Source organism: Strongylocentrotus purpuratus, unplaced genomic scaffold (genome assembly GCF_000002235.5).
Source record: "Strongylocentrotus purpuratus isolate Spur 01 unplaced genomic scaffold, Spur_5.0 spur5_scaffold_7, whole genome shotgun sequence".
In the NCBI taxonomy this organism is placed as follows: domain Eukaryota; kingdom Metazoa; phylum Echinodermata; class Echinoidea; order Camarodonta; family Strongylocentrotidae; genus Strongylocentrotus; species Strongylocentrotus purpuratus.
In genome coordinates this window covers 7679575-7740522 of record NW_022145613.1, presented here as the reverse complement: position 1 = coordinate 7740522, position 60948 = coordinate 7679575, and the positions used below count along the sequence as shown (strand labels likewise).

The 60948-nt window shown below is 37.9% G+C and overlaps 3 protein-coding genes across 3 annotated transcripts; all 3 read right to left on the bottom strand.

The window, feature by feature from the left end:
* Window positions 1–6621: 6621 nt before the first annotated feature.
* LOC115920056 (metallothionein-like) lies at window positions 6622–11713 on the bottom strand. Its single transcript, XM_030974990.1, has 4 exons — window positions 11586–11713; window positions 9422–9508; window positions 8756–8867; window positions 6622–7309 (listed from the first exon to the last, which is right to left on the bottom strand). Exons 1-3 carry the CDS (start codon window positions 11614–11616, stop codon window positions 8788–8790), a joined length of 198 nt encoding a protein of 65 aa, XP_030830850.1. The 5' UTR covers window positions 11617–11713; the 3' UTR covers window positions 6622–7309; window positions 8756–8787.
* Window positions 11714–20053: 8340 nt separating this feature from the next.
* LOC115919936 (structural maintenance of chromosomes flexible hinge domain-containing protein 1-like) lies at window positions 20054–32543 on the bottom strand. The gene is made up of 11 exons (XM_030974663.1): window positions 32397–32543; window positions 30134–30254; window positions 29186–29305; window positions 28352–28437; window positions 26445–26558; window positions 25953–26143; window positions 24923–25035; window positions 24304–24374; window positions 23303–23468; window positions 22576–22734; window positions 20054–21606 (listed from the first exon to the last, which is right to left on the bottom strand). Exons 1-11 carry the CDS (start codon window positions 32511–32513, stop codon window positions 21455–21457), a joined length of 1410 nt encoding a protein of 469 aa, XP_030830523.1. The 5' UTR covers window positions 32514–32543; the 3' UTR covers window positions 20054–21454.
* A 1901-nt stretch (window positions 32544–34444) lies between these two features.
* Window positions 34445–47354, bottom strand: LOC590026 (structural maintenance of chromosomes flexible hinge domain-containing protein 1). Its single transcript, XM_030973986.1, has 14 exons — window positions 47351–47354; window positions 44652–44796; window positions 43895–44067; window positions 43123–43268; window positions 42645–42782; window positions 41759–41939; window positions 40978–41191; window positions 40130–40259; window positions 39577–39816; window positions 38298–38423; window positions 37661–37743; window positions 36834–36991; window positions 36270–36456; window positions 34445–34589 (listed from the first exon to the last, which is right to left on the bottom strand). The coding sequence occupies exons 1-14, from the start codon at window positions 47352–47354 to the stop codon at window positions 34445–34447; spliced, it is 2070 nt and encodes a 689-aa protein (XP_030829846.1).
* Between the last annotated feature and the right edge of the window lie 13594 nt (window positions 47355–60948).

Sequence of the window (60948 nt, the reverse complement as noted above, 5' to 3'; positions counted from 1 at the left end):
TAAAAAAAATCTTCAACTTCTGAGGGGGCACATCCCCTCAGACACACCCCCTCTCTGCGTGGCGCGCCCATTCGCCCCCTAACAAAATAACCTGGCGCCGCCCTGTCTTAACGTGTGTCCCTCCCCCCCCCCCCCCACGGTCTAATTTGGATTGACGCCCATGGTCATTACCATTGGGTATTGACCGGTCATTACCAAAATTACACGTTAGGCAAAATAAATGCCTGGTCACGTGTACGCTTTCAACCAATAATTTGATTAGGATCTACGTCATCATTTTATAAACATAATTAATCTCCAGAAGGGCGTTATTTTATATATTGCTCTCTGCAGAAGAAATATATTTCATGACATAATTATTTACCATTATCTTGTGACCTGCATAGAGGGCTTACTTATCAACAAAGGCCGGTGATACTGAATCCGCAATCACTTATGCAGTTGGCCCTGTGGGGTGAGGCCTTAAGTATGTTTCTTTCTTTCTTAAGTCATAGTAATATATTGCTGTAGCTATCATTATTTATAATCTTTTTCACCAACAATGTACTTATATGTACATGTGTATATGCCTGTCCTTTTGTATATGTACTTTGTAGGGTAAGGTAGAAAGGATTAAATATCACACCCTTCGTACGTTGTTGCACCCAGATAAATAAAAACATACACAATGTAAAGAGGCTTAGAATGCACATTACTCGCGAAAACCCACAAAAAAGTACAAAGATATACGTTTTACACCTGCACGCAGCAAACAAACGGAACAATCCCTTAGTTCCTAGCAAAGCTTCGGCAACTAGTAAGGGCTAGTCAGTGATGGATGTAATTTAAAGGAACTAGTGAACGTGCTGAGGGATCGGTTGGTCGTCAGATGTGCAGATGTCAACATCCAGCGAAAACTATTGGGAACGCCCGAGTTGACTTTTGACAATGCAATGAACATTGCAGCAGCGATGGAAGTCGCAAAGTGAGATGTATAGAACAGATCAAGAAAATTGGGAAACCGCATGCTGATCCTACTTATATTCATAAGCTTCAGAAGAAGGCGCCATAATCACCAACAAGGACTGGGGGAAAGGGTATCCAAGCCCAACGACAACTGTTCTATTGCAAAGAAGTGTTGGAGATGCGGTGGTAACCATGCGCCGGAGACATGTAAATTCCGCGATGAACAGTGCTACAAGTGCTCTAGTGTGATAAAGTGAAAGCGTATCAGCACAAATTCTATCAGAAGAAGAGACAGTCTTCAAAGAAAGTATATCACTTTAATAGATGATGGAGAATCAGATTTATCAGAAGGAAAGATATGAACCACTTGGAGGATGAATCGATTAACAAGTAATCGAATTCTGCCGGATCCGTATTAAAGAAAAATTAAAAATGTCAATTCTGTATATATATATATATATATGTTGAGAAATATAAAACTCACTTTATTTTTGTCCTATACATTGTGAAATTATGAACTATTAATTACGTTGTATTTACGTTTGTTTATCAAATGATAACAAAGCTTGGTTATAATTATGTGCAGTTTTGTATAAACAATGTTATGTACAAAAAAGAGTTGGAGTGTTGAAAAATAAAATCAATGAATAAAAACAAATATAGCCACCATGATAGTGAGCGGCAGAAAAATGCAGCTCGAAGTGGATACTGTATCAAAGTAAAGTGTTTAGGAATATCAGTGAAAATGCAAAATTGATTCCAGTAACATCAAGTTTAAATCATATTAGATAAGGAAGAGAAGGTATATTAGATGTCTACGGAGAAGCCCCCCCCCCCCCCCCCACTCCGGGGTCGGAATGACCGCATGCGTGTTACCAAAATGTCCAATGAAGGGGTACTTTTCGTGAGACAAAGTCCGGCCAGAGAATTGTAAGAAAAGGGGTGTATTTGACTTTTCACCCAGAGATTTCTTTAAAAAGGGGTGTTTTTTCTTTCTTTTCTCTCTCATCTCTTTGGACTCCTTAGAAATTATTCCGAATTAAGTGGGGTAAATTGAGCATTTTTCCGAATTTAGGGGGGTACATTGAGCATTTTTCCGAATTTAGGGGGTCTCCAAGGCAGGAAAAGCCCGCGAAAAGCCCGAGAAAAGGGGGGGGGGTTCAGAAATGTTGGCAGTACTCAGATAGGGGGTGCTTTCAAAAAGAGGGAACGAGCATAAAAAATTATGCGTAGCCTAAATAACACTGAGTGGGGGGGGGGGGGGGCGAACGGAGAAGCCGTGGTCGACTTTCAGCTTGAACCGCAAAGGAAGCCAGAAAAACCTTTATCAAGGTGTAGTTAAAAAGGGTGCATGTCTAATCGGAAGAGACTGGCATGGTGACGGAAGTACCAACAGTATTTTGTTGATGTTATTGCTAGCCAGCATGCTCTTGTAGGAAACCCAAGCCAACCGAATGTTCACAAAGTACAAATTGTGATGGTTGAAGTACTTGGAAGACATCGAGATGTTTTCAACGCCGAGAAGTAAGGGAAGCTGCAAAATTTCCAAGCCAAAGTCTATCCCCGGGATGTAGAGGGATAGAGCTGCCGGATGCTCAGGGGTTTTAGCCATTTAATTACGGTTAGATGAGCATATTTTGTGATACCTTATTTGTGACACTGGCAGAATACTTATTTGTGTGGGGTCCAGGGGGCAGAGCGATCGGAAGTTCAGGGGTTTTTAGGCATTTAATTACGGTCAGATGAGCATATTTTGATACCTTATACCTGCGCGGGAGGGGGAAAACTAAATTCAGACAAGGATTAAGAGTCGAGAACAGTACAACGAATCGTCTTCTTTCTCTAATAATTAAATGAAACGTCATAGCTTCTGCACTACTTGCGGGAAAAAGGGGGAAACTGAAAAATAACTTCCCGGCTCCGGGTTTATAGGGTTAACTTTGTAGACATTGAGACAATGGCATTAATATATTTGTCGGTAATTGGTGGCTAGTTTTGTCGGTAATTGGTGGGCTCTACACCCCTCCCCCCCCCCCCCACCCACTGAAAAAGGTCTAGTGACGCCGCCCCTGATAACAACACAGTTTATACACTCAAGATAACTTTTGCAAGTACTACTAGGTGAAGTACCGACCACCGTCTTTGTGCAGTGTGCAGCAACAAAGCATATACAACATCTCGCGACGTGACAGATAAGCTTGCTCTAACTTCTTACCAATGAGAAGGCCTCGTTTTTTTTCCCAGGAAGTGCCGGTGGACATTAATGCGCCAAATGTGGTTCTCAAATTGCAAAAGGTCCCTACTCTCGGAGGGGGTTAGGAGAAAGCAATTTTACGTCATATTATACTCCATTAAGTGCCTGAAAATGCGCCTAATGTGGTTCTAAAGTTGCAAATGCTTCCTACTCTGGGAGGGGGTTCTGACCCATCCCCGCTTGGTCGCTCCGCTTCATCGTTTTTCATATATTTCACCTCATGCGATTTTGCCCCCCCCCCCCGGTAAGAAATTCCTGGATCCGCCACTGTAGACGTATTAACTAAAATCTCCTTATATCGAGAAAAAAGGGGGTGTCAGGTTCCGGGGAAATGAAAAGTGGCCCTTATCAGAACAGATAAGGGAATGGTTTACTATTTACTTAAACTTGAAAAAAAATGTCAGACACCAAGAGGGCACATTATGTGATACTTACAAATTCTGACAGGGCTCTGTCTGTGGTGGCAGGGCCCTGTCTGGGCAGGGCTAAGAGTTCAGTATAGTCAAATGGACATAAGGCCAACAAGATCGAGCTGTTATATTGGGGGGGGGGGGGTTCGCGGTAACTAGCTTTTTCCTAACTTTCTATTTCTGGTGTCTAGGGACGTTGGTCAATGCGATATGTTGATGGATCTAGCTAAAAATGTCTGAATGAACGTCACGTAAAATGCATGTACTATCAGAATATATAAATACAGGCCTAACCCCTCATCGGGATTCCTTCCGTAAGCATCAAATTCTCACCAACTAACGAAGAGACTGATGGAAACTATGGACTGGAGTGTGCTGCTCTATGGATCAGAGGCATGGGCTCCAAAAACAGGTGACATACAAAAAAGGTTGGAGAGTTTTGAAATGTGGATGTGGAGGAAGATGGATAAGATAAGTTTGGTGGATAGAGCCCGGGGGGGGGGGGGGGGACTCACGGGGTGTGCCGCTCTACTGGGTAACTTTTCACGAAAAATCCCTAAACACGGATCCCATTTTTAACAAAAATACCCCTAAATATGGGTCCGCTTTTTCAAAATTTTGTTTTTGTCATGCAAACACCCGAATTTTTTGAAAAATGGGCTTTACTTCGAAAAGAATCCGCCAAAATGACCCTTCAAAATGGGTAGGGATTTCGAGGCTTCATCGGCTTCAGCGGCATACCCCCGCCAAAACCAAATCTGAATTCCCCCTACCCCCCCGGGGGGGTGGGGTAGAGTGACACATTATGATATTCTAATAGATGGTATCAAAGCAAATGATCGAAAATACCAAAAGATGAAGGAAAGACCTCAAGATCAGAGAAGAAAGGTGTGTTTAAAGGTAATACAAAGTTTTGGTATAGGGTTATGAATTTGGTTCAAATGAACATATTGGAAGCATATGCGATCCTACAATATTCAGTGATCATCGTCACGGTTGAAATCGAGTCTAAATTAAATGAAATTGTTAGTAATAAACTCTTCATGTTGTATAGCTCCCTCTCAAGGTCAATATATTAATTAAGCTATAAAACAATGTTTCTTGACTAAATCGACCGATTGGCTATTCCCGTTAGGTAATTATATATCAGACCTACATAATTCTGAGATTTTCAGGGTCGCAGCTACCATTGTACGACCGTAGGCGCTATCTGAAATTTATCAAAATTTACCGGGAGCACCGGTAAATTTTTATATTAAATTTTTCTCGAAAGTAGAAGTGTTTTAGGGATTAAAATTTTCAGTGCTTGTAATACATCCACAGGGGCAATCAAATATATCAAAATTGTAAAGAATCACTGTCCACCCAATTTTCAAAAATTTCCCAAAACTTTGTATTACCTTTAAGTGCTTAAAATTTGCTAAGCAGCAGTCAAGCACAATTAGGAGAGAGAGAGAGAGAGAGAGAGAAAGAGAGACCTTTATTGCCTTTATTACAGGAAATCGCGGTTCATTTACCTTGCAAATGACAATTTATTTTCCATCTCTGGTTTTACAAGGGAAATATTTTTACCACAATCAAGGTCTACTTGTCCACAAAACATTCCTTAAATTGATGTTAAATAATAATAATAAAATATTGTAAAAGTTTGATAGGAGCTTTCACTTGTTAATGTTAGTGAATGCTATTAGGTCTATGCAAGACCTGAGCTCCATTTCACAAAGCCTTTTTTCAATGACAAATGCCAAAAATCAGTGACAAATCTGCAGATAATAGATGGTATTAAAGCATATGATCGATAAATACCAAAATATGAAGGAAAGACCTCAATATCAGAGAAGATAGGTGTGTTTAAGTGCTTAAAAACTACTAAACAGCAGTCGAGCACAATTAGGAGAGAGAGAGAGAGAGAGAAAAAAAGAGAGACCTTTATTGCCTTTATTACAGGAAACCGCGGTTCATTTACCTTGCAAATGGCAATTTATTTTGCCTCTCTGGTTTTACAAGGGAAATATTTTTACCATAATCAAAGTCTACTTTTAATAGAGTTTAGCCGCATTGAGAACACTTAGGCCTATACCAAGTGCAATAAAATATTATTTGTCCACAAAACATTCCTTAAATTGATGTGAAATAATAATAATAAAATATTGTAAAAGTTTGATAGGAGCTTTCACTTGTTAAAGTTAGTGAATGCTAATAGGTCTATGCAAGACCTGGACTCCATTTCACAAAGCCTTTTTTCAATGACAAATACCAAAAATCAGTGACAAATCTGCAGATAATCAATCAGACGCAAGGATTTCAGTATATAGCTTAATATAATAAAAACTGTAATTTGTCACTGATGACAATGTTTTTTTAAATAGATCGCTATTAGTTGCTTTCAACTGAAATTAGGGGCACATGTTATCGAAAAAGGAAAACAGGGCACTTCATCAGTTTTACGTTTGCCATTATTATTTCATATTGACGTTTTCCGTTCGTCCAACTGTCTTTTATCCCTTTTCTCATTCATATCTGGTCATATTCACTCTCTCTATCTCGTCCACGTATTTTCTTTCTCTCTTTCTTTTTTCTCACTCCCATCTGGTCATACTCACTCTCTCTCTCTCTCTCGTCCACGTCTTTTTCTTTCTCTCTCTTCCTTTTCTCACTCTCTATCTCGTCCACGTCTCTTTTCTTTCTCTCTCTTTTCTTTCTCTCTCTTTCCCTTTTCTCTCTTTTCTTTCTCTCTTTCCCTTTTCTCTCTTTTCTTTCTCTCTTTCTTTTTTCTCACTCCTATCTGGTCATACTCACTCTCTCTCTCGTCCACGTCTTTTTGTTTTCATTATCTCTCTCTCTCCCTCTCCCCTTTTCACTCCTATCTGGTCATACTCACTCTACAGCACTCAATTCTCTAAATTACACATCTCTCTTTTCTTAAAAGTACCTCAATAATCTCACTTATTTCCTCAGTATATATCATCCTAATAAATCATAAGAAAAAATAAGTAACGCATACTGAATGTACATTGTAGCATTACTTAAATTTAATCACGAGTGAATCTCGAACACATTAGTCATGTGGAGTTGGCGCATTACAAATACATTCCAATTTCACAATTTGATAGAAGTTAGAAAAAGACTGAAAAATTTACAATACAGGGCAGCAACAAATGAAGTAAAATTCTACCAGGCATTACTGTCATCCTTACTAAAGTTTATTTAAGTAGTCCTATTAATGCCAATTAGTCTCATATTTCAGAAAAATAAAGTTTAAATTAATTTAATATACAACTATTTTACAAGAAAAATATAAGGCATCGGGTCGACAATATACAAAGCATTATTTAAATTTGATCACGAGTGAGTCTCGAACACATTAGTCATGTGGAGTTGGCGCATTACAAATACATTCCAAATTTCACAATTTGATAGAAGTTAGAAAAAGACTGATCAATTTACAATACAGGGCAGCAACAAATGAAGTAAAATTCTACCAGGCATTACTGTCAGCCTTACTAAAGTTTATTTAAGTAGTCCTATTAATGCCAATTAGTCTCATATTTCAGAAAAAATAAAGTTTAAATTAACTTAATATACAACTACCTTACAAGAAAAGTATAAGGCATTGGGTCGAAAATATACAAAGTCATGTCTGCTTGGAGCATTTTGGCAGATGCGCTGACTGATTGACTTCATCAGCTGTATGCTCAATCTGTAGAAGAGAAACAGACACGGAGAGAAAAACAAAATGCTTGAAAATATTTGTACAAAAAAATATGATATCATTAGATTTGTTCCGGTTGTTGAAAAAATTATATACAAAAGTCACGAAAGGCAATATACATATTGATATTGTCATAACTTGCAAAGATTTTGTAATTGGCCTTTTTCATATATCCCAATGCAGTAATGTCAATCTTGTTTTTTGCATATTACTTTATTTACATTTCAATGAGCATTAGAGCAACATTCAAATTCATTCAGTGATACAATTATTTTATTTTATGAAAATAACTGTTTCTTAAAGGTACTATGTCCCATTTGCAAGCCAAAAAAATGAAAAGGTTAAATTTCAATGGCATTTGAAAGATAATACTAATTTAGAACTTCCCTAAAAAGGTGGGGTTTGAAAATGTCTTCAAGTGGGAAAATAACGAATTTTAGTTATCAAATCGACTTAGGAGCTATAGAGCCAATAAGTAATAGTCTTGATTGTACAGACCATTGTACCGAATGGTCATACGTTTTATGCTGCGCAAAGATTCAATCAGTTTAATTTCGGCCATCACAAGAAGTGGGTTATTGATGTAGACAAATGCTCATGTACTCTTTACAGCTCATTTTATGTATGTTATTACCAAAGAAGAAAAAAGCCAGTCAGTCACTCAATAGTGTCTGACAGTGAAGTCTAGCAAGTAAACAAGTTTTCTTGCATAATTTGAATATTAGAACACTGCTAACGTTTAAATAGGACATACATGACATATTCATAATTCCTGCAAAGTTCTACAGAATTTGAGGTTGGCTGCAAAAGGGACATAGTACCTTTAACTGAGCTAAATTGAATATGAGAGCCTCTCAGGACATTGTACATATTCTTTTAGTTTACATATAACACTTATCTTAAATGACAAGGCAATTTTTGTTAGTACAACATAGAACGCAAGTCTACAAAGTCTAGTAAAACTTCCTGGTACAACCAACAATATTTTCAGGGTATGGATTGTTAAAAAAAATGATTCAAGTGAATGTGACACAATATTCATAGGTATCAAATAACAACTGATGTGTTATGAGCAATTCTGCAATTATTGAAAGTACTACCACCAGTTGCTGTCCTAATGAAATTCATGCAGGACAGGACTCTTTTTGACACTCGACACAATTCCATAATAGACTTAGCCAAGTTAAAATTGAACGAGCTATTGAACATAGCCCTCATAAATCTGACTAAAAAAAAAAAAAATAACACATTAAAACTTTGTCTCTAGCTACATACATGTATATGTCAGATACAAGCAGCTAAAAAGAGGTCCTATTGATGCGGTGCAGATCTACAGTCTTCATTTCAGACCCTGTAATATATATTATGACTGGCAAAGGTTTGTGTCTGGAAACAATTTTCACTATATAGCCATGAACACTAATAAAATCTCACCTGTCATCCCTATAGCAAAGGGCCCTCCTCGTCTAGCATGCACAGTTCCCCTCAGTGCATGAGCAGCCGCCTCCACACTTGCAGCCATCAGCACACGTCTTGCATGCAACATCTATGAAAAAACAAGATAAAATAAGTAATTTACATCAAATTAGAATGTCTCTATTGCTGGTATAACTGCATTTCTCTTACATACAGACTACACAGCAGAATATATAACGAGCCCCTCATATACATTCAACCCAACAACCCCCACCCCCTCCCCCAAAAAAAGAATATATATATATATATATATATATACTGTAGATCTATAGTGATTTTAATTTAATTAGTGACAACAAAAATATAACACCTAGGAGATGTAAATTCATATCTCCCTGGCAAATCATATAGACCTATATCTAGCCTGTCAACATTTTGTTAGATTTGTGCCCCCCCCCCCCCACAACAAAACTATAGATACACCTGAATGATATATATATTGTGCAAAAATAATCATTGCTAGTTTGCCTGCACCCATTTAAGGGTGATAGTATAAAGAAATTAAAAAATGCATGAGCATTTGGAACATTTTTTTCCCTATGAATATAAATGTTTGTGTAAAGAGTAGCCTAAATGCCTACTAGGAGTAGGAGGCATTTTCAATGAAAATGATGAAAGACTCACTTGTGCATTTTCCACAGCAGATTCCATCCTTGCAGCATTCACCAGTTTTACAGCAATCTTGTCCCTTGCAGGCACACTCCTTGCCCTCTGTGTTCAGAATTAAAAAAATATATATATATAATGATATAAAAACATAATAAAAGTAATAACAATCTTGGATTTGAAACCACAAATCCATCAGTGCTTGTTGGTAAAAACTCAGTTATTGACATAACCGTTGATGTAACAAGGATGAAAAAAGCCTGAGGGCAAGAAAACATGACATAACTCATTTGTCACATACATTTGGAACATAGTTGAATGCAAATTTCCATGTGCACATCTACTACACAGTCGACACTCATTTTGGGATCTGTAACTCAGACTAGTATAAACTGTAGATTGTTAAAGTCTCATTAGCATAATATATATTCATGGAGAGTCAGGCGCGTACGCAGGGGGTTGGGGGTGGGGGTTAACCCCCCCCCCCCTTGGTATTTGTTATGTGTGTATTTTGAATGAACCCCCCCCCCCCTTTGTTTTTTGTTTGTTTGTTTTTTTAATTAAAAAAAATATATACCAATGGCTGACCTAAAAAAGTTGACCTTAACCCCCCCCCCCCCCCAAACGGAGCAAAATGTCAAATTTCCAAATTTCGAGACAAAAAAATATTTAGCGGCTGGCTGAGTCGTTGCGAAATTTTGGACCTGATTTTAACCCCCCCCCCCCCCACCCCCCTTGAAAAAATCCTGCGTACGCCACTGTGGAGAGTAACTAAGAATGTATATACCCCCATCCCTTTCCACCTAAATAATTGCCTCGATGAATATAGATATTACGTGATTCTGTGTAATAATTATATGATTAAAAGAACGGATCCTATTTCTAAAAACGAATGAAACGCCGATAACACCAAACAACAACAACAACAACAACACCGCACTGTCTACGTTGCAGCATGGTCCATGGTTGCAGACAGGTAGTCTGTAAGCACAAACCCTGGTCAGTCGTAAAAGTGAGTTTGCACTATAAGACAACCATAGGCCATGTACTGTAGCTGCTCTTGACACAACCAGTAGGTAGCTGGGCTAGACTTCTCTCAAGGCACAATGATTTTTTGATAAAGTGTAAAATTAGGGTCTGTGCCTGCAGACTAGCAGACAGGCTGCATTGTGTGTCGTGATCGCGTAAAATCAAGCGGTTTGATTCTAGAAACGCTACACCGTACACGGTATACGGTAACTGGGTATTTTAACATGTTAATGAGAACATTGAACATTGATTTCGAATCGGGCAAAGCTAGTTTTCCATGCAGAAACACGGAGTTGCAAACCATCCAGAGACTCCTAATAAATTGCGTTATTGACTAATTGATTATGTCTTTACAAATCTTTATTCTCAGTTTTCTTATGTATAACTGATTTTCTTATAAAACTGAAGATATGGCGTATATATTCAATACTGAATGAACGCCATTAAACTACTCTCTAAAAAAAAATCGAGTGATCACGGACGTCACTCCTCTGGAGAGTGAAAATGTCCCGGTGGGGTCACTCCCATGCAAAGAGTGACACGTATGACCGTTACCACCAAGGCATATAACCCCCTTTAGCGGTCAATTTCAAGGACATTTTGTGAAATTTAACCGTCAAAACAAGGACAAAATCGTAATTTGGAATACCCCTATTTATAAGATTGTAAGGACACTTTCGCAAATTTACTCTATTTTACCATATTTCAAGGACAAGACTCGGCTCCGAGAATTTTTCTTCCCGGTTTTCTCTTTTCCCTTCCCGGTTTTCTCTTTTCCCTTTTCCTGACCCCTATTTATCAATTTCGGGGACAGTCCTGTGCACCCCTGTTTTCTTTATTTCGAGGAATATTTTGTCCGCGGATATTGCTTGAAATTGACCCCTTTTTCCGCGATTTTGGTAACGGTCATGCGGTCCGGAAGTCACATTGAGTGACCCCACCGGGGAATTGTAGTGAAAATAGAGTAAACATCCACTCTTTTCTTCTTAGAGAGCACTCTAAAATCAATCGATTTTCACTCCTAAACAAGTGATTACGGACGTCACTCCCAAGAAAGTGAAAATAGAGTGAAAATTCACTCTCTTTTTTTAAGAGGGTAGTATTACCAACAACAACAACAACAACAACATTGATTTCGACTTTTTTTTCTTACCCTTGCAGCAGTCACACTTGACGTCAGGCATGGTGATGAAATTGAACTCGAGTTGTACGTTTCAGAAGGTAGTGTAAATCACACTCAATCGCTTCAGCTTGATTTTTTTTTTAATCTTTTGTCTAGCTTGTGACAAAACCTGGTGAAATTCGGGTTTTTATGTGTTTTCACTCCAAGATCCGTGTGCAAACAAATAGGTAAACACATCACGTATTATGCACTAGATTGTTAGCGGTGTGGAGAGCTCAATCTATATGGGCGTTTCTAGTTTTGCATACGCTCCTATCAGGAATGGTGATGACAGGCTGTGTATATATGGAAGGGAAGCAAAAGCGGTATTTAAAAAGAAGCGCCGGGGATGCTTTCCCCTCCCCCCCCCCCCCCCACCCCCCAACGTTTGCCTAAAAGAAAAAAGTGTTGGTGAAACAGTACGAAATTGAATGATAAAGGTAACACTGTCAACTTTGTGTCAAAATCTTTTAAAGCCACACTGTCCTACTGGTATACTTGCTCCTTCTTTATAGAAAACATTGCCTAATCGGTGACCATTGGTCCCCCGTGATCCTCTTTTTCTTATGTTAAATAAGAGCTGAGTTGATGAGATAACAACGTGTCCAGTGTGGTCTAATCCCTCCTATAAACTAGTACAGATAAGCTTTAAAACGTAAAGATTCCATAAAGTATTTCAAAATCATGTAGCACAGTGACAAAAATATATAGGCATGTAATTGATATGGTACTGACATGTACACGATCTCAAGGCTTACGCTCCTAATCATATGATAAATTAAAACATAACCAACAACCACTACAAGAACAAATCAACCCCGGGCAACAACAAAACCATACCGATAACTATGTACGATATGACCCCCCCCCCCCCCCCCCGGCCCATGTACAGACACAACACACCATTCAAAGTTCACGTGTCACTATATACCGTCCTCCTCCAATACCAGTGAAGAAGGTTCGATATCACTGATCATATCTCTTAATAATAGAATCAAAACGCCTCGAGTGGAGACGATAGGATATAGAGTTTGCACTATGGGGTCGGCCTGTATGGTTATAACTCATTGATTCACACGAAATACATAAAATGGAGCATAAATGAATAATGTTTAAAAGTTTTCACAAATTTCGCCTTCCCGGGGTACAACAATGATTGTGATCTTTTTTCTGTCATACTTTGTGATAAAGATTAAAACACCTTAAGAAGAGACTAGAGGGGGTTAGGTTTGCACTCGAGTAGCGCTTGCATGCTCGCCCTCATTATTTCACACGAATAATCAAACAACTATTGAATATTCAAGATTATTTAGATATGTGACACGTTCAGTACGTGCGGGCAGCTTTTCCGAGTTTGGCTGGGTTGAATCATGTGACCGGCTTTGTGTGGCTTCTAGATGGATAAATAATGTTGAACTGCCCTTGTTTTCTAAAATTCTTTTTAGCCGAAGCTCGAACAAAAAATAAACTTTTCTTAATGCCTGTATGTTATGAATCACCATTTCCAAGTGGCTTTGGGCTTCGGACTGTATGAAGAACACTTAAATATTTCAATGCAACTTCTATTTCAGGCTGGAATAATACGTTATTCGGAAAAAGGGTAGTTGTGGTTAATTTGTCGAAATGTAATGAAAGTTGATTATTCTAAGATGAAATTAATTCAGAGAGTCGCAAGCCAAGAGATCAAGTGCCTCGATCCCCTCTATTAGTATTTTGAACCTGGAGTGGGTCTGGAGTAGGCCTATACCCCTCCCGGTCATGCAAACCCTGTGTAGATATACAGTAGCCTTCCGTGAGGAGTTACATCGAATATAATGAGTACTATTCATGGAATATCAGTATCATGCACTGAAAGTGTCTTTGTACGTTTTGGATATCATCTGGCCTCAGGGTATATTGAATTGCTGAAATTGTTAATTAATCAGAGGTGGCACTCTCGAGGGGCATCAGTGGTGCGCAGCCCCCAAATTTGTTCAGGTACCCTCAATGTGCCCCTATTTACAGAGGAAATGTGCCCCATTTTATTTTATTTTGACGAGTGACCCTCTTTCTTCGCAAGTAGTGCCCCTTCCCCTGCTAATAAGTGACCTTTTATTTTGACATGTGCCCCTTTTCCTTTTTATTAAGCGCCCTAGTTTTTAATTTGATAAGTACCCCCCCCCCCCCTATCTTAAAAAATAAAAGCCCCTTATCTTTCTCATAAATGCCCCATTTCACCTCTGATAAAATAATACCCCTATCAAAATCTGATAAGCACTCATTTTCCTTTGACCGTCTGAGTGCTCCTTTTCCATTGCAACACGTTTCCTTGTTCCATTATCGTAAATGCCCCTTATCATCTCTGGTTAGTGCCTCGTAATTACTACCTCTGAAAAGCGCCCCTTCACCTCTGATAATTGCCCCAATTCACATATGAGAGGTGTGACACGTTTTACTTTGACACGTGCCCATTTTCCTTTGTAAAAAAATACTAACAGCTGCATAAACTCACATAGAATACATCCAATTACAAATTTCCCCCAAAATGTGCATTGTTTTTCCCAAATCGACCGTCCAGGAAGCCCTTCAAAAAAGAAGCCCCTCCCCGACTCGCATTTACTGTTGATATAATTATGTTAGTTTTTTGTTAACGTTTTGTTATAGTCTGTCATTATTTGATTGTGCTTAAAACTGATCAGGATTTGTTTTAACCATAACCCAAACTACATACAGTACATGCGACCTTAAAGATATATAAATGTTTATTTAATATTTAGATCATCAGACCTAACTCCAATATTTATGTCATCCCTGATAATGTTGAGATTAATGAAAATTAATCCTCTAGAAATGTTCTTTTTATTTTCTGTCATTTGTGAATACAGGAGCGTCGAAATTTGCACTCGAGCCGCAGCTTTTTTTGTGGTGCCCCGAGTGCACACAATAACATAATGAATATTCATATACCCATGGACTTTGTAATACCGCACCATGCCCAGTGACTATCCTTGTATATAGAGCAGACCTGTGCGTGCGGTCTCACGTTCCGAGTGCATAAAACTAAATAAGGATTAACGGAAATTATAAAGGTTACGTCTGCAATACACATCCAAATATTTTGTATCGACTATTTTTACTTGTATTTTTTAATTGAATACATATTGGATGTGATTCTTTCAAATATTGATGAAGGGGCTTATCTGCTAGACTAGTATCCGCTCTGCACACAAACTGTGGATGATCGTATTAGATTGATGCACTCGGTGGTCTACAGATTTAGCCTTTAAATAAGGTACACTCACCGATTACTTCGGAAGTCTAAAATTCTGAATCATCATGCGAATAGTTAACTTTTATTTTATATGTCAGTCTTAGCTATTACATTTTCATATTCCTGGTTTGTGAATCGTAAGTGATGTTATCGTTTCTGTTGAATTGAGCTACATTGACATCTTTTGCCAAAGCAAATCTTTTGTAGCAAAATTATTATTGCATACTCTACCGTGCTCATATTGCTTCAGTAGGCATAGCTTTAGAGCCTACATGTTCTTAAGAAAAGACACGTTATGAATTTTCTTCTCTTTATTTTCCTTTTTCTTTTTCTCATTATAAGGCATATTATCATTAAATTTATTTTCATCATTGTATTACAAAAGAGTATATGGCATGGGCTTTTTCTCTGTGCTACTATGTACTATTAGTACTTCAATTCAATTCAATTCAATTCATTTTATTCATTTCTATTTTCAATAAAAACAATACAAATGTATATACAATGATAAGCATTCGCAATATATAAGAAAATGAAAATAGGGAACTAGAAAATAAGACCATATGGCCTTGTAGAGGCATAGTTCCCCGAACAGTAGTTAAGAGGATAACATATACAAACAAAACTAAAAAAGAAACATACATGACAAAACATGACTGGGACATCGTTCATGGCAGGTAATACAAATGGAAATAATCATTACAATGTGTTAATAAACAGGAGCGTTAATAAAGTGATATTGAAATATCATTATTGTTTTTGTTATTATTGTTAATATCATTACCATATTATTATCATTATCATTATTATTATTACTAGTAGTTATTAGTAGGAGTAGTTCTGATCATGGGCATACTGTATGTGTATGCGATAAAGACTATACTATGCAGTTTATGCAATTTTGCACACGGTTCCAAAAGGACTTGTCCATAGTCTGCAGTTGCAGACCCGAATATTGTTTTTAATCCAATGAACCCGTTTTGGCCTCCTTCAACAAAATAATACCAAGCGCTTTGCGTGTTGGCTCACATTTTATGCAAAATATTTGTAGTTTATTTATTTATTTATTTATTTATTTTTATTCATTTTTTTATTTATTTTTTGTTTGGGGGGGGGGGGTGACTTATTTTCGTTTTGCTTTGTTTGCTTGCTTGTGATACTTTTTCTGGTTCATATTCAGTGCATCAAATTGAACGTCATCAAAAAGCTATATTCCCAATCGACTACATTTCCGTACCCAATTCCTCCGTCCATATATTTGAATGGATAACAATGTTGCTCTAACTAAAATTATTGTAGGGGAAAGGGGGTTTTACGTTGACAATAAAAGTAAATCTTTAGCAGTTTAACCAAAAAAATAAATTAACTCAATTTTAAAAACAGACTGTGAGTTATCGTAGTAAAGATGAGTTACCACTGGGTACTCGGCCGTTTGTTTGTTTTTAAGCACATTATAAATACCCATGGACGTACGGGCACATTTTTGCGAGGAGCTGGCTGACATCTTTTCAGTTTCTTCATTTTTCAGAAAAATGCAATATTCGAGTACCCCTTGTCCCGATTGTGTCTTGAGACTACGCGGTGCCCCCGATGCCCGAATTTCAAGCGATGGTTGCTTGAATTCCAGCACTTTAATATCTCGGGGGTGGGGGGGGGGGGGGGGAGCTGATGCAGTCGATCCCCTAGCCACCCCGGGGATCTCGGGGGCCTCGAGCTCCCTCACTTAAAAAAAGTATATTAAAAAGAAATAGAAAGAAAGAAAGAATAGTGACCTGTCAGCGTCACAAAATAATGCTCATCTGACCATGATTAAATGCCAAAAACCCCGAGCTTCGGGGAGTGCTACCCCCGGACTTCAACCTAGGGCCCTAAGGCGGGCCCCTGAGTGCTAATTTGACGGTAATCTAATGCCTAAAACCCCTGAGCTTCTGGGGGCTCAGCCCCTGTACAGACATGCCAATTAGTGTCCTGCCAGTGTCACCACAATTTTGTAAATCACCGGTATCGAATTGTATTGGGGGATGCCTATGCCTGAGCCCCCCCCCCCCCTAGATCTACATCGTGTTGGCGATTAAATTTCTACTGATCTCCTCTACTTTTCCTCTTTCTCTCCTCTTTCCCTTCCCCTTCCCTTCTCTCTCTTTTAGGTTAGCTGGGGGGGGGGAGAGAAAGGTTTTTCGCCCCCCCCGATCCACACGTTATTGGCGGGAAAATTGCAACTGATATCTTTTTCTTCTTCCTCTTTTTTCCCTTCCCTTTATCTCGTCTTTTCCGTTTTCTTTCCCTTTCCTTCCTTCTCTCTTATTTTATTGATGGGGGGGGGGGGAATGCCCTTTCGGCTCCCGATCTCCTTCTTCCCCCTTCTTTTCTTCTTCCTTTTCTTTCTTTCCCTTTCGCTCCTCTTTCCCTTTTCCTCCCCTTCTTTTTCTTCTCTCTCTCTCTCTCTCTCTCTCTCTCTCTCTTTTTGCGGGGGCGGGGGGGGGGGGGAAGGCCCGCTCGGCCCCCTGGATCCGCGCCTGAGCAAAGTATAAGCCCACTTCCTCAGAAAGTAGACATCATTCTGCATACACCAAGGCCAGTGAACCAACCTGGCTAAGAGGAAAGGTGATCTCCACAATCTCTTTTTAAATGTATACCATAGAGTTAGAATATGGTAGACAAGTACGTTGCTACGTGGACCATATGAGACACTTTACTCTAGCAAGAGAAGCCTAGTTACAGCCGTCAATCGATAATAAGTGAGTAATCAACAGCCTATAGTCCACAGAGGCTCAGCCAGATCAAGCACAGCATTCAAGCCAAAAAGAAACGCACCCAGCAATTGGATCTTGTACGATGGGGAACCGTTGCCTTGATGCTGAACACTCTAACGTTGATACTGAAACAGCTGCCGACCCTGTTCAAACAGAGCCACTCAGTAGCTCCAGAAGTGATGTTGCCCTGGATTGCCAGACCCTGATCATTCCCTGCCGGGAAGGGGAGTTTCGAACAGACAAACACAGACATTTCCTGATTTTATTGTGTACAGATATATGTTAAATATAAAGACACAGAGACTTGTAGATGTTTGCTTTGTTGCAGACATGTGCAGTTTATTGATTTTATCATCATTATAAATCCGAATAGGTTTATAAGGTTCATGTTTATTGTCCATTTAACAATGGAAATTCGTTGTGTTACACTCTAAGAAAAAAGGGTGCAAAAAGGGTGCAAAATAAGAGTTTGCACCTTTTACATAAAAATGAACCCTATGGAAGGAAAAGGTGTTCAAGAAAGGGTGCAATATAAGATTTTGCACCCTTCCCACAAAAATGAACCCTAACGACTAAAAAAGGGTGCAAAATAAAAGTTTGCATATTGCATGCATATTCATGATCTCTGTCCACGTGTTCACTTAAAAATACATTTATCATATGATTTGTTAAGCAAATTATGACAATGCACATCAATTTTGTGATTTGTATTTTCCTTCGGCAATCATTAACCAATAGATTATTTTTTCTGATCATGTTACAATTACATTCACGTTTTAGCAATATATATATTGATTATATGATTACTAACCAAGAAACATCATGTATGTTTAATATGTATTTGTGTACGAGCAAATGTCACAAGTATTCCTCGATGATGAGTGCAGGATTGCACCTTTTAAAGGGTGCAGGGTTGAACCCCTTAAGGTGCTGCTATTGAATCGGTTTGCACCCCTAAAGGAGCAGGATTGAACCATTAAGGGTACCTACGTCCCCTTAAAAAGGGTGCAGGATTTAACCCCTTAAGGTGCTGCTATTGTTTCATCGGTTTGAATCCCTAAAGGTGCAGGATTGAACCATAAAGGGTACCCATGTCCCTTAAAAGGTTCAATCAGGCACCCTTTTAAAGGGTGCAGGATTGCACCTTTAAAAAGGGTGCAGGATTTAACCCCTAAAGGTGCTGCTATTGTTGCATCGGTTTGAATCCCTAAAGGTGTATAGTTGCACTATTTTTTCTTAGTGTGTACATGGTATTACGAAACACATATTTATATAAGATATACACTCATACAAAAATTCAATAAAATATTTTTGAGTGAACAGAAAACAAAAACATAGCAATTTGTATTTGCACATTCGTTGTCATTCCAATTTTGTATTTACCATGTTTATATTGTTAAATTGTTATATTTCTTGAAAGTGCCGAATAAATAATACAATACAATACAATACAATTAACAATCAAAGATATAGTCATACATCGAAAATAATATACATGTTTAACACGAGAGGTGGAATGAGGAAAAGTTTTTACAATAATGTACCGGGGGTATTGCATTATTATAATTGCTTTATTGTTATTATCGTCAGTAATACCATCATCATTATATTATTATCATTAATCAGGCCTGATAATTACCCGATTTCGTTTTATTTTCCCGTTTTTTTCTCTTTTTTTAAAAATTTCATTTCCCCCTGATTTTTACCCCTATCTTCCCGTTTTCTTCTTATTTACCCGAGTTTTCTTATTTTTCCTTTTTTCTCAATTTTCTTATTTAAAGGGGGGGGGGTATATGATGTTAGATGCCATTTTGTTTTACTCCCCGAATCCTTTTTTTTTTTTCCTCAAGGGGGGGGGGGGGGTAGTTGAGGAAAAACACTTTTTTTTTCTTCTTTTAGTGCTCACTATCACCCCTGATTATTGTATTAATATTACTATTGTTATGTAAAGGTATCATTTTTTTTAAATTTCCCTATATATTACCTGCTCATTTAATATTCGTATAGAGCTAGGTACAAATGAGTTTTAGAGCCGATTTGTCCGACAGCTAGCTGATCTCAAACATAGTTTTCGTTCAAGGGATGCTGATTATTCATTAGGATGGATTTTGCTTTTTCTACTTTCCTATTTCGGCATAGATCTCTAAGGTTTAATTCTCGTCTTATTATCTTCTCCACCTGTCTGATGATTTTAATCAACATGGGGAAGTCTCCTTTACGACAACACATGTACCATACTACACAATCAAACGCGATGATACTTTCAATTGCTGATTTGTAGAACAACACCATTATGGTGCGATCGACATAGAATGTTTTCAATTTTTTAAGAAAAAGAAAATAACATGTGTACATAAAAGAAATGTACCTATAAGTGATTCTTTTAAAGGAATGATAGTAACACATCTACACATGCATCATTTGTGTTAGTAATGATGACAAATTACAAAGATTGGTAATATGCATTATCAAGTTTATACCAAAGGAACGAAAGTCTAAATTTAATTATTTGGTTCAAAATGACAAGATAGCTCATATTATCAGCTCAGTTATGACTATTGTTTTAAACGTCAGTCTTATTTGCCTATTTGCATAAGTTATTTCAGGTTTATATTTCATCCATGTGTTTTAAAATTGTATGAAAAGATGAATGATTACAATTTCATAAACATGTGTCATTCTCTAGCTTGTAAGTTAAACAATGGTTCAATTAAAACCCAGACAGTGTTGATTAGGAATTATATATACATCAAAACAAAATCCGTCAAATGTTGAAATATAGATAAAATCTATTAAAGATATGCATCTATAATTTGTAACACTAAAATTCGAAGATGCTCTCCGACTATGCATATATTGACAAGTGACAAAAAGTAATACCATACAATTTATACATCTTTTTTTTTACAACAAATTAATGTTTACCTAAAAAATAAATCCATGAGGGAATTAGTCTTTTTCCTTCTACAATTTAAAATATTTTTATTGGATGTGACTACTAAAATCTATGTTCCTACTAAAACAGAGAGACAAAATGGTTGGTTTATCATGTCATATTCAAAAGTCCATTTGTTTAGTGGATGATAAAACTGACAATAACTTAATGGCTAATCATTATTCAATGCCTGTAACTTTGATTTAAGTAATCCTTTCCGACTATTGGATACTTAATTGCTATAAATATCTTTAACTATGATATGTACACAGATAAGGCACTATCATATTACCCCCATGACCCTAGTCCCCAGTCAAAGTACATATAACAGAAGCACGCATGGAGGTTCACGATATTAATTGGTATTTACATCGCGCACACACACATACACAAAGTCTATCCTGAATAAAAAAATAGATTTTAAAGAACAAAACAAAACAAACAAACAACAAAATAAAAGAAGAGAGCAAGAGAGACAGAGAAAAAAAATGAGTTAGAAAGGAGGAAATGAGGTAATATCATTATTCTATTTATTTTTTCCACATTTCAGAATACATCATCACACATCCAAACAACATTCAGCACAAGATGGCTGCCATGGGCTGTTCGTACTCAAGGGTAAGTGTCGACCATTTGCAGATATCTGGAAAGATCACTAAAAGACAGTGTTTGCTCAAAGCCAGAACAGTGTTACTTTATATCAATCTACATAAAGGTGGTATGCCCACAATTTTTTACAAGAACTTGAGTTTCGAATACAAATCTTATAGACAATCTTGAACACACAAATGACGTTTACTGTGCTTCATATAGGTATTGAAGTATAAACATTGGCAGTGTGGAATGGTGGAGAGCACTTGGTGGAGAGGGGACCGGGTGTATGAAGCAAACACATCACAGCTGAAGGGGGAGGGTCATACAATTAGGGTTTCCTTCTTTTGGTTGGAGGAGCCTCTGGCACAGAGGGTGCTGACCGTCTTGTCGTTCCTCTGGACGTGGACTGCCCACTTGAGTTGGAAGATGTGATGGACATTGGAATCGGAGAATGATCTGTGCTTGAAGCTTCAGCCGATTCTATGATCGAGGACGAAGGGGTAGAGACAGTAGAGACACAGAAATAATAACAATATTCACCAAGTCTATAAACCAATGATAAGCCACGTTAACTGATCAATACAATGACTTAGCATGGTTAGCTATATTCCCTGCTTAGCATTGACTAGAGCAAATGTACTTACAAAATAAAATGTTCACTGAATGTTTAACTTAAATGTTCTAAATTGATGCATTGACAAAATTGGGTTTTAAATACTTTGAGACCACACCGGTCATGCTGGAAGAAAGATCTGCGAGTTTTATTCATGTAGTTTCACATATGTGTGACATCAAACCTTCCTCAAAACATCAACGATTAACAAACTTCCAAAAAACTTGTCCATTAAATGGTGAGAAATTCGGTTCCAGTTAATTACGTAAATGTGACACTAAACTTTAACAATGTGACGTGTGTCTGTTGTCACTTCCACAGTTAAGTGTATGAGCAAGTACTTGGCGCGCTCAGTGCCGGAAATTCCAAGCAAGCGCAGAAGTAATCTTCCACCTTCATCACGTTCGGTGTGATTATTTAAAAGAAAGTACTAATTTGGATCTATTGAACAAATCTAAGAACATTTTTGGTCCTTTATGACAAAATAATGATTACAATAATAATAAATGTTGATATAGCGCATTTATCCATCACACAATGTGCTCAAGGTGTTCCAAAAATTACCCCGGCTCTGCTACCGTTTTTGATGCTCCCAGTATCCAAACAAATATTTCCTACCGGTAGGCATGTAACACCTGGGTGGAGAGTGGCAAATGTAGATTAACAGATTGCCAAAGGACATCAGTGCTGCTGCGGGATGTGAACCACGGACCGCGTGATCGACAGTCCGACGACGTATCCACTAGACTACGACACCTCTACTGCAGAAAATCCAGAAGACATGCACCAACTGCGAGCTGATCTACTGATGTCAATTCTGAAATATTCGGACTTACTGATTTTCTGGTTGATGAGACCAAGCTGTTCCTCATCCTCCTGGCAATCCCGCTGCTTGGTAACCATATCCCCTGATCTTAGGGCCGCCTCCTGGTCATTGTATTCGACTTGAATCAGCTCACGACTCTCCATGGCATGCATGATCTGCTCCAGGATTTCTGTATCATATTAAGAGCAAAATTGTAAATTTGCTCATGATTCAAAATTTCCAAAGGATATTTAATGCAGTTGATACTTTATCTGAATCTGATTGAAATTCTGAATTAATTTGCAATAAAATCTTTAAGAGCTGTAGGGAAATGGTCACATAACGAGTACTAGAGTTGCGTTATAAGTCCTGTAAAATAATGGAAAAACATACATGCAGATATACAATATTTTTTGAAAGGTATTAGGCTCAAAATTAGTCTTATCCTCTGTTTCAACTGTCTAGGAAAAGGATTTTGCAAGTCAACATGCCTGGGCCCGTCTTATCAAAGAGTTGCAACTGATCCACAATGATTACAAATCCTCCAATTAAGCAATCACAACATTGACATTGCCTGGCTCTCATAATTATACAGTGTCACAAATGATTAAGAACCCAAATGTAGTTTGAAAATCAATTAGGATAAATTTTATCTCTCAAAGGCATCGGCCTAAGCACTGTTAGACAGGTGATCTTGTCAAAAAGACAATTAATTGATCAGTTGAGACTGTACACTCTAGCTCTCTATGAGGACTCACCCATCTGCTTCTCCAGTGATTTTAACTGTTTGGGAGGAGGTTCACCAAAGACGCGTCCCCGAAGGTCTAACGGACAATGGTTCTCAAGTCCTCCGAACTTTCCGTTGCCACGAATACAGTCGCCTTTGCGAGTGAGGAGCGTGGGGCAGGGGATGTAATTCACAATCTGAAGAGAGAGAAGACAGAGAACCTTATGGTATGAAACATGGTTTACACTTTGAGATCCATAACAATTTTTGATCTTCATTCAAATAAACATGTATTCAGCTACATATATTGCATGCATGTTTGATGCAGCTAGGATTTACAGAAAATGTACACTGTTGGTCAAAAAGGTGAAATAATTGTTTTTTACTCCAATTTATGGAATGATTTTGACAACGATTTATTCCTAATAGATCTAGAAAATAATATACATTCTTATATAATTCTCATGTACGTACATGTACGTTCATAAGTCATAACTGACAGTAATGCGGATTAATGCCTCACAAAAGGGCACAAAAGGTCCAAGACCGTGCCGATGTGATGCATTTGTCCTCATTACTGTCAGTTTTAATTTAAGGACGTAGGTCCCCTAGTTGATTAGCATAGTAGCACACACAATCTTTAGCAGTTACGCAAAACAAACACTCACAAATTATTATTTAATAAAATCTGAGAATGTATACTATTGTCTAGATCTGTTAGGAATAAATCATTGTCAAAATCATTCCATAAATTGGGGTAAAAATAATTATTCCACCTTTATGACCAAGTCGGACAGTGTATATGGTAATTAATTACTCTTATTCTTAAGCATTTCAAAGCAAAGTCAGTATCTTTTTTTTGCACTGGAATAAGGTGACGTAGGACAATTTTTTACAGTGATATCTTCAGAAATAACAGGCATTTACTGTTTTATTCTTGCAATGTGATGAGATTCCTTAGCCTACTGTCATACCACCCTAAACACGATCAAAAACATCAGAATGAAGAATAAAACATCCCTAAACACTTACTGACTGTCTGTATGCTTTTGCGTCTATCAGTGTATCTAAGAGTACGGTATCGTGTAGCAAGAGACTGAAGGCTGTACAAAAAAAAATAGGAAATATATAAATTGCATTGTAAAAAAAAAATGATTGAACAATTGTCATGGTATATGAAGACACTGCTGCTTTAAACCCATCTCTACGTTAAAGCTCCATAAAAAAATTGACTTCTATGACACATGCTTGGGGGACAATTACTCTGCAGGCAATTACTGACATATTTTGTCAAATTCCGAACTTAAACCAAAATTTGCTAAACCTCTCAGTCATTTGAGGTACACGTAAATGTCATTCAGTTACCCTAACCCCTGAAGTATGAAATAGGCTCTGCTACTGCTATCACTACAATAAATGCAACTGTCAATACTAATTCTACTAGTTCAAGAATAATACACTCGGCATCCATCTATCTCTAGGACTGGGTTGGTGGAGGGGGAGGCAAATGCATTAATCAAGGTATTATATTCTGTTTTGTGCACAGTTAATGCTTACATTATTGCAATGTCCCTGCTATTGAAACTATCATATCTTTTTGGAAAAAGATTTCTTTTCATAGAATAGACCATCTATTGTGATCTCTACTCACCTATCCTACAATAGGCTTCATGACCTGTGAACCTTAAAAGGTGCCTTGCATACACAGGGTTGCCTGATGGGGTTCGACGATGCTGGGTGGGTACTCCCATGTGCGGTAGAGGCCTGTCCAAAAACACAAAAAGTAAGTTAACCAAAAAAGTTTAAAAGGAATACTTTTGGGAGTAAAAGCTTGTTGACATGACATTGTGAACCACGTTTAAAAGAAAATCTGCCGCATATTTTTAAACGTTTATATAAATTTAATTGCGCGCAATAAATGTACTATGCATATTTACTTAACCATGTTATAAAATACATAAAAGTGAAGCTTATCAAACCTTTTATAGTCATAAATATATCTGCAAAGGTTTTGCCGCATCATATCTGAATGCGCGATATGAAAGGTCAGCGCGGGAACAATTAAGACATTTTCCCCAGAGAGGATTGTTCAGAATTGGATCTACAGCCTTGGCCTAAAGCACTTAAAACAGAAAACCTTTCCAACGGATTTTTTACTATTAAGAAACTTATTTGTTACACTTAAGTAAATTGATAGAAATAGATTTATTTCTTATTGCTACATTTGGAATATTATTATATTGTTGTTATTAAGCCTCGTTCAAATATGAGACGGTTAACGGTGACTTTAAACAAAATTATGTAAATGTCATACTCTTCATATTTTTTGCAGTGGTCTACCGCGTCATATCTTAACAAGCCTTAACAATTCAGATCCCATCAAAAACGAGCTCATACAGAGTTCGGGGAGGATATATCCACTACAGCATATGGGTAAAGCATGCATAATTACACCAGGTAACTTTAAAACAGGTAACTTTAAAACAGGTAACTTTAAAACAAAAAGGCTAATAAAAGTAATAGCATAGATGATACGGAATGAGGGTATGTTTTACCTGTCTATCTACTATCTTTACAAATATTAATTATAATTTGTATTATACATACGAATCAAACCCTTCTTCATTCTTGCAATATTGGAGAAACTAAGATGAGAATTGAAGGCTGGTTTGCACACTCACTTGTCCCACTCAGTCAGGCCTTTCCTGTAGATTGACTCTATGGAGAGAACCTGTTGACGCCCTCCTGTGTTTTCAAAGACCTCTTCAGCCTTGGCGTCTGTGGTGGTGAGGACGCAGTTCATATCATAGGCCATATGCCATGATAACACAAAGGCAACATTCTCTTCTTCTACCTCAACCAGGTGTGCTACCTGTGGAGTATGGGAGAGTTAATAACAAGTAAATAAACATGTGGGACTATATACTGATAATTAGAGACATGTAACATCAAACTTTATTTTGATCAAGCTTTCTTCTTGCTACCAAGACATGAATAATGGACTTTCAAGCAATTTCATCCTTCAAAAAACGCAAGTTATCACTTTTCCATTTCACTACTAAACAGTTACTGAACATTCATAATACAAGTAAATAGGCTAATATAAATGAAAAAAAAGGTAAAAGACTAACATCAGAAACTACACATTGGTAAATAAATGCTAATTTGCTTACCTTTCCAAGTATTTCACCATCCCGTGTCTCGTATGGCGGCATCCCGCATTTTCTTCTTGGTCTCTCTTCAATTTTTTTTTTAGTAGATGTCATTAATTCTTCCACTCCTTTTCTCTTCAACATGAAACAGAAGAAAACTGACATAAGTTTCTTATTCCTCTAAATCTGACATGAACTACTCATTTTATTAAGTTTTCTGTTGTATGAAGAAGATTTGCTTTACTCAAGTGGCCATCTACATATATCTATGCTTTCAATCCCCTTCCAACTTTCTTTGCATTATAATTATTACCACTTCAATTTATTTCAATTCTTCCACCTGCCCATTTTGAAATTTGCTATATTTCAAAATGTGCAAAAGACATTTTTTTTGAAAATGTCTAATACATACAATGTAGCTGAGTAGCACGCACACAAATTAAGATATTAGTAATAAGACGTGAGCAGAGCGTTCATTCTCCTAGTGCAAATATGAGTTGTGCTCTCCAGGGAAGCTGATTTCCAAGACATGTTTGTTAATAGTTTGTAGATATTTGTTTGATCTAAAAGACTCTTGAAATGTTATTCCATCACCATACCTCAAGATTAGTTTAACAAGCATTCACTAGCAGCTTCTGCGACATGGTCTTTCACTATCTTTTCAATGACAGCCATCCCTGTAGCAAGAGACTTGAGCCAACCCAAAGTCCTATGTCTGATCGGTCTTTATTGAATTTTCAAGCGCTTTCAATACAATTGTACCACATCAAATGATTGATAGACTTCCGAATTTGAATATTCCACCCAAAGTTGCCATGATTATCCATAACCTTCTTGTAGATAGACCACAATGGTTAAAGTGCAAATACTACTATTGCACTACATCAGGTGGTAGGTCACTGGGTATAGGGACACCACAAGGGTGTGTAATTTCCCCCACTTTGTTTTTAATATACACAAGTGAATGTAAAATTTCATAATCCAATTGTATTTAATCAAATATGCAGATGATACTGTCATAAGTGGATTTCTACTGAATGATACTTGGGTTAATTTTGAGCAAGTCAAACAGTTTGTTGACTGGTGCGATAGTCGTCATTCGGTCCTGAATGTAAAGAAAATCAAGACAAATTTTTTTTTTAATTCCGCCGCGTCGCGCCGTTCACCCCAACCCCAATTACATGAATCTTTGGTTATCCATGATCATTGTATTGAACAGGTTTTAGAACATAAATACTTTGGAACAGTTGTTCACAAGAAGCTAAATTGAAGGAAAAAACTCACAGATTATAGTTAGTAAAGCAAACCAAAGATTGTACTTTCTGAGGAAACTAAAGGAGTTCAGAGTTGATAACAGCATTCTAGTTCTCTTCTACCAGTCGCTCATTCAAAGTATTCTTACATTCAACTTTCTGTGTATGTATGGAATTCTCTCAAAGCAAAACACCTAAAAGCTAGAAAAACCAAGGAAAATTTCTCAACGAGTAATCCAAAAAGACCTCCCCCCCCCCCCATCAGTACGCTAGATGAGAAATGCATGACTTCTAAAAGTTCACAATAATGTGCGTGACCCCACCCACACCCTTCACTCCTGTTTCAATTACAATCTTTCTGGCATTTGTCTATCATCTTACTCTGCTATCTCCTCTTCTTTAGCGCCTGGTTTTATACCTTTGTAGTAATGTATTAAAATTTGTTCGTAAATCTAATTGATGATATTGTTGTGTGCATATTCTTGTATTTTTATGCTAGTTATTGTTATCTTATGCCAGTGGAGGTCAACAAAATTTTTGTTTAACGTGGACAATAACATTTGAATCTTGAATCTTGGAGTGCAATAATTCAGTCTTATGATACCAGTTGTGGGAAGAAAATGTTGCGAATTCTTTAATGGTAATTCCTGCCTGTGAAGTACATTGTGTTCTCACCGTTGCTATCTGTGCATCCTGGACTCCAACTAGTTTCAACTCTTTTTGTAACTCGAGCTCATTCTTTGCAGCATCCTTAACAGATTCTGTCCAAAAAACAAACAAAAATTGAATGAAACGCTAAATACGCAAGTCCCTACGAGTACATTTAAAAAACAACGACACATATCACAAATGAGGTACACAACACTTCTTAAATTTTTTTTAAATTCTTATTGTAAGAAAAGTATGTAAACAAAATAACTTCGTTTCCAAATTAAGTGCACGCATACAAACTAAGAAATTGTTTGATAATGGAAAGTTCCATTCAAGTTTTGCAAACGATTGTCCCATAATAGAATAACAGAATAACACATTTCTTAACTTGTTAATATCGGATGAATACAAATACAATGGGAGAGGGAGAGGGGTAATGGTCTGTTGGTTTTTTTTGTTTTTGTTTTTTGTTTGGGGGGGGGGAGACTCTTTCTTGTGGTGGTTATTCAGAGGTGATAGTTCTGGAGGAAGGAGTGGTTATCATTTTTATACGGAGAAAAAATGGCTATATTGCAGTAAGCAAAAGGTCTGGATGAAGCTTTTCTTTAATCCTTGTCCTTTTCATTTCCTCTCTCCATAGAATCACATCTGGGCCCTGTTTCATAAAACATGTTATCAATGACAAATGCTAAATTGCTATGACAAATTTGCTCTCAGCCAATCAGATGGCTTGATTTCAGTAGCTTATAACAGTAGCTTGTAACTTGTTATTGATATCAAGTTTTATGAAACAGGGCCCTGATCCGCCTCCCTCGAATCTCTTGAAAATATCCTAGACATGCTCCTGTGAGCCGTTACCTTCGAGCATCTGTAGATGCTGTTGTTCCTTTTTAAACAGCTCTTTGTGCGCCTTGATAGAAGCAGTGAGTGTGTCTCTCTCCTTCAACAGCTGAGACATCTCCTGCTGCTTCGCGGGATCTGGGTACAGGAATAGAAATTTAATTTCATGGATTAAACATCCAAGAATTTTTTTTATTTTTTAAATCACAAATCAGAAGAAAATCAGTAAGAAATGCCTTACTTTGTATCACGAGCACAATATTTTACATTCCTAAAATCAAAACAATACTTTTGGGGGAGGGGTGGCATTTTCATCCCAAGAGGAGTACAATTTCTAAATCATAAACCATCATAACACATAAACAGTTAACACATGTTACCACTGTAGGAGCCAACATTCAAAATTAAAGAATACCATTTTCTGGTGTGTGATTAAGTATCAAATGTTGTGTGAAAGGTTAAAACTTGTGGAAAACTCGATCACAAAGAAAACCTTTCAGTTTTCACTAAATCTGTACTAACAAAAATGCTACTATTACTACTACTACTACTACTACTACTACTACTATGATTTCTACTTTAGAAAGTAAATGTAGTAGTAGTATTACATGGTGTTATATAATAATGAATATATTAATTGAATGATAAATGTAAAGTTCTTTGCCTTAATAGATCCCTTGTAGGGTACTATTTCCTTGAGCAAGGCATTTTTATCTACATTGCTCCTCTCCACCCAGGTTTGAATTGGGTACCTGGTAGGATGCGAATGTCATTTTGGTTGGATTAGCATTTGCAAGAAGGTGACTAGCTAGAGTGCTCCTCAGGGAGTGGAGAATGTGCACTGTAATGTGCACCATAATCAAAGACCAGGGTAATATAACACTGAAAGCAATTTGGTCAGGTAATGGAGACGCGCTATATAAGAAGCAACAAAGGCAGGTGTTTTCATATTCGTGTTGTGCTTACCATTACAAAACAGAAATGGCTGAATGTACGGCTTCACTTCAGGTCCCTTGCTCTTCAATGAGAAGTGTAAATTGTACTCACTTCCATCATGTCCTGGCGAATTCTCTTGAATTGAGATGTTCTAAAATGAAATAAATTATTTTCTAGTCAATATCATTTTATTTTCCTTTAAGTATATTCTACCTGTAAAGTTCAACTATCTCATGACCAAACCTCTAAAACTTAACATACCTCAACAAGTTAACACATCAAACGTACTGTTTACTTGTTTGTAATTATCATTGGTTGGCAACCTTCTAGGGGAGGGGAAGAACAGGGATGGGAAGGAAGGAATGGGAGGGGAAGGAAGGGGGAGGGGATGAGGAAGAAAGATAAGGGAGAGGGAGAGAAAGCAGCAGTGGCGGATCCAGGGGGGGGGGGGCCCGGGGGGCCCGGCCCCCCCCCCCTTGAGAAAAAAATCATGTAAAATCACGTGATTTTTACGATTTTGGGGGTTGGCCCCCCCCCCCCCTGGCGCTCAAGGGGGGGGGGGTGCAAATTGAAAATTTTTTGAGGAACAAAAAAAAAAAAAAGTGCTCACTACCCCCCCCCCCCCCCCCCCCCCCCCCGTCCCCCCCACTGAGCGATTTTTTTTTTTGGAAAGCAGAAGGAGGGGGAGGAAGGGAAGGGAGAGAGAGAAAGACAGAGAGGGGAGGAGAGGGAGGGGGTGGGGATCCCTTATGAAAAAATCACAGTGTTACCACATAGTGAACCACACTCTGTATCATATAGTCAAACACAATGCGTTAGCACAGTGTGGGCCACTTGTGATTTTGGGACATGTGGTAACACTGTGGTTTACTATGTGGTGCGTACCACAGTGTGGTAACGTTGTGGTATCGACTGCACATAGTACACCACAGCGTTACCACATGTCCCAAAATCACATGTGGCCCACGATATGGTATCTACCACATAGTACACCACAGCGTTACCACATGTCCCAACATCACATGTGGCCCACACTGTGGTTTCAACCGCATAGTATACCACAGCGTTACCACACTGTGGTACGCACCACATAGTCTGTTAAACTGTGGCATCAACACCAGATGATAAAATTAATTAGTACTTTACGCTATAAGTAGCAATTGTACTAATTAATTTTGCAAGTGGCAACAATTAACACAGCATCACTGGTGTATCTACAATTTCCAATGTAAAGGCATTGGGACTAAGTAGGATTGTTTCTGTGTCCCACAACTTTCCATATACTTGTATTTTATTGAATATATTTTAGTTCATAGTTAATATTTCCCTAATTCATGTTTAATCAAATGTAATTTATACAAAGTAGTAAAATGTCCTAATAATTGGCAATTTTTATTTTGTAATACTTTTGAAATGAATTATAACTAAATCATCAGTAATTAAGAAATATGCTTTAAATTCACATAAATTAATTGTATAAAAACATAGATCTGGACGCACCCCGTATTCATTATGCAAATTAACACATAGTGATTAATACCACATTGTGGTAAATATGTGGCACACTGTGTTAAATATGTACGACTATGTGGAAGACCACATGATCTGAAACCCACAATGTGAAAATACTGTGATTGCAGAGTTTGCACGTAGTTAAATACATACCACACTGTTGCAAATATGTGTCATTGTGTGTGAAATGTGACCGATTATGTGGAAAACCAAACCCCTCACTAGGGTAAATATGTGTCAATCTGTGTTAAATATGAACGTTTATCTGGTAAAACACATGATTTGAAACCAACACTGTGATCACAGACTTAACATATAGTTCAGTACATACCACAATGGGGTAAATATGTGTCACTCTGTATTAAATATGTACGACTATGTGGTAAACAACATAATTTGAGCCCCACACTGTGACAATACTGTGATCATAGAGTTTACATATAGTTCAGTACATACCACACTGTGGTAAATATGTGTCACTTTGTGTTAAATTTGTACGACTATGTGGTAAAACACATGATCCGAAACCCCACACGGTGACAATAGTGAACACAGAGTTTACACATAGTTCAGTACATACCACACTGTGGTACATATGTATCACTCTGTGTTAAATTTGTACGACTATGTGGACTATGTGGTAAACCACATGGACTGAAACTCCAAACTGTGACAACACATAATGTCCACACAGTTTACACATAGTGTGGCAACACTGTGGTTGTTCCATAAGAGGAGGGGTGGATGAATTGGGGACAAAAACGAATTGTACGAGACTCACCTGTATGAAGCAAAAGCCTTTATTCAACGGGAACTGCATCATACTCTCATTGCCCTGGAGTTTAGGCAGCTCAGCTCCATTGTTGCCTTTCACATGAACTTCAATGCTATCCGTCATATCTTTGCCGGTCACATTCCCAAATTCATCCTACAAATACCACCAAAAAAAGGTGGTTAACATCCAATTGTTCTTTGGATGATTTGCTTGCCAATTTCACATTTAGTCAAATAAGCTTATTGACAAGGCAGTCTAGAGATCAAAGAAGGTGAAGGTTAAATATTTATAATGATATAAATTAGTTTCACGCAACTAGCTTGTTATCCTCAGGGGAACGATCCCCCTCCAAGGGACTTGGTAGTGAGAATGTATTACCAAAGGGCTGAAGCACACGTACATTGACTTAGTTTTGAACCCGGGCCCTCCCGGTTGTGAGACAACTGCTAAATATACTACTGAGCCATTGCACCTCCTCATGTGTTAAAAAATCCAAATAGGCCAACAAACAAAAGCAGCAAAATGCCTAAAACAGACATGCGTACCTGGGCCAGTATTCACTTTGATACTTAGAATAAGTAAGACATTTACTAAGTAAATTGCTTTAATAGCTAAGAACTTTTCTTATCTCGTATTTAAATCACATTTTAGACTTTTACATACGTAAGACAACATCTAAGTAGAATACTTTCTGATAAGTATTGCGACATCAAACGGTCAATCAAAAGTAATGCGCAATCAACGCGTCGCAATTTATTTATTATTTATTATTTATTCGGCAATTCACAACAAATATCACAATGTAAATATAGGTAAACAAACATTTAGAGAATGTCAATTATAAATGCACAATCTTTCTGGAGGTCCTCTGAGTGCATCAGTTGGCTGCCGGAGAAGAGGAAAGCAAACTAAATCACTGTAACCGTAATGGTCCCTCTTCCCGACCAACTGGTGCACCCAGAAGACCTGCAAAATATGGCATGAAGGTAATTAAAATGTATAACATTTCATAAACAAAGCAGCTAACAAAAACAAAGCACGAGGAGGAAATCAAATTTATATACTGAACATTAACATGAGGAATTAAGTCTGGCTTAAAAACTATTTCATAAAATGTCTAGAGTAGGTTAGCTGAAACCATGAAGTTTAAAACTGACAAAAGAACAATAAAATAATGCGCGCTAATATAATTGTTATGATTCATTAATTGTTATGATATTGCGTTAGAAAACCATATGCCTGCCATCGCAATCAAGGTCTTCACATAATTGGCTTAAGTCTGGTAGGGAGCTGTCTTTAATTTAGGGGAAAATACTTGGCCAAAAGCAAAATTGGCTAAGTATTTTATCTAAGCCGAAGACTAAGTAAAATACTCATATTTCAAGCTTGAGTATGGAATTGAATACGGGCCAAGGGCTTGAAATCTGACAAAATCTTTTTTGTTATTACATCCATGTTTAACCCATTCGATTTAATTTTTTATATAACACACAGTTTCAATAGACTCCAGCCCATTTTCAATGAGTTACCCCCAAATATGGGGCAGCTTGGTCAGAAGAAAGAAAATACTTACCACAAGCTGTAGCCTGAGCGCTTCGCTGAGAGTCCTGCTATGTGCTTGAGGTGTATTGCATACAGTTGGAGTTGGTGGGGCTATATCTGGGATCAGTTTCACTGGTGGACCAGGCTGGATATCAAACCCGATCTGAATGGGTTCAAGAAAAACCACGGAAAAAACAGTCACAAATACGAACAGAGGTATTGAGGATGGGGAACATCTTGTGTGATCTCTATAAGTCTATTGCTTTATAGACCGAGATGCCACTTTAATCGAAAGCCCCATTATAGGGGTTTATACAAAAGACACATAACTTTGCTGGAATTGAGCATTGATAACAACTTGAACGAGGGATGAAGGGAGGGGGGGTCTAATTTGAGATACTCTGTACGAGCGAAACCGATGACTGCCGCACAACAACCCTGATCTGAGGAATTTGGTTAGTGTAGGAAATTCTCTGTGGAACAATTGCTGCCAGTGCATGTGTCGTAGTAACCTACCTTGGTGGGGTTACCCTCCAATACACCCCTTCCTCCCTATCCTGTTCCCTACTCACCGGTTCAGAGAAGAGCATCTGTTGATCCACGGAAGCTTGGAAGATTATCGAGTGCATGCGTGCCTCTTCGGGTAGTTTTCGTTTTCTACAAAGTAAAAACAATTGATGGAGGTACTACCTTATCATTATCTATATAAATTCTTAATTTTCAGTTATTGTATAGTGGTGTAGAAGAGATGTGTACACCTCTAAGGCTACTTTTCATTACCTTCACATAATTTATCACTTATTCTTTTTTAAGGGGATAATTCAGCTTTTAATAAAGTTTTTCCCTCAGATTTACATTCAAATTGTGGTCCAAAATGCTTTAATATATTGATGTAAAATTATATATAGATAATAATTGATATGAAACAAATATATGTATAAATACAAAGGTACATACTACAACATTTGATGTATGATTCAAAATGATCTAATCTGATATCCCTGATAGCTGGGCAAGAGGCAAGAGTCTCTTTCAGTCAATTCTAAAAGCGAATATCCAATAATGTAATAATTTGTTCTTTGCCTCCATAAAAAACTAAGTCTTACCTTGTAAACTTGATAACACATTTACATTCCCCCTAGGCACGGATTCACACCATCAGGCAGCTTGGGCACATGGGCATATAACATTTAAAGTCAGTCAAGACCATGAATTTTAAATTTTAAGAAATAGTTCAACAAAAAACAGCCCCTTCAAAGACAGACCACCTACAAAAACGTAAAGGCCCATAGGAAAGTGAAAAGTATGCCGCAGACCTGCCGCAGATCTGCAACAGATCAGACTTTTAGTCTAGTCTGCGGGAAAAAATGTCTGCCGAAGTATGCGGCAGAAAGAATTTTTTCTGCAGACTTGCCGCATACCAGTATGCCACAGGAACAGTCTGCGGCAGATCTGCCACAGAAAAGTGGGAAATTATACAGTCTGCAGCAAGGCTATAGGCGGTCATTTTGGAGGACCGTGAGGTTGCAGGCCCAGGTGAGCCCAGCATGATCTTGTTAAATCCTGAGTTAGCACTGTTAATTGTCTTGTTAGCTTCTGTCAATTAAACCAAACAATTTGCTTCAAGTTCTAGCTGGTACCATAAGAGGAATTTGTTACATAAGAGGAGACTGAGGAATTAACAGACTGTTTCAAACTTTTTTGTTGTGTCATATGTGATCTTATCTTCAGCCCCACTAACTCACTTTTTTGTTGTAACTCTTGTGTAATGTGTGCACAGTAGCACATGGTTCTGTGACTCATAGTACTCTGGACTATATGTGTATGCAGTGTATTCCTATACCTCGATCTACCTCTACTTCTGCATTGTGTTAAACCCACATTTGTAGAATTTTTGAAGCAAGTCCAGCACCTGTTCTAGCTGTTTCTCCTAATTCAAGTTGCTAGAATGTAATGATGCAATGCATGGCTCTCCAGCTAGCCTTCCTGCAAGACTGCATACTTAATGCCACATCCACTGGGGTGGATATGAAAGAGTATGCGGCAGGTCTGCAACAGGTCTATATGGGATATGAATATTCATGATGAAGAGTCTGCGGCAGATCTGCCGCAGACTCTTTGTCATAGCCTTTTTTATGAATATCCATAATGAATAATCTGCGGCAATTCTGCGGCAAAACTAATTTGTATTTGAAAAAGATGACTGTCTGCGGCAGGTCTGCTGCAGGAGTATGCGGCAGGCTCATTTCTTTCCTATGGGTGTGGAGGCCTGCCCTAGGTTTGCAAGAAGTTGATGTTGTAGAAGTTATCTTTAGAGTTTCCACTTGTGTTTCTCACCTGCAGTAGAAATGTCCTTCCCTATCCTCTTCACTGGGCTTGTCCATGTCTGTCATTAGCGCGGTCGGTGGTGGCGGACCAGGGTGTTGATCGTTGGTAGTGGACTTCCATAGACTCATGGAGATCTTCTTGTGAGGGATGTTGGTCATGGTGCTCTCATCAGCAGCAATTACTGATATGTCAAAATCTAGGAGATTGAAAGAGAGCACTTGATTTGCTACATTGGAAAGATGTTTAGGCAAACCAAATTGAGTACTAACAGACAATTGACAACTAAAATAGTTTCATCATCATTATTATGATTGCTATCCCTACCATCTTGCTGTTCCCACTTTTCTTTTAATCCTTTTCATAAGTATAATCACCATCATCATCATCATCATCAACATCGTCATCGTCACCATCATCGTCACCATGAACGTCACAATCATTATCACCATCGTCTTCATCATCGTCTTCATCATCGCCATCATCATCATCATCATCATCATCATCATTAACATCATCATAACCATCATCATCATCAATATCAGCGTTGGCATCGTGCTTCACCCCTACACTAACCTGGAAAAAGATCCCCAGCAGTGTAGACACACTCCTCTTTGTAGTCCACCTGAAGTTTTTGTGCCTTCTTGGGATCTGGCTTGAGTTCAACAGCAAGATCAGAACTCAAGAGGGATGACCACTCCATGGACATTTTCGCATGTAGTTTGTACTTCCCACTGTTAGGTAACAAGATAACGGAGACAGCTGAGATGTTTGTTTCTAAATTCATCTTATATCCGCCATACAAAGAATCTGCGTAATCGGTCCATTGTGCATCATGTGATGAAATATAATTCACAAGTTATCATAAGCTAAAAGCAGTTGTCACGAGCCATGATTAGAATCAAATGTACTATTCATAAATACTGTACATGGCATACGATATCAAACAAAACAAATGCATAGTGTATCATGATGTCATAAATTGGCATTTATCCACTGTTGAAGGCACATGCATGCGATGATGTCATCACTATGTGTTTGATATGCGCAAATATTGATCACTTCTTCAAAATTGTTTGTGCTGTATTGTAAGTTGTAGATGATCATTAGCAGATCAGTAGATCTAGGCTTGTAGAATTAATCTGAATCTGAATCTGAATCTGAATTTAGTCAAAGGCCCCTCCTATTTTAAAGATTTATTTTTGCCTCCATCTTTCATTCACATGAAGATCATGCAAACGATCCCAAACACAGCAGTTTCAGTAATAATCTTTTTTTTTTAATGAGTGGTCTGCAAACATTGTGCATAATTGCCTTTTTAGCATAACTTTAATCAAAGTTAATCATCAAATTGAAGGCTGAAATCCACCACTCTACTTGACAGATAACATGAATCAACTCACCAGGGACCGGATAATGTCAGCTTCCCAAAGGTAACTTTACCACCACTAAATGACCTTGCTTTTACAGGTTCAGTTGACGATACCTGCATGCAGACAAAAATGGAGCATAGTGACGTGATTTGATACACTCATAAAAAGAAAAAACAACAACAGAAATCTATAACTAAAGTTAGGCAATTGAATCAAATGTTCTCACCCATCATAATGATCAAGAACTGAAAAGAATGTTTCAAAAATGAAAAGCAGCCCAGTCGTATGTAAATGTTGTGGTAGTGACTCGTTCACTTGACTCTCAATTCAAGGGTTCCCTGCCCGGCACTAGCTAACATCCTGTGGCAGGCATTAATCACTATTTGTCACTCTCTGTCCAGGTGTAATTTGTTACCTGGAATGCTAGATCGCTCCATAATTAGCCGCTCAGATATGATTGATGTTATAATATGAAAGCGCCAGAGGCATCATGGCGGATTTGTGAGCTATAGCCTCAATCACTACACTTTATTATTACAATGGTGATCTACAATGTCTGACGTAGATCCTACGGCCAAAGAGATTAGGGAACCACTCATTCATTGTTTATTTCACGTCTAAGAAAATTGAGAAGATGTTAAAAAAAATCGTGAAATGCAACACTCGCCTTTAATGTCTTGTCATATTGCAGAGAGATAGTTGTGTTAACATCGGAGATTAGATTGCCAGATTCATCACAAACTTGAAAATGTAATGGATTGCTGATCTCGACGCCGTCATATGCTATCAGTGTCTATAGAGAAGAGGTGCATGATTTTCACCATTATTATCATTCTCAGCATTGTCAATGTACTACAAGATCACCATGAGGAACAAATTATTACCACTAACTACATAAACATCATCTACTCCACCAACATAATTCTTCAATGATTCAACTCTGCGAACCACTAAAAGCACCAAGCACACATATCTCCATCCTTTCACAGTTCAATACATATTTCTTAGCACCTTCAACTCCCCATACAAACCAATGTTTCCTACCTAGCATCCCAATTTCCTCCCCACCCACTCAAACTTTTCCCCTACCTGTTGCTCTGATAAATGCTCCCACACAAATTGATCCGGGCTATATTTATCAAAGATACATGGTAAGGGTTGTACTTGGGTTTAGAGGTATATAGGTATAGTTTTGGTCATGCGATTGCATTGTGCAAGAAACGTTGTGGAATCGATAATAAAAGGTTGATCATCTAGCATATTAGTATTGGTGTGTACTGCAAAATGATAAGAAATGTGGCCCCGTCTTGGTAAAATTACAAGCACGGTTCACAGAAAGATGTATATGGAACTACCCTATTTCTATCCAGTCCGGATAGATATAATAATTTACCAAGTAAATCAATTAGTAGGAGGTTTCCCAGTAAAATTTGTATCGTCACGTATGAGTCAAAACATATCCTTGCACATGATTGGTAATAAGAGCTTCTATGTTAGTTTTTGAGAGGGGGCGTTTCCAAAACTGGTCTATACCTTTCAGGTCAGGTTTAGGGTACGTGTAAGGGCTAGGACTATGGATAGGGTTAGGGTTAGGTAGAGTGTTTAGTCCAGGGGTGAAGTTATACATTCAAGTAAGTGTAGGATATGGCCTCCTGTTCAGTTTTCATCGTAGTGGTTCTCTGATATATGCTGCAGTGACAATTGCTCCTGGCTTTATTTCATCAAAGGTATAGGGTTAGGCTTTGGGTTTAGGTTGTAAATGGGTTTTAGGTTGGGTTTTAGGTTGGGTTTAGGGCGAGGAGTAGGGTTAGGTTTACTAGGTATTCGGTCCAGGGTTGACATTTTGAATTTGGTCAGTAAACAAAACTGACAAATCGTGGCTGGAGCAAGTGTTGTACAACCCACCGGAGCATGTGTTATTTACCCGCTCCCCCTAGCAACCATACCTCCTTTGCCTTCCAGCCCATCGCAAGCAGCTTCGCAGGTCGGCCAGGAAGCACCTCTAATCTGATGTGATCCGTGAAGTCGTTGTACGTCACCAAGACCTCCCTGACCCCTACCGTTGAACCGTCAAACATGATGTTCTGAAGGCAAAAGCCCACGTTAGGTAGAAGGGTTTTCTGCAGGACTTCGGTGTCTAGATCCTCTGCCTTCACACTGAGGTTGCTCAGGCAATCATGAGGGAGCTGTAGAAGGAACAAGAGACTCTTAGAGATATGATATTGATGCATGTCGATTTAGAACTGTTGATTGCGATCGAAGGGGCATTACCTCAACTTTGAAAATAAATTTTGAAATTAAAAAAGTAGTCAAAATAAATTATGGGACACATAATTTGTTGTGAATAGTGATGATGCTACAGAATTTCTTTGAAAATAGGTACCTTTAAAGCATCCATGTTTCAAGTGGCTCTACAGCTCATGTATAAAGCAGTAGGCCTATGGTAAAAACTTTATGAATTGAACATTTTCCTTGGGACTTAAGTCTTTATTCTCTTACCTCCTGTATAGTGTTCCCATTGTCATCAATGACATGGACGACAATATCACCATCCAAGATCTCTCCAAGCTTCACCTTTACACTTTTTTTGCATTGACACTTGATCTTTGTGGCCTCGCCAGGGATTGGCCTGAAATTTGTTTACAAGTGTAAGGATTTAAAACATTTATGTTTTTTGTTTTACTTGACTGTTAAGAAAGCATATACACGCTTGTAAGTAAGCAATCAGGGGACCGACACCTTTAAGTCCTCTCCAAGGGACTCGGTAATGAGGATTAATGCCCTACCAAAGGGTAATAGCGCAAAAATAATAATTATAAAGATTTTAAACATTCATGTTTGTTTGTTTGACCCGACTACTAAAAAGCAAGTACATGCTTGAAGGTAAGCAACCAGTGGACGGACGACTTTAAGTCCTCTCAGAGGGAGTTGGTAATCATTGAAGACTATCTCCTTAATAAAAAGGGCACTAGGGCATCGACTCGGTTTCGAACCCTGGACCTCCTGGTTTCAAGACCACTGCTCTATCGTTGACTCATCATGTCTCCTTTTCTTTGGAAAGATTGTTGTTGCTGTGTTTTTTTAACACTTGTGTCAATTTAATTATTAGTTTTTTTTTCTTCTCATTTACTTAGTATACACAATTGTTATTTACAGGGTAGTTATAGCAGTGGCTTCAGGGATGTTTTTGGATTGCCCACATACCTATTATATAGGTAGCTGAAATAATAGTATTTTGTTAATGTAGCCGAATATAACCACAAATAAGTCATCACTTAAAGCTTTTGTAATACAGAGTGCACCTCCACGTCGTTGAAGTATGTGCATCTGTTTTACTCAATACTCACTTGATGTTGAAGGAAAAATCGAGGCCCGATCTATCAGTGAAGCTTATACGACAGAATTTGGAATATCCCACCGTATTGGGGACCTTGATAGGGGGCAAGTATCCCTCCATGAGGGTGGAGGAGTTGAAGCTGGGTAACCAGCTGAAATTGAACTTGTTTGCCAGCTCCTTGGTAATCTTCATGTGGTTGTCGCCCTCATCAAACAGAGCAAAGCCTGGCAGAAAAAGCATAAAATATACATTCTCATTCCATTTCTTCTTTTTTTCTTCATTTCATTTCCAAGAACATAAGGAGTATATCAATAAACAAGTATACATGAAAACAAAGTACAAGAGTAAATACAATAACAAAAGAAAAGAAACCATCAACTAATTCCTGTGGATTACAAAAAAAAAATTATATTAGCTGAAGGTATAGTACATAAATATATATAATTAAATAAGATATTATACACTATACAATATCAAGAAGAAGCATAAGACAAATCATGAGATAATAAATATAAAACAAGTATACTTTGTACAGATCGTAAGAGAGGGATCAAAGCCTTGAATCCACATGATGTGCTAGGCTACCTTTAAAAATCTCACGAAAGTCTCATACACAGATAAGTGAGTATGCTTTAAGGGGATGTTTCTTTCTTTTTCCCATTCCCCTTTTTTGAACACATAAAATCTTGTTTATTGTGAACATGCCTTATTTTTTTAATTACTCGATTTAACAGCGTTTCTAATTGATAATAGAATATATCCCTTGAAATATATGACTGTTCTCTACTCACTGATCTGTGATGTATCCTCTCCGGCCGTCCACTCAATATCTCCTTTGGGTTTCACCTCGACAGGTTTTTTCTTTGGGTCATCAAGGTACTGGTGTTGGCAGAAGAATACCTTGATCTTACAGGCGCTGGTGCTGGGTTTGACAGTGATGACTTTCTCTACAGAGCTGACTCCTTTGATGTGCTAAGGGAAGATTAAAACAGAGATGACTATTCTCACGTGTCAAGAGACTTTGTCAGAGATTGGGATTGGTCCAGATTCGCGATAGATTCATGCCTCAAAATAAATTAATACAAATACCATTTGCTGTTGTTGTTTCAATTTATGATAGTTTCTTGCCGTGCAGTTTGCTCTTATTAACAATTTGCAAAAAAAGATTTCGCAAGAGTTTCTGACTTAATGTTGAAATGTGCATTGCAAATGTTTCATATATTGAAATTGACTACGGTAGTCCAGTTTGGTTTTTTGTTTAAAATAAGCACAAAATTTGTACATGCATATTTTAATATACATTAATAGGAGGTACAATGGCTTAGAGAACAGAGCAGGATAAGTAAGATTCTAACCAAATATAGGTGTACAATACTCTTCAACGAACAAACATTCTTAAAGACCTACACGTAGTCCTTCAAATGTGATCTTAAGTTGTTTTTCCACTGAAACTCCTTAAAAAGATAACTTGCTCCTTGACCAATCAATTCATTTTAATCCATTACGATCTTTTTAATTATCACAATCTTATAAAACATGTTAGAAGGAACGTTTCCATACCATGGACAGGAAATAATTGACCAAACTCTAATGCATTGGAGAATAATAAGGTTGAAATCATTTAAAGGAAAGGCGTTGCTTTCAAAGGATCAGTTTAATACGGAATTTCCATCTTACCAGTAGTTCAATTTTGGCAGTGATCTCGTGAGATTTCTTGGAGATGTTCTTGATGAAGATAGGTTTTCCAGTAAGAGTAACCTTCCCTGAGTTACTGCAGTCTGCTTTGTACAAAGGCAACCCAGCCGCACCATGAAACTAATGAAATAAAAGACAGAGAGTTGGACGTAGGATTAGTGATTTGCACAAGTTTTGCAATTGCCCTTTATGTTCGTATCACAAAGGCCCTAATTTGTGCGATCCGTAAGGAATCGTTAAAAAAATCCGTGTATGTGAAGGGGTATGAATGGAACAATCACCAATCTTTATCATACACAAGCCCGAATTAACCTTACTAACCTACACGTATATGACCTATTCCCGGCACATAAAAACATGTACTGATTAAGACATTTCCTATGTCAAATTTCTTCCCAGTAGAACTTAAGAACACCTTTCACCATACTAGATTGTGATGGAAAGAAATAATTTCCCATACCTTGCACTGGACTACAAGTTTTGGGTGCACTGAGAAGTTCCCTGCACTGTCTCTGATCTCCACCGATATAGGAAGCGCTTTGCGGTTCTCTATGCAGAGGTTATCAGTTTCTTCAAACGTTGGCACAATGATCTTGTGTGGCTCACCTGTAGAAAAAAGAAGAATTGTATTGCTCTAAAATAATAATAATAACTATATCGACAAGAACTGCAGCAATAACAACATCAACCACTCCAACAGCATCAACAACAACAGCAACAACAACCCAAGGATTAGATAGCTCTAGCTTAATAAAGTGCACATATCATGCTCAAGGCACCTCTAAAGTACTAATCTAATCCTGGCTTTAGCTAATCTGACTCACTGGTGCTAAGAGCATTGAGAAATACTCTCCATGAAGCGGAACATGTGCACCATCATTTGCAGATTTACAATTGAATTCAATAAATGAGGTAATAATAATTACCATGTAAAGCTCTTAGAAACCTATAGTCTTAAGCGCTTTATAAACGTGACTATTATTTGTATTATTAGTTCATTTACTATATCTGGGTTGAGCCCATTATCTTGCCAAAGGACGATGAGTACCACGATAATTCTCATCTTTATCATTGTCATCATCATCATCATGAACAAGATCATTATCATCATCATCATCATCATTCCAATTGCATAATCACCGAATCAAACAACACCAGCACCCTATCGTCTACGAGCTAAACTTTCTCTCCGAACAAGTTTACACCTGAACATGTGACCTGCCATAGCTTACCAGGCAAGATTCTAATCTTAAGTTGTTGAGTAGGGATCTCCAGTCCAGGTATCGTCACGGTCATGTTGAAGTTCTTTCCTTGAGCCGATCCAACGTCCCCGGATGCCTTCACTCCTTTCATTATAAGAGAGGTGTCATTGATTTCCACCTTCTCATGGCCCATTTCAAGGCCACTGAAGAAAAAGAAAAATATTTCAGCTTCCATCCTTATGTCTTCTTTATCTGCTAACCATGACCATTCATAAAACGATGTTATCCTTCCTTTTACATATTTTACAAATAGGTCTTCTTATTTTTCTTAAACGTCCTCCATTTCTTCCTTTTTTGCCTACTACATCTATTAATGTCTCTATTAGAATTTCATTGCTCGATCTTTCATTTTTTCCTGCTGCCTTTCCTTCTTTTCATTCCCTTATGATCTTACCAACTTCCACTTTATTCTACATTCCACCGTTTTCTTAATTTTGTTTCTCTATATTATGAACTGTTGATTTTTAAGTACTAGAGTTAAATAATAAATGGCAATTCCCCTAGTGCATGTACAGAATTTTGTTTGAGAATCTAACAGTGTATTTGATTGCATAATGAAAACTCAGATTTTTAAATTCTTGGGAAACAAACCTAATCAGTTTACATTGCTTTGTGGATTGGTTTGAGGTTGGTTGGTGGCTTGGTAGATAGATAATTAGATTGAATAACTACAATACTAAAGCCTAATTACTGAGGAAGAAATCTATCTAAAATTTGATCGGTATACCTTGCTTCGAGGATTGGTTTGATGTCAGGCGTTGGCTCGGTGGGATTATTAAGCTCGTCTTGTAGCAGAAGAGGGATGTTGAATGGGACGTCTACCCTGAACGAAGGATCCTTGATGTCAATGCTAAACTTGCTTGGTGGGCCCGCTATAAAATAAGGCACAATGGACAAGCATTGATATTAATCTAAATACTTGATGCCTATAAAGTATAATTTTGTATTTACTTTGTGTACCAAACCTAATTTTATTCAGAAAATGATTACCATCAGGATTTGTTATATCATAGGAGAGCAATTTACCAGATATTTAATGACAATACTCCCCCCAAACAACCACAACAAAGGGGGACAAAATCATGTGCAAAGTTGGTCTTGTAGTTTTTGCTCTCTAATATTAACTTGTCTTTGTCTCCATCCTCTGTCACTTTGGATGCATTTGCAACATTTTCCACAGAAAAAAATGACATTTGAAGATTTGAATATCACTGAACTAAAATGAAGCATCTTCTATTTTTTACAACATCGTCAGTTTCATGAAGAATAGATAGCATTTCCAAGAACCAAGGGTGTTTCACAGCTTGATCTAAGAATAAATCATCTACTGAAGGCTAGAAGGGTGTACAATTAAGTCTGTATAAGGGCAAGCAAAAGGTATGCCCTAAAATTAAGCCAAGTATTAATGAAATATATCATGGAATTGTGAACAATAATTGACACAAAATTTAGCATTTCATTTGATGTGTTGTCTGATTCAAGCTCTCGTAGGGCTATCAGCTTGGTACCGACATCAGATATACTGCAATCTTAGATGCAGATGGTATGGTGGCCCTGAAGGGACATCGCGAATAGACCAAATCGCGAATTATTCACGACGAAATTGGCGACGAAATTCACGATATCGTCAATTTCGTCGTGAATAATTGGCGAAAAAATTCACGACGAGATTCACGCCTGGCTGGTTTCGTCGCCAATTACGTCGTCAATTTATTTGTCCTTGCTTACGCGGCCTGCCTAGTCTAGCGGTAAACGATCCAGTCCATTTTTATCATGATTTCTGTGAATATGGTAGGTTCTAACTTTGTATTATGCTCTAATTGTAATTTATATTTGACAAGATAAGGGTTAAGCACTAAGGGTAATTGTACATCGGAAGAGAGAGAGAGAGAGAGAAGGAAAAGAAGGGAAATGGAAAGAGGAGAGAAAGGGAAAGAAAGAAGAGGAAGAAGAAAAGAAAAGGGGAAAAGAAGGAGATCGGGGGCGAGAGGGCCTTGCCCCCTCTCCCCCCCCCCCCCCCCGCAAAAAGAGAGAGGGAGAGAGGGAGAAGGAAAAGAAGGGAAATGAAAAGAGGAGAGAAAGGGAAAGAAAGAAAGAAGAGGAAAAAGAAAAGAAGGAGATCAGGGGAGACCGAAAAGCCCTTGCCTCGATCCCCCTGCAAACCTAAAAGAGAAAGAAGGAAGGGAAAGAGAAGGGAAAGGGAAAGAAAAGAAAAGGGGGGAAAGGAGATCGGGGGAGGGCAAAAGGGCCTTGCCCCCCCCCCCTTCCCGCAAAGAGAGAGAGAGAGAGAGAGAGGGGTTTGCAGGGGGAGGCAAGGGCTTTTCGGCCTTCCCCCGATCTCCTCCCCCCCCCCCGATCTCCTTCTTTTCTTCTTTCTCTTCTTTCTTTCCCTTTCTCTCCTCTTTCCATTTCCCTTCTTTTCCTTCTCTCTCTCTCTCTCTCTCTCTCTTTTGCGGGGGGGGGGGGGGGCAAGGCTTCTTAATAAGCATGTTTTGCCTGACGGTAAATTTAGGGATTTGTTATTGTCCAACAAACGGAAAAAAGTATAATTTACAAAAAGTGAGGGAAAATAAAATTCGATTTTTATCGACCCCCCCCCCCCCCCCCCACTGACCCTCGGGCTCGCCGCCCCTGAATACCACCACCATCATCAACAACAACATCTTTTCCTTATTTTGATATATATATATCTTTAGTTTATGAATTAGTTGTTATGTGTAATTTTGTTGTATTATTATTGTAAAGTGCATTGCTATTTTCTTCGAAGATGAAATGCGCTATATAAGTCTAGGTTATTATTATTATTATTAAAAACAAAACAATAAAGATAATATTTTGCATATAAGTTATTTCACTGAGTGTCAACGAAGATGTTAGCTCTTTGTCTGCATACTTTTGGACTGATAGCGTAAAGACGGAACTGAGCGACGACGTCGACATCGAAGCCCTTCCCGATGTCGGATGTGATCAAAATTCAAGTGGAAAATGAAACATATGATTATGATTAAAATTAGTAAACAATAGGGCTAAAATTCCGTTATTTAGAATGGATATTAAACTGCTAAAAAAATGGATACGGAAGTACACTAGCGCCCAGAAATCTTGGTAAAAACGTCTCGACATAATCGTCTTCAAGGGGCTGGATTGTTTACCGCTAGACTAGGCAGGCCGCGTAAGCAAGGACAAAAATTGACGACGTAATTGGCGACGAAACCAGCCAGGCGTGAGTCTCGTCGTGAATAATTCGCGATTTCGTATATTGACGACGTCGTGAATTTTATCGCCAATTATTCACGACGAAATTGACGATATCGTGAATTTCGTCGCCAATTTTGTCGTGAATAATTCGCGATTAGGTCTGTTCGCGATGTCCCTTCAGGGCCACCATAGGATGGTAATGTATGTGAAAAAATGGCTTGGACTTACCCATAGTTTGATGTTAACACCCCTTCCGGAAGTCAGCAGATGAAATGAAAGTATGATAGCAAAAAAACATTCAAACTTACCTGTACTTGTGAACTTGATCTTGTGACTCGGTAGATCTAGTCCTCCCAAGTTAGTTGCTCCGTCCTCCCCGAGTACTGTCTGCAGGATCAAGGTATGGGGACCAATGTTCCTGACCATTTCTAAACCAATTAAAAACAGAGTTGCAGTTTAATCTTTGAAATCTCAATCATTTGCTTCAAGGTAGGTAAGTATATCTGTATGCAAGTCCAAATAATGCAAGGTCCCTGTGCACATGAGCCCCGACAATTTTAAATCAAGACCCCCAAAACTTGTTGCCCTAAAGACTCTTAAAGTAGCCACACGAAGAATCAAAAGTGTTTTGAATTGATGCAAAACTCATATCATTGCGAAGGGGAAGCCTTGCCGATCAAATACAACAACTCTTCTCTTCAAAATATGTTTGGGGCCCGCAGTAATCAACTTTCAAAAATGTTAGTTTTGAGATCCAGATTTTCTGCCTTCAGCGGTTCTTTGTAGAGCGTCAATATTTGTGACGTCACAAACGGGACACGGCTGGCTAGCTGCATACTGCTACACGGCACTGAGCTGTTTGTCCAGTGGGTGACGTCACTTTTCAGAGCTCGCTACGCTTGTGTGTTTGACTTACGTTGAGGGGCGTTCGGGGGTCTAAGGAGGGTTTTGAAAAATGACATTTTACGCCTTTCCATGATAACTATATGATTTCTCAGCAAATTGTTCGTGTTTTTCAAGAGAAAATCTTTCCATCCATATGTAATTTGTTCTAATTATGAGTTGTTTGTGAATTTTGTTTGTGTAGCTCCTTTAACATTTTCAACCTGTGCTCTGTTTCATCAAAATTGTTATCAATAACAAATGCTAAAATACTCTGACAAATAAATTTCCAGCCAATCAGATGCCGCATTGATAAAAAGTTTTATGATACAAGGCCTTGGATCCTATTTGTAATATCCCAGTCAAATCAACGAGACCGATAATAGACTGACACCTTGAATGGCCAAGAATCGGTCAGTTTCGGGTCAGCGTGGAGTCGGTTTGGTGATGGAACTGAGGTATGAAAGTTATTGTATAGTCCTGTATTAAGGTAGCATGGACTGTAAACTCAATCCTCTCATTGGAGGATGAGAATTATGTTTGTTATCTAACAACCAATCATTGTTCCTCTGCAGGTGTGTCTATATGATTGTCTTACCTATCGGTTTGAACCAGAACGACCATGTCTTCGAATGTTTACCCGTGAAGTTTACTATTTCCTTGTCACAGCCTTTGGCTGTAGGGATGGAAACAACAACAAGAACAATTGCCTAATAAATTAATATACTTTTCAGAGTAAACATCAATTTTCAGGTTTTATTTTTTGAGGAACAAATCTGCCATAAAGTATAATGCATTCACATTTTCACTCTAAATTTATCATCAAAACCTTACTGATCACTTTAAGATCATTGATAAAACCGTAATATAATAATAATAATAATAATAATAATAATAATAATAATAATAATAATAATATTGGAAATAATAATATTAATAATATAGGATTTCCCGGCGAAATTCGTGAGTTTGTCATTCGAATTTATTTACTTTGCATTTAAGTTACCGCAGATCGGCTTTGCCATGCCAATTATCATTCAATTTTCCCGTTTTGGTATTTAATTTAGGATTTTGGTTGAAGGGTTTCATAGATATGTCATTTAATTTAGAAACTGCTCAACTAGCATTCAAATTAATCGTCACTTGTCAAGGTGTCATTTTTGTCATTCAAATTAGCACCTGTCATTTGTATTCGAATTATGTTTATTCAAGTTGGGAATGGTAGTGGGAAGAAATGCAACACACGTTTACAGTTTTTTAAATATGCAATTAAATGCATGATTTGCCATTAGGGTCTTTTCTGTTATTCCATTTATTAATTTTGAGGACAATGCATATGGGTGTAGTCAGACATTAAGTAAAGAAGGGGCGATTGTTAAGAAGAAAAAAAACGACTTACATCTACGGACTTGATGGTCTCAATATTTTTGTAAATGTTCATGTATGGAAGTTGTTTGTCTTGTGTTTCATCATAAATTTATCACAATTTCATTATGGAGGAAGGGTACAATATTGTGACTGGGGTAGGTATTTTTGTATCCCCACTTTTCCGGGGTATATGAACATGTCCGTGCAGAAATGTTATATCTCCTGATTTCGCCCCTTCTTTACCTAATGCCTGACTACACCCATATGCATCGTCCACAAAATTAATAAATGGAATAACAGAAAAGACCCTAATGGCAAATCATGCATTTAATTGCATATTTAAAAAACTGTAAACGTGTGTTGCATTTCTTCCCACTACCATTCCCAACTTGAATAAACATAATTCGAATACGAATGACAGGTGTTAATTCGAATGATAAAAATGACGCCTCGACAAGTGACGATTAATTTGAATGCTAGTTGAGCAGTTTCTAAATTAAATGACAGATCTATAAAACCCTTCAACCAAAATCCTAGTTTAAATACCAAAACGGGATAATTGAATGATCATTGGCATGGCAAAGCCGATCTGCGCTAACTTAAATGCAAAGTAAATGAATTCGAATGACAAACTCGAGAATTTCGCCGGGAAATCCTATATTAGCTCGGTGATGACGGAAGATGTAAAGTGTATTAATACTGTTCTCACTAAGGGACCTGCAATCATATATAGAATAAGGTAACTTATTGGATGTGGTTTGCGTTTTTGATTGTGTTTACTCACCACAATGCCAAATGATCTTCATCTCCACCGCGAGTTTATTAGAGTTTTGCTGAGCTCCAGGAAGCTTTGACATGGACTGACCTTTCCTGTCGTGGATCTCAGCTTTGATTGCACCTGTACACAAAACAAACAGTATGGGCAATATAGTTTGAAAGGTACAAACGAACCAGCCGATGAAATTATGACTGAATTTTTTGTTCAGCCTCTTTTTCATCTATTTCGTGTAACTAGGTATAGTTTTGAAAACATCCTGTTGAAACATGCATTAATTCTATGATTCCAAGGTTATCTCCTAAAACATGCACTAATTCTGTGAAGCACATTGCGAAGACAGTTTCGAAAAACTAGTCCTATATCCCAAAATCTCTGCATTTTGTATTAATTTTCAATTCATGAGAAGTTCAGGTATTTCCTCTATTATATAACTTCTTATGCAATTTGTTTTTTAATGTGCATGTGAGCACCACATAAGAATGGAATATCATTATCATTATGTTTGTCCACAATGAAGTGAATTTGCACCAAATCCATTTTGCGATTCTTGGCAGTCTCTGGCGATGCCATGACATTATGCACTGACCTATTCGTTTCCCAGCTGGTCGTTTCTCTCCTTCATGGACCTCGTTTGATTTAGGCCAAGTGATGACTAGATCTCCTGGAAGTCTGGTAAGGAGAAGGGCGCACAGAAATATTTTTATTCAATTCCTTTTACAGTCTCACTTTAAGTACGTTAACGTAATTTCTACATTTCTGTCTTTATTAGTGCAACAATAATATTTACGGTAACTTTGTTTACTGTATTGCTGCTATGAGGTGCAATAACCAATCTTGCTGAAACAAAATAAAACTAGGTTAACAGATAGTAGGGTCAAAATAGGGTTTGACCCCAAAAAATTGCAACAAAAGGTTTTTCAACGTTTTCCGGAAGTGTTTGATATCAGAAAAAACATGCTAAAAATATAAGAAAATCGGAACCGGGAAAGTGGTTATTTTCAAAATGGCGTCCAAGATGTCGCCAATACCTTGAAATGGCCTTATGTCATATGATATATTCATCTTAGAGATGTGATTTTGGTGTCTAAACTTAGGCTTAGGGGGTCGAAGAATTCATTCATACTACTTACAATCGGTTATGGCCACCAGGAAACCCAGAAATGCAAGATGGCGTCAAATATATGTCCTCCAGTTCTATGATTAGCAAGATTAAATAGGTTATAGGGTAAGGATATTCATAAATGTTTAGAGTAGCCTTATGATGGCTACCATTTTGTAACCCAAATAGCCGCCGGAAACTAAAACTGTAATTTTGGTGTCTATACCTATTTTTCGGGTGATGAAAAATTAATTTAGACTGCTTAAAGCCCCACTGTCCTACATGTAGCTACTTGCTCCCTCTATATAGAAAACAATGCCCAATCGGTGACCATTGGTCCCCCATAATCCTCTTTCTCTTATGTTAATTGAGAGCTGAGTTGATGAGATAGCCATCTGTCAATGACCACGCTGTGTGGTCTAATCCGTCCTGGCCAAACTAGTACAGCCGGTCTTTAAAATGTTGTATTTGCCACGAGAAACTGTACAAAAATCAATGAAGGTGTCCAATATAACGAATAAATACCTAATTAGTTGTTGGTTTTTTTTTAACGGTACTAAGTGGTGATTAAAAGTCCTTTTGAGGTATTGATTTTCATTGATAGGCCTATAGGAAAGGTATTATATAGCTTTATCGTTCCTACTGTGCTCGCCAATTTGGCTGCTGGCACTGGTATGATCATTGAGAAGAACATGGTAGCCGTAGATGAAAAGTGATTTACATTTTCCACCACTTTGCCGTCCAAGATGGCCTGCGGCTTTTGAAAACAGTAATTAATCGTTATATTAGCCGCAGTATGTCTTTGGTGTCTATCCCCTATTTGGTGGCAAAAAATAATGAATCTATCAAGATCAGTTAGATTGTCTCGTAGCAGACAAGAATCATACAGATCCAAGATGGCGTAAAAATGACAGCATAATCCCCAAAATCATCAAAGGGAGTTATTAGTATCATAAATGTTTTTCGTCATTTCTTAACATGCGAGTTTATACATATACAAATGTAATTTATAACTTTTGTAGGTTTATGTTGCATGGAGATGGAATCCAAGATTTTTGCCATTATGGCTTTCAAGATGGCTCCTTTTTCCTAATTTAGTGACGTCTTGAAGAAGTTTTTTCTGTTAAAAACGGACTCGTGTAGTGCATTTACACTTTCATCATCGTAAACATCACCCTAACCAAAACATTTTTAGAAGAAGAAGACGGAGATATGACCATATGTAAGACCAAATTAAACATAGTAAGATCCCCTTGGACTTTTAGCACAATGACAGAACATGGCAAAAGACCGATCCTTGAATATAATAGTTTGCACCAGGTCATATTAAACATCTGTTATAACTCTATTCAGAGAGAAGTGTTATGACAACGTGACAATGAATAGAAATTTCTCCCGAGAAAAACAAATCCAGTGGAATATTCAGCATGAATTAGGGCTGATTCACCCTTTCCACATACAGAGAAAAGATGTAAGTAACGCTATTAAATAAAACAAACACATCAGCAGCACCGGTCTCCTGTGTGTCTCAGATTGCAGGCTAGTAGAATGAATAGTTAAAAGCACCATTGCAAAGCAGGCGAAGATCCTCCTCGTGTAAATATCTGCTGGTGACACATTCCTTAAATTATGATTTTATAAACCATTATGGATAGGATACCCAAAGCCGCATCACTACTTCTACAAATTATATCTTAAATACATGTAGTGCTGTCATCGACAGGCCTTCTGTATTTTGATGGGAACACGAAATGTCGACAAAGATTCAATTGTGTCGACATAGATCACATAAAGCGAAATCATAATCACTTAAAAATCTAACTATTTCGTAGCAAAAGTGGGATTTGGGGTTCATGAAAATTCCTCAAAAAAAGTCCACCGAAGAAACTACGGAAAAGAAGAGAAGGCAACATTTTTCAAAATGCATGTCGACGCGGACACAGAAAGCTTCCTAATCACAGTGGGCATATGCATGCGCTACACACAACCAGCTTCATTAACGTGATCGTGTCTCAGGTCTCAGTACCCTTCAAAATGACAGAAAACATCACTAAATAGACCATGAAGATACTTTTCAAATTGCTTGAAAAAAAATTCCAGAAGTTACGATTTTTGAGGAAATACCGCGCTAGTTTTATGGCACAAGTATCGATGGCCCCTTATTAATTATTAAAGTAGCTGTGCAAAGATCTTAAAAGCATACCTTATTTTCATTATTGCAAAGGTGAAACTTTTGTCGGACAATTTTATCAAAATTCAATGCTTGGAAATATTCGAAGTAATGATTATTATCAATTACAAAACGCTTAGATACATCCCCGGCATAGCACCTGCAAAGCTCTCCGTACACTGCTGAGATGTGTGACATCACAGGTTGTGCATGATTTGCACAGGCAGGTGTGCAAAAACACGTCTATTTCATTAATACCGCGTACTCGGACCGGTTCGACCTACCGTAGAGCTCTCCGAGAAGGCACATTTGTTAAACGACGATATTTCCTTCATTTTATCACTTTTTTGCGCTCTTTTTTTTTTGCGATGTCGTAGTAAATATCTGGAGTTACTTAATATTGAAGAATATTCATTATACGAATCCTGTAAATAATTTCATTTCCACGTTAAATTTTTTTTTTTTTTTTACAAATATAAAAACTTTGAAAACAACTCAAATTTTGACACAGTTTTAGTTTTGAGCCCAAATAAAAGTCTAACGTATAGAATTGCAATTTATTCCTTTTTCCGAAAACATAAACATGGGGGTGTAAATGTTTTAATATGGGTCAGGATCTAGCAAAATCTAACCCAACTACAATGTCAAAAACTCATCAAAACCAACCTAGCGGCAGGCGTGCAACAACACGTCTATTCCATTAATATGGCGTACTCGGACCGGTTTGACCCGTACAGTAGATAGAGCTCTCCGAGAAGGCACATTTTCAAACGACGATATCCCCTTCATTTTATCACTTTTTTGCGCTCTGTTTTTGCAATATCAAAGTTAATATCTGGAGTTACTTAATATTTAAGAATATTTGTTAATAGAATTCTGTAAATAATTCCATTTCCACGTTAATTTTTTTTTTTTTTTTTTACAAAAATAAAAACTTTGAAAACAACTCGATTTTTGACACATTTATTTTTGGGCCAAAAAAAAGTTGGTGTCAAAATTTGCGCCACAATATTGGCTTACCAGTGCACACAAAATGTATGTAATCCATGTTTGATATGGGTCAGGATCCAGCAACGTTTGAGGGCATGCAACAACAAAAAATTCAATAACCCTTCTTTGAAGCAGCATAACTTTGCACAAGTCATCATATTTGGTCAGAAAATTAACGAAATTATACATTGATTAGTGCTCTTCAAACTTATCATGACATGTGTCGGCAGGAATCCTATTTGGTGTTTCAGGCCAGCGGTAATACAAGACGTGCATATTCCACTTTTAAACAACAACAACAACAAGACTTTCCACTTTAGAACGCTAGAGGGCCTTATGAATGAAATCCCATCTACGGTCTCCGCCTGCGGTTAGGTAGCCTCTTGTCGATGGCCCTCACGTTGTTGGAGTCCGTAAATTCTGGCGAGCGAAGCGAGCCAGAATTTAGGACTCCAACAACTCGAGGGCTATCGACAAGAGGCTAGCGGTTAGGCTGATCTCACACATTTTCAGTGCCTGTTTTTTCATCTTCTCTTCATATCTCTTACTTCACTACCGTCAGGCTAAATGCCTATATTGCCTCACTCTGAATCCAGCGGATGGTATAATTTTGATGAAAAAATGCAGCGATGAAAAAATAAAGGAATCCGTCGCTTGTAAACAAAATAAGACGCCATTGTATTTTGAACTGCATACACCGCGGTATGTTCGGCGTTTCAAGAGGGAACAATTGCCGTCCATGCTATCATTCCGGGGGGGGGGTTCAATTTGAAAGTGGGGTTTCTTTGATTGTTCATTAACCACTATCCTGTGTATTTACAAACAAAAGATTTTAGTTATCAGAATCGGTTTCATATCCCTTTTTGAAAGGTGTGAAATGCCATCACATTTATATACACTAAACTCATTACAATTTGAGAAATAATAGCATTGCAATTTTGTTCATTCTTTATGGGATGTCGTCTGCTCGTGCAAATCATGCCCAACCTGTGATGTCAGACATCTCAGCAGCGTTCGGAGAGCTCTTAAGGCGCAATGCCGGGGCTGTATTTAAGCGTCTCGTAATTTATAATAATCATTACTTCGAATGTTTCCAAGCACTGAATTTTGACAAAATTGTCCAATCAAAGTTTCCCCTTTGCAATAATGAAAATGGAGTTAGTTTTTTAAATAATCTTCGCACACCTACTTTAAGTAATAGGCTACTCTAAACCTTTATGATAATGTAAAGCTTACTAGTGAATATCCGGACCTCTAAAACATATTTTAATCTTGCTAATCATAGCTTTACTGTAAATATTTAGGAGACTGTCAGGCTTTTTGGACACTCAGGATTTCTAGGTGTCCTGGTGGCAATAACCCATTGAAAGTAGTATGAATTGACCATTCGACCCCCCCCCCCCCCATAGGCACCAAAATCACATCTCTAAGAAGGATATCATGATTTATGGCCAATTCATGGTGGCCATCTTGGACGCCGTTTTGAAAATGACCACTTTCCGTGGTTCAAACATTCTGAGATTTGTAGTATATTGTTTGTGATATCAAACAACGCAAACCGTTGAAAAACCATTTGTTGCAATATTGATGGGGTTGGTGTATTTTTCTCTCCGTGTTTTGGCCTGACTAAGAGGTAAAATCAAAGATTTCAGTTATTTGTGCAAAAGAAGAGCAATATTTCATCTCCATTATAACTGAAGAAACATAGAAAATGTATTGAAATACATTAAGGTATTACAAAGTTTTGGTATGGGGTCATGCATTTGGTTCAAATAAACATATTGGAACCATATGCGATTTTACAATATTCAATGATCTAATGGCTAAAGTGAAGAAATTGTAAACAATGAACTCTTAATGTTGTATAGCGCCCTCTCAAGACTGATAGTACAATACTTTTAAAACAATGTTTCTTGACTACAATCGACCGATTTGCTATTCCCCTTTGGAAATTATATATCAGAACTGCATATTCTGAGATTTTCATGGTCGCATCTACCATGGAATGGCCTTAGGCGCTATTTGAAATATTTGACATTTAACGGGAGCACCGGTAAATTTTGATTATTTAATTTGCTCGAAAGCAGATGTATTTTAGGGGCTAAATTTTGTAGTGCTTATAATACATCCACAGGGGCATCCAAATAAATAAACAATTTAAAGAATTACTATCCATCCAATATAAAAAAAACTTTGCATTACCTTTAAGCAAATAGAAAGATGAAAACATGAATGGTCCGTACCAAGTCATTAGTACTTACTTTCCTTTTTCATCATCGATGTACTTCTCTACCTCCCTCTCATCAGCTGACCTGTCCAGCCTCTTGAGAGGGTAAATCTTCGTCTCGTTGTACAACAAGCTAGGCTCCTACCAAGTAGAAGAAGAGAGGAGAGATGAAAATAAGTTGAAAGAAGCAAAGGTCCATTTTCTCAAAAGCCGACTCAACTTTACACCAGGTTTAAAACAAATTAAGTGCTTAAGAGTTAGTTTATGGATTACCAAACAGTAACTACTCTGTCCTGTACAAATCACCATCATGCACTATCATACACAAATTCTCGACGAAATTGATCCTCTTTATCGTTTCCCGACATTCTTTTCTCCTGTATTTTGTTACAAAAGTATAGTAATGTCAGGCCCCTCTAAAATAGGGCACCCTTTCAACTGTTTGTACATTGATACTTGAATATATGAACTGTTAACCCCGTCCACTAGGAAGACCCTCCACCCCTTAGTTTATAATGGACTAACCCCAAAACTCCCCAGTGCAGCTTGATCAGCACATATGGTCATCATTCTTATCGTTGATGGCCAATAGCCAAGTGAATGATAATTTTGTGCTCTTCTTACTTAATTTGCAGGTAAGAAAGGACACATTCTCATAATAATTTGTTATAATTGTTAAACATTAAGCTCCTTTTTTTAATGACAGTATTATCCTGTAGAAGATTGGAATTATTGATAGATTTATTGATGGATTTATTGTTTGATGTCTTCCTCTAATTTGGTAAACTGTAACTGATGTGAAATTGATGTACACTGTCGCTCATATAGGTGGAATATTTTTGTTTTACCCCAATTTATGGAATTATTTAAAAAATAATTTAAAAATAATAGATCTACATAATAGTATACATTCTGAGATTTCATTGAATAATATTTTAACAATGTGTGTTTTGCGTGACTGCTAAAGCATGTGTATGCTACTATGCTTATCAAATAGGGAACCTACGCCCTTAAGTCATAAATGACAGTAATGAGGATTAATGTCCCACAAAAGGGCACTAATATAGCACATCGACACGGTTTTGATCCTGGGGCCTCACAGTTACGTTCCATACGTTCACAGTTCCATACATTAGAGTAAAACAAAAATATTCCACCTATATGAGCGACAGTGTATGTAGCCAGAGCCAGTACATGTACATCATTGGCGGATCCAGGCCCCCCCCCCCCCCCTGGGAAAAATGTGTAAAAACACGTAAAGTTCACCTTTTTTGGCGCTCAAAGGCGGGGTGCAAATTTTCAAATTTTCGAGGCCCCCCCCCCCTCCCCCCCCCCCCCCCAAAAAAAAAAAAAATCTAAAAAGCCCGGCCAATTATAGCTTGGATTGGGTTTTGGAAAATGGGGCTCAGACTTATTTTAAATATTTGTTTGTAATGAGCAAAAAACAAGTTAATGATCGAGCCGGTTCTCCCCCACAATGCATTGCGCGACATTTTTTTGTGACGTAGGGTCCACACAACACAGACAGAGACAATTCGACTCGGCTAGACTGGATCCTCACATACCACTCTGTTTTTACCAAATTCGTACGTTCTAATGTTTAACTTGTTAGTCCCAATGTTGTTTAGCCATAGGGAAAATCTCCCCCTGTCTTTCAAAGAAACCTTATTTACTACCATCATGGACCTATTACGGATGGACATTCGTCGTTTTCTTTGTGATTGTCTCCGCCAACGTCGTCTCAATAACATTCCATACATGTTTTTTCACTTTGATCTCATGAGGTCCACCGCCAAAAAGCCGGGACAGAATCAAGATAGTGATTTACACATGTTAATCTACATGCGCAGTAGATAATAACTCGCTTTAATAAATCATAGAAAGTCGATGTGCAGTTTTGGTTTAAAATCGGAAATTGTTGTTCCGTGTACTGTATTTTATTTTGAAAAACATGTTGATATTACCAGATAGGGGTTATATTTGGATTGGTTGTGATTTAAAATCCCTTTTCCCCCAATGTCCTCATAATATTCCAAAGTTACAACGCACAGGGCTTATTAAGATCATGGCCTTCTAATTGTTTGATAAGGTCATGGTTGTGTGCGAAAGTGTGCGAATCAGTAATAATACCTTTTTATATCACCAAAATCGTCTGCTTTTCAACTTTGCTGCTCCCCATGGGGGATGTTTTCATTTAAAACACACTCTTACAGAGCACACCATCCAAACAAAAGCCAAGAGAGCAGGGGCGGCGATCCCGGGTGGACGGGGTGGGGGACACGTCCCCCCCCCTCAATTTTTTAAGGGGGTCGTCCCCCCCCCCCCCTCAAAATTTGAAAAAGTGCACACACAAAATGTAAAGCAAATACTGACTAAAGACTTTTAGGCTCTGGAAGGCCCAAGAGTGCAGCGTTTAGACAAATAAAAATGCAAAAATCTTCTCACTCGGGAGCTACGCTCCCTCGTATAATATCCTTCAAAATGTACAAGAAAATACCGAGAAAATTTAAGTATGAAAAAAGTATATTGCTTGTTTTTATACTATAGTTTTGCTAAGGAATGTAATTTTTAATACAACAAAACTTCAAAAACCTGTGAGGGGGTAGTCACTTTCAACACCTTCACCCCTCTCATTCACTATGATCCCTCGCACTTACTGATGGGGGGGGGGGGCTTTGGGGGCAGTTCCCCCCAAATGAAATTCAAACGTGCTTTTTTTTTCTAATTCGATTCCACTGATTTGAAATAGCGTGATTTTCCCTGAGCTTCCGGGAGCTCTGCCCCCTGGACCCCACCAAGAGCCTTAAGGCGGGCCCCTGGTTGCTCATCTGACCGTAATTAAATACCTAAAACCCCTGAGCTTCTGCCACTCCAATAAGTGACCTGCATGCCAGTGTCACAAATAGCGTATCAAAATATGCTCAGCTGACCGTAATTAAATGCCTTAGACCCCTGAGCTTCCAGGAGCTCCGCCCCTAAGATGCTCATCTGACCTTAATAAATGCCTAAAATCCCTGAGCTTCATGAGGCTCCGCCGCGACACCCGCCGGGGCTTTGCCCCTGGACCCCACACCAATTTACGCTCCACTTTGCTTTGCTTTGCTCTACCTGATCGTAAATACTTTAGCCCCCCTACTTTTAACAACGTTTCCAGGGCCTGCGTAACATGTAAGAGTAGTGGTGATGCGGATTCCCCCCCCCCCAACCTTTTTGGTCATTACGCCACTGCTCCCTCGTCCCTCGCATTTCGTCGTCCCCCCCCCCCGGTCATGAAAAGAAATCGCCGCCCATGCAAGAGAGGGAAACTGCTCCTTTGTCAATGACCGAAAATGCTTGAGCAGTCGTTCTCAATGTTCTCATTAAGATGCACATAATCAGAAGGCGGTGGATCTCATTGGATCAAAGAAAGAATTACGTCGAATGTCCATCCGTAATAGGTCCATGCTCGAAATAACCGAAACAAAAATCGCACTTAAAAATCACCTGATTAAAGTACGACCGTGGTATTGGCAGTTTTAACCTTTGAATTATTTACAACATGCTAGAATTTTTTTAAATTGGAGTGAACTTGGGCTTTAGGTCCACCCTTGATTATGTAACTATTGCTTTTCATGAAGTGTTATGCTGGAAAGATTCCTGTTAACAAATCATTCTTATTGTTGATGCCCAAAAGTCAAGTGACTGATCATTGTTTTCTCATCTTACTTTTTTTTACAGTAATGTATACAAAACTGAGAGGTTGACACTTGACTTTCCATCAATCAGCGAAATAGTACCAGGCTTAGTTTTGAATGCTTTCAAAATATATGGGCAAAGTTGTATCTGATGGTTTTGGCACTGTTTTACATTTAGATCCAAATATATGTATGCAACAAATAACATGAAATAGTCCAATGTTACCAATGGCCCTGGATAGTTACATGGTTTGCTGACTTGACTACATGAAATGCCAATGTACTCACTGAAGAAGTAACAAGTTAGGGCAGATTTAGACCATTATACACATTTAGAGCTGCTTAAATGCATCTCACAGATATTGAAATATTGGTTATCTAACGACTGACTACATTAATAATCTTAAATTGACCCACCAAATACTAATCTTCAGATGAGTCAAGTTAAGGTCTATGGAAAAAAATGAATGTATCATCAAAATCATATGATACCGAACTTTCCTACAGCACAGATGCCAATCTTCAGTAGATCGTTTATCTTGTTTTCTTTTAGTTATGGCACGATAAATACAGAGAATATAAATGATGTGTCATACCAGCTTAATTTTGACCTCTCCTCCCGTCGCAAACAGCGTCCC

Bases quoted from the DNA above. Each gene is read 5' to 3' on its own strand.
- LOC115920056 (XM_030974990.1), bottom strand. From the start codon at position 11,616: ATGCCTGACGTCAAGTGTGACTGCTGCAAGG. The intron at 9,509-11,585 runs GTAAGAAAAAAA...TTCTGAACACAG, and splicing joins CAAGTGTGACTGCTGCAAGG to AGGGCAAGGAGTGTGCCTGC. The intron at 8,868-9,421 runs GTGAGTCTTTCA...GTTTTTTCATAG, and splicing joins CTGCTGTGGAAAATGCACAA to ATGTTGCATGCAAGACGTGT.
- LOC115919936 (XM_030974663.1), bottom strand. From the start codon at position 32,513: ATGACGGATAGCATTGAAGTTCATGTGAAAGGCAACAATGGAGCTGAG. The intron at 25,036-25,952 runs GTGAGTGTGCAA...GTTTTTGGACAG, and splicing joins GGCCTGACTGAGTGGGACAA to GCCTCTACCGCACATGGGAG. The intron at 22,735-23,302 runs GTGAGTCCTCAT...AATATGATACAG, and splicing joins ATCACTGGAGAAGCAGATGG to AAATCCTGGAGCAGATCATG.
- LOC590026 (XM_030973986.1), bottom strand. The intron at 42,783-43,122 runs GTATGGGAAATT...TTATTTCATTAG, and splicing joins AACTTGTAGTCCAGTGCAAG to TTTCATGGTGCGGCTGGGTT. The intron at 36,992-37,660 runs GTGAGTTGATTC...GTTACCTAACAG, and splicing joins CTGACATTATCCGGTCCCTG to TGGGAAGTACAAACTACATG.